Genomic DNA, 64,917 nt, shown 5'->3' with positions numbered 1-64,917 from the left:
GGTCTCCAACCTTGCTATATCTTAATGTAGCCTGCCACAAGAAAATAAAGGTGACTGAATACACGGAACCATGGTTGTGTGAAGGAATATTAAAAAGCTTTGCAACATTATTACCCTGAAATGAACTACATTTATTCCATATCTTAAACCAATCTCCCACAACAAGAAATGAACCAAAATTAGAAACAGCAGCTCTTTCAACACTACCGAAAGACATAATCTCACGAAGACACTTGGCAATAAAATCGAATCTTTAACGCATCACCATTCTCATCAAATGTTAAACAAATCTCCTCTTAATTCCAATTATTTGATAAGCGAGAAACAAAATAGATCATTAAGTAACACAAATTCACGAAAAATCAAACATAATAGATCGTTAAATTGAAATGTGACGGTAGACTTGACTAAGCCTGATCCTCTTAGCTCAGAAGACAAGGACGGGTCGTGTTATGAGAAATGTCAAGGTAGACTTAACTAAAAACTTAACTAAGCATGGATAACAGAGTAATTTTTCTTTCCATTCCAACAAATGCAAAATGAAACTCAAAACAATCTCACATAATACAAATAAAAAATTCTTCCATTATCTTCTTCAGAACACAAGCATCTCTAATCTCCACCACCGACAAAGACCCAAGACATTAAAATTAAGAACATATAGAATCAAAAGCAACACAAAAGACCAAAGAGAGAGAGAAAAAGATGGTTAAGATCAAAACCATAATGATAGAACAATCAACAACAAACTAATGTCATATCTCATCAAATTTTTCAAAAAAATAAATAAAAGAAAACAAGTAAGAATCAGACAAGCCAACATACCATGTCTATTTTTGCATTTGAATTTTTCCTACCTCTGTTAAGTTCCAAACATGTTTTCGAGTCATTGGAAATTACTTTTTATGTTACAAAATCACTTTTAAAAGTATAGACACAAACGAACGTTAATATGCCATGAAAATCACTTTTAACAAAACATTTATTAGTAAAAATCAATTTTGTTAACTAGTTTCTAAAAACACTCTCAAATATGTCTTCCATAACCTGGTTTAAGTTTTCAAGAAAAATGACTAATGGGCCAGGATACTCATGCCATGGAGTGGCAAAAAAGAGGTTGAGCTTTGTATTTTAAGTATCATGTTGATGAAGACATGTAAAAGGTCTTATGATACATATAAGTTGAGAAAACAAGTAATAAAAGAGAAATATTTGAGTGTATCAAGAAAGCACCAATACATATAGAAGCTTAAGCTAATGGATAAGAGAGTAAATTTAACATAACATCCAACACTCTTTCTCATTTGTGAGTTTGAAATATGAAAAGTAGAGCCACGCTAAGTGAGAATGTAAGTGCGTATATTCATGAAATAAGATGTTAGCTCGTAAGACATTGATTTGAAGTAAATAAGATATAGCAATATAAGAATAGATACGTTGTGGTACGTTATACCAACACATAGATTTTAACTGTTAAATCAAAAAAGAAAAAAAAAAACAAAAAACAAAAACAAACAATAAAAGGCATTATTAAGGCGTAGTTAAAGTTTTGGTAATTAACATTTTTAAGCAAAGCTAGATGGACTCACTGGCTACAAGAAATAGACAATAATTTGGATAAAGGCAAGGCAAGGAAGGGATCTCGAGTGATAGAAAAAGAGACGAATGGTGACAATAAGGGTACCATAAAAGTAATGGAAATTTTTAATTGGACAAACCATTCAACGTAATTCCCCCCCACGGTAACTTGGTCCATAAATTTCATAAAATCTAATCACTCCTTCCAACCTGTCCTTCCCATTCATCTAAATTCCCTTTGACTCCTTAACAAAACAACACATTATTTGCTTACATGATCAATCATCATTTATATTCCCTCTCTTTTTCTGTGTACAAAACACCTAGATTCTCTTCTAATTCCACCCTAAGAGAAACCTGAAATTTATCACCTACTGCACAGCCTAATATCTTCCATTGTCATTGTAGCGTTTAGGCTTAGAGGTAGATGACATCCAAATGAAATACTTTAAAAGTACGAAAGTACAGCACTTGGAAATACCAATCTAAGATGTATAAGATCTCTACTCACCCCTAGTAAGCACAGAAATACTGAGAAATTAAAAAGAAACTGTAATAAGAACACAAGAAGAAGAAAATATTACGTATTGTTGATGAACTTACTTTGAGTCAATCACGAATTCAACACATCTCATCTACCATTTAACTTTGTTGGCATTTCAAACATGATGAACATTTCAATTCAACTCTTTTGTCTCTTGAGTACTGTAAGCTTTAGACTGATGATTATGTATTCTGCCTCTTCAAGGAATTCTATGGTCTTGGTGGAAGGGTTTGGTAGGAATTCTTTCTTTTTCTCCCTTAAGACTTGGTTTAGACATACAAAAGCTCCTATCTCAGTTGTAAATAATAAACACCTCTAACAGAGTCCAACTTGAGCCTAGAACCAAAAAATAACTAAAAGGTTCTCACCTGCAATTTGATGTACTCCTTTTCTTTCTTCTTCATCTCATGTATTTGTTGAGTTCTTACTTGCTTTGCACACAAACAGAAAACAACATTAGTACTAAAATTATTACATAGAAACTAGTATCTATCTCACAGCATCCAACTACCATAACCTGATTGCCAATAACCCTTCTCTGGAGTTCAACATTTTCCTACTGTAGCTTGTCAATTTGAGCTTTAAAAGCAGCCTTACCTTTGGCTTCCTGTGGAAAAGAACTTCCTTGTTCAATGTTAAATAGAGAGAAATCATGGAATTTAGACAAGTCTCGAGATTGTACTATTCGTGTAACTGTTGCAATCTCCCTATCTTTAACTTGTACTACCGACTTTAGCCTCTCAACTTTGGTCTCCAACCTTGATATATCTTAATGTAGCCTGCCACAAGAAAATAAAGGTGACTGAATACAGGGAACCATGGTTGTGTGAAGGAATATTAAAAAGCTTTGCAACATTATTACCCTGAAATGAACTACATTTATTCCATATCTTAAACCAATCTCCCATAACAAGAAATGAACCAAAATTAGAAACAGTAGCTCTTTCAACACTACCGAAAGACATAATCTCACGAAGACACTTGGCAATAAAATCGAATCTTTAACGCATCACCATTCTCATCAAATGTTAAACAAATCTCCTCTTGATTCCAATTATTTGATAAGCGAGAAACAAAATAGATCATTAAGTAACACAAATTCACGAAAAATCAAACATAATAGATCATTAAATTGAAATGTGACGGTAGACTTGACTAAGCCTGATCCTCTTAGCTCAGAAGACAAGGACGGGTCGTGTTATGAGAAATGTCAAGGTAGACTAAATCTCATGTAAGTCACTAGTCAAATAAACCAACAGCTAAAACAAAGCAAAACAATAACAAAAACCCACAAAGATGTTGTAACGACAGTAAGACGTATTGGTTATGATAAACATATACTACTATGAGTTAGGAAGATCATGGATCCAGCCAAAATTATAGATGAATCAGTGATAATCAAAAGTTGAAATCAGTGATATCGAATATTTCTTTAACCCAATATGTTTAAGGTTGCATTTTGTTGTTTCCACACACATCTTGTGACTATGATCAAAGCATTGAAAGTGCAAGAATATAAGTTATAGAATAGATAGATTCAAATATATTAGCAATATTTTTTGCGGTACATCAGAGATTTAGAAGTAAGAAATTATATGAATGATAAATCAAAATAGTTCAGAGACATGGCACCTTTTCCTCACGTAGCTCCACTAAAACAAAGTGGTAAAGGGGAGAAAGCTAAAATGTGGCAAATGCCTTCTTCGCTAAAATGTGGCAAATGCCTTCTTCTTTCAAACATGAAGAGATTGATCACAAAGTCAAGTTGAAAGCTAAAAAAACTTAAGCCTCTATTTGGCAACAATTTTGTTTCACAAAATTATGCTTATGAAAATTACTTATGACTAAACTTCTTTGAACAATTGATAAAAATGTTCTTGAAAACTACTTTTTCTTTCCTAGTCTTTGAACAGAAGAAAACAAACAAAACTAAAAGCAAAATTATTAGAAAATGTGCCTAAATGGACAAATAGTCAGTAGGAAGAAGAGGATTACAATATATTAGGTTAAAATGTTGAACTATGATGCTAACTAGAAGAGAGCAGACCACCTAACACTGATCCAAACCACAAGGTATGAACCTTAAAATTGGTGAACGTGTATCCACTTTAAAGGTTTAAGTAATGACTTCACTCTCATTATCGATTGATGTCATTGGATTGATTTTTCTCCCAAGTCCCTTGGGTTTTCTGGAGTTCCCCACCCTTGCTTTTCATCTAATCTTAGTGAAGAGTTCTCTTTTGGCTCATCTGAAACAAATGCCACCATCGTACTTTCAAAGATAAGGAATCCGACTTCACTCACTTTTCGATCATCTTTTGTATACAACCTTCACTTGGTGTAAATTCACCCCACACTTTCATTATTACAATCTTACTTCTCTTATATCACAATGGAATAATCTTTGTAATCTCTCGCAGCATATGTGCTCTTTTGTAATTTCATCCCATCAATGAAATTATTTATATGTTTCTGATAAAAGAAATGTCTCCTCAAAAAGAATAATAATAACAATAATGTTTGATCAAAGAATCCTTTGGACAAGTCTTGGCACATTGGGAAATCAAGCCCTTGGCATTAAACGCCGAGATCATGATATGGGAATTCCAAAATGTACAAAAATACAAATATTGCTCATGCTCATGAGATTGAATAAGCAACTTATACTCTCTGACTGCAGAAATCCTTAACTCTTAAAAGAAAACAGGAGGCATTGGAAGATGAGTATTTATTACCACTTCCAAATTCCAGTGTAGTGCTCATATACTGTTAACAGCGGTGCCTAAATCCTTGGGGTATTCGGTAGACCGTCATCGGATGAGATTGTAATGTAATGTAATCAATAACCAATGGTTGGATTCAGCGTTTTAGAGCCGATTTGTAATTAAACTCATACATTTCAGCTCTCCAAAGAGAGTCTTTGAATTCAACATAACATTTCTAGTTTCAATTACTAACCTATTGGTGGAGAGCAAGTGCCATAGGTTAAGAGTTAGTATTCCAATCCTGACTACTCCTGACATTACCACGAAGTGTAGACTACATACCTGTAACTCATTATTACTTATCGCACCCGGCAGCCCAAAATCTAAACTCTGTAAGCTTTATCTCATCTAACAATGCCACCCAAAAATCATGCACCAAAATCAACCAGAAATAGAGGTTCAAAATATAATGGAACGGCAGATAAAAACAATACAATAGTAAAAACCACGCACCTTTTACAAACTCTTCCCAAAGAGACAGGCTCAGTTAATCATCTTCGTCGCTCTCGTCACTGAAATAACTTGCTTTCTTCTCTTTTTTCTTCTCTACAATGTTCTCACCGCCAGTCAGGAGTCTCTGGTCTGCATCTCCGTCCACCACCGAGGCCCAATTGTCATCCTCAAACCCTTCTCCAACATCCGATCCCCAATCCTCCTCGTGCCTAGCACCAACTCCACCCCTTCTTACCCGCTTCGGTTCTGGTCGCTCCCTTGGCCCCAATTGATTTTTAGGGCATTCATAAGACAAATGCCCATCAATTGCGCCGCACTCGTAGCACCTACTCTTATCCTTATAAACCCTCTTCCTTATAAACTCAGCGGCACGACCATTATCAGTCGCTATAGCAGCCTTAAGAACACGGCCATTCAAAATCTTCCCGTGCATCTGTTTCGCGGCCTTCACCGCGTCATCCTGAGAAATAAACTGGACGAAGGCAACGCCGCGAGACTTGCGAGTCTGTCGATCTTTCAACACCGTAACACGAGCGATCTTACCAAAGTTGGAGAAGAGAGTGTGGAGGTCGGAATTAGTGAGTGAATAGTCGAAATTGGAAACATAGAGAGTAGACTTCGAAGGAACCAAACCTCCAGAACCACCGCCAGACTTAGTGGAAGAGTGTGAGTGTGAGTGCGTTGCGATGAGAGTGCGATTGCGATGAGAAGTGCGACTGTGAAGACGACGGCAGCGACGGGTCAGAAGAGGGGGCGGAGGGATACCGGTAATAGAAGGTTTCGTCCTCGTCGCTGTCGCTAGTAGGGCTATTGGTTTTCTTTCCCTTGGGCGCCATTTTTTCACCCGAGTGCCGTAAACAAAACCTATAGAATGAAAATATAGACTTAAGGTTTAGGAAATCGACCAAATCTAGACAGACAATTACTTGAGCGGTTTGTTTTATTTAATATTAAATAATAAATAGATTTGGTTAATTTCGATTGTTTGAATTGATTTTTTTTAAAGTCAATGCTCACTCCTAAGTTTCACTAACTTTTTGCAATATCACTCTCTATAAATAAATTGTTTCTTCATCTTTAGAGAGACATCATATTCATATAAACAAATTCTTTTAGGAGAAGTTTGGTGCATAGTATTATAGTTTAAGTTGTTATAGTCGTGTTTAGGGTACATAATATTATAATATTAGTTATTATAATTTGTGTTTATGTGTAAATTATTATAGTACGAGTTATTATATTATGTGTTTGAGTATAAATTATTATAATCCGACAAAATTGAGAATCAAAGTGACCATTCTTATTTTGAAAAAGAAAAAAAATCCAAAAGAAGTCAAAAGGAATAGAGAAAATTGTTCAGTCAAATGTTAGTTTACTTTTATTACAAAAAAATTATTTATCTTTTGGGTTTAGGCTAATCTTCAATGATCATGGTCGGCCAATCTCCCACCATCATCTCTAGTGACTCCATCGACGAACTTCCGATAATCAACTTCGACGACCGTTGTCATCGATTAGTCTTGAAGATTTTTTATAAAAATATTTTTTAGTATATATAACAAACAAAAGAAATTTGTACGTATAAATATTTTTTAAAATATATATTTTAAAACACGATTGTGTTTTTATTTTAAGAAGTTTTTAGAAAAAATGTTAAACAAAAATGAGATTTTTTAGGTTATTCAAGAAAATACTTTTAGTTTAGTTATAATAATATTTTATAAAATGCACTTTTTCATACTTTTTTTTCTTTGTAATATTCTCCTAAAGATAATGTTTGACCAATCCATGACTTGATTTGGACTATTATTCGATAGTAAACAATGTTGGTATGTTGCTTTTTATTTTATGTTCATGTGTTGTTTGAGTTCGGTTTAAATTTTGTGATTATGGTCACTACGTTTGTATTGTTGCATTATATATTTAAACTTGGTTAACCATATTCTCACTGTTCACACGAGATTTCGAATAAATGTATTTCGTGGAATTGAACTTTATATATTGATGAATATTGTGCATACAACCTCTAGTATTTACTCTTTGATGCTTTCTCTCGAATACAAGTTAAAACTTATAACTTTTTGATCTTCGATCTTTAGGATATTGTAGTTGCAAGTTGATTTGAACTTCGATCTTATGGAACCCAAGGAAAGTTTAATCTTCCAACTTTCAGAAGTTGTTGATCTCCAGGTTGATATGAACTTTGACGTCTTGAGAGCTTGTAGAAGTTTGAATCTTCAATTCTTCAGTACTTCAGAGGTTCAATTCTTTATTCAACCAAAGACCCCTTTTAAAATGAATGGCAATGGTCTCTATTTATAGAGAAATTTCATGGGCTTTAGGTGAACTTGGGCTCATTTGCTTGCTAGACTTGGACTTGGGCCCATTTGATTGTTGGGCTTGGACTTGAGCCCATTTGTGAGTTGAGTTTGAACTTGGGCCCATCTGCTTATTCGACTTGGGCTTGAGCCCATTTTTTCTGTTGGATATGAATTGAGTTGGGTTGAGTAAACTTAATTATCCAAACTCAAACAAAAGTATAATCATCATCATATTTATTGTGATGATGTGGCGTAATTTAATTGGTCAAAATTTCTTGCTCAACAAATGTCTCCTTTTAGAGATTTGTGCACGTTTATATGATGGGTGAATCTTGAAAACGATAAGCTGAAATAAGTGAATTTGTTCTTGGATTTGGTTCTAGTTAATATGTCAATTTAATCATACTATGCATTTGGACATAAGTGTGATTAAAATGTTATACGAAGTTTGGTCAATTTATATGGTGGAGCACACCAAGCTTGATCGAAGACAAAAATGGAGATGGAGATCCGATCGGCTGTAACACATCGAAGACGAAAATAGAGATGGAGATCCGATCGGCTGCGACACATCGAAGACGAAAATGGAGATGGAGATCTGATCGACTGCAACACATCGAAGACAAAAATGTAAATATAGATCCAATCGACTGCGGCACATCAAAGACAGAAATGGAGATGGAGATTCGACCGACGGCAGCACATGAAAGACCGAGATGGAGATGAAGATCCACATATCGAAGATGGAGATGGAGATCCGATCGGCTGCAACACATCGAAGATGGAGATCCAATGACTGCGACACATCGAAGACGAAAATGGAGATGGAGATTCGACCAACTGGAGCACATGGAAGACGAAGATGGAGATGAAATTCGTACATCGAAGATGGAGATGGAGATTTTGATGACTGCGACACGTCGAAGATGCAGATGGTGACGACTGCGGCACATCAAAGATGATGACGACCATCGAAGATGCAGATGATGATGGCTGCGACACATCAGAGATGCAGATGATGATGACTGTAACACATGGAGATGGAGATTCTGATGGCTGCGACACATCGAAAATGTAGATGGTGACGGCTGCGACACATCGAAGATAATGACGGCCACATCGAAGATGCAGATGATGACAACTGCAACACATCAAAGATGCAGATGGTGATGACTGCAATACATGGAGATGAAGATTCTAACGGCTGCGACACGTCGAAGATTCTGATGGTGACAGCCACATCGAAGATACAGATGATGACGCCTGCAACACATTGAAGATGCAGATGATGACGGTTGCAACACATCAGAGATGCAGATGATGATGACTGCAACACATGCAGATGGAGATTCTGACGACTGCGACACGTCGAAGATGCAGATGGTAATGGTTGCGACACGTCGAAGATGCAGATGGTGACAACAGCGACATATCGAAGATGCAGATGATGTCGGCAGTGACACATCAGAGATGTAGATGATGACGGTTGCAACACATCGGGGATGCAGATGATAACGACTGCAACACCTAGGAGATGAAAATGATGATCTTCTCGTCTGCAACACGTGGAAGAAGATGATGATGAATCCTTTTGGCTACAGCACGTGGGAGAAGATGAAGATGAAGATGAATCCTTTTGACTATAACACGTGGGAGAAGATGAAAATGAATCCTCTCGGCTGTAATACGTGGGAGAAGAGGAATCCTCTCGGCTGCAACACATGGAAAAGATGAAGATGAATCCTCTCGGCTGCAACACATGGAGAAGATGAAGATAAATCCTTCCGACTGCAACACATGGAGAAGGTGAAGATGAATCCTCTCGGCTGCAACACATGGAGAAGGTGAAGATAAAGATCCTTTCAGCTGCAACACTTGAGAGAAGATGAAGATGAATATCTTTTCAGCTGCAACACTTGCGAGAAAAGGTAGAGCTCGCTACTTTGACTTTGCCCCATTTGTCCCATTTCTTTTCTGTTGTAACTGTTCATGAATTTCATTTTCTATTGAGATTACATCATCACGATGAAGCATAATTTTTTTTTTTCGTGCGACTGAACTTAAAGTAATCTTTAAGCTGCCTACGTATCCTTTTTATAACACAGAGATCAAGTCATAACGTAGTTCAATTGAGTTGTTGTTTTTTTTTTTTTTTTTTTGTTATTCACCTTTTAAGCTCTTGTGGACTAAGAGCATCATGCAATTTAGGCTTTTGCGATAAGGAGCTTTACACATTTAACAAATATTTTCGTAAAAAATTTGTTCACCTTCTTCATTTGTAGAATTGGTGAATATAATAATTTTTGGCTTCACGATCAAGGGACCTTCTGTGTTTATGTCAACAAATAACTTCCTCTTCATGCGTGATGAGACACAACTGCGTATCTTCTCGCCATTATTTTCTTCATGAAGTGATTTTACCTTCAAAGTTTTCATCTCTTTTTCATGTTGATCACTTGTCATTTTAGTCTATCAAAAACAGATGTTGAAGGTTGATATTTCTTTGATGTGGAGATACTTAGCCTTTTGAAAGCTAAAGTTTGAGTGGAAGTAGATGTTAAACATTGGTTTTCTTCTTCTTTCATGGTCATACTCAATCTTTGAAAAATTGAAGATTGAGTAATTGAAGGCTTGATACGATCAAAGACAAAAGTCCTTTGCTTAATTTCATTTGAATTGTCGATTTCTTCAGAAGATGCATAATTGTTGTCGACTTCTGTTATACTGACAACATGACATGCAAGGACTTCTAATACTTTCTTTGGATGATCATCAAGGAAGCTTCTTGGGAGAAATTCTTTCAAAGTTATCGACCGTCGATGTCGGATGAAGTCCTCATCTTTTCCTTTGATAGGCTTAGACTTCCACATCTTATTTCTTTTCTCATTTTTACGAGAGTTGCTTCCTTTTCCATGCTTCTGATGGAAGTGCGACTTCGTTTGTACGAAAATTGATTGTCTCCCCTTTTTACGAGTCATGACTATCCATCCTTCGCAATCATCTTCAATAGGCTTTTCTTTGTTTTGAGATTTCTTTGTCACGATCCTTTGTTGGAATCGAACATGTACAGGTTCAAAAGTCCCAAACTGGACCAAGTTTTTCCATTAATCATAAAGGTGTGTTGATGGCGGAACACTTGAAGTCATCTCAATTGCAACATGATTTGTCTGAGCTACTTCATCCATATCTAACTCGATCTTCTTTTCACGAGCCAACTTTATAATCAGCTCCTTCAACACGAAACACTTTCCAACAGGATGACTAATGACCCGATGGTACTTGCAGTAGTTAGGATCATCTACTTTCTCTGCTTGTTTCGGTCGTTTGCATTCTGGCAGTTGAATAAGTTGCTTCTCTAACAGCTGCTCTAACATGTCTGCAACATCAGAGTCAGGAAATGGATAAAAATTTTCTTGTCTTTCTTTAAGGGCGTCGCTTTTCCTCTCTATCATGCTTTCCTTCAAATTTTGTTTCTTTTCTTTTAGAAAAAGATTTCAAAGGGGTTGCATGAACAACCATAGACTCATTTATGACACTATCTGTAATCTTTTTAGTGTCATCAATTTAATTCTTGTCACTCCTCATTTTTTGAACCAAAAAATCTTTTGCTCCTCTACGAGTGATACTTAGTTCCATATCATGGGCACGAGTCGCCAACTCTTCAAACGTGCGTGGTTTTATCCCCTGCAAAATATAGAGAAGTTCCCAATGCATGCCTTGGGTGCACATCTCGACTACAGACATTTCTATGAGCTTGTCTTTGCAATCCAGGCTTAGAGCTCTCCATCGGTTTATGTAGTTGATGACTGGCTCCCTCTTTCGCTATTTGCTATTTGTCAACTCCATCATGCTGACGATACGCTGGGTGCTGTAAAAGCGATTGAGAAAGTCCCCCTCAAGTTACTCCCAACTATCAATGGATTCATGTTCCAGGTCGATGTACCATTTGAAGGCGTTTCCTTTCAGAGTTCGAACGAACTGCTTTATCAACAAATCTCCTCTCGTACTAGGAGTTTCACATGTTTCAATGAAGTGAGCAACGTGTTGTCTTGGGTTACCCTTTCCATCAAACTGTTGGAACTTGGGTGGTTGGTATCCATTCGGCATTATGAGATTGTCGATCCTCTTCGTATATGGTTTGGAATATAGAGAGAGAGTTTGAGCAAGTCCATCATATTGAGTTTTGATGGAGTTTGCAATCATCTCCTGCAATTGCTGAATAGATATTGATGCAATTGAGGTTGAATTTTGTGGTTGACTTTCTTGCATAATTGTCTTCCTTTTGTCAGTATTTTTGATAGTATGTGTATGACTTGATTCCAGCATCATGACGTTCGATGTGATTCTTGAGAGATGCAATCTCATTATCCTTTTCTTCAACGACCTTCATGAGCCTGTTGATCTTCTTTTTAAGCTCAGTCATTATGTCTTCACTTGTATCCACGTCAGTCACCATAATCGACATGATATTTGGATGAGGCATCTTCTCATTCGAGCGTTCACAGGAGGAAATTTGTTCGTCAATCACAGGATTTTCTTCGACTATAATTCCACCTTTTGGTGGCTTGGACAGTTGCTCCCAAATGTTCTTTGCGGCCTCAAAGGATGGCATTTCCTCAGATGATTGAGTCTCCCTTGAGCGGCTGTGAGTATTTGGCTGCTTGCCGATGTCATTTGTTCGTCAATCGACATGATTTCTTTAGATGTTCTTCAAAAGAGAAAGAGATGAAAGGTAGAGATTGTCTCACTGGACGTGTCAAACTGTTCACACGAGATTTTGAAGAAATGTATTTCGTGGAGTTGAACTTTATATATTAAAGAATATTGTGAATACAACCTCTAGTATTTACTCTTTTGATGTTTTTTCTCGAATACAAGTTAAAACTTAGAACTTTTTATTTTCGATCTTCAGGATGTTGTAGTTGCACGTTGATTTGAACTTCGATCTTCTGGAATCCAAGAAAAGTTTAATTTTCCAAGTCTTCAATCTTTCAGAAGTTGTTGATCTCGAAGTTGATACAAACTTGCACGTCTTGAGAGCTTGTAGAAGTTTGAATCTTCAATTCTTCAGAGCTTCAATTCTTCTTTCAACCAAAGACCCCTTTTAAAATGAATGACAGTGGTCTCTATTTATAGACATTTCATGGGCTTTAGGTGAATTGGGGTCATTTGCTTACTGGGCTTGAACTTGAGCCCATTTGCTTGTTGGGCTTGGATTTGAGCCCATTTGCGAGATGAGTTTGGACTTGGGCCCATTTGATTCTTGGACTTGGGCTTGAGCCCATTTGTTTTGTTGGATCTGAATTGGGTTGGGTTGAGTAACTTAATTATCCAAACTCAAACAAAAGTATAATCATCATTATTTACTGTGATGATGTGACGTAATTTAATTGGTCAAAATTTCTTGCTCAACACTCACATTTTTGTATTGTTTTCCATTCTAAAATAATTCATCCATGATTTATAGAGATTTATCTCTTACATAATTTAAAGCATAGTATTAGAATAATGTTGAAAATCATTTTATCTATTTGTTAAACTTGTTAATAATCCTATATGAAATTTTCAAAAAATTGATATTTTATATATTGAATATATGTAAAAAAGAATAGAAAAAAACTGTCACAAATAATAAATTCGACAAAATATTTACTAGATTATATTAATAATAGATATTGATAAGCCCTTATATGTTTAGTGACATTGATCGATCTATCGAATATCAAATTTTAAAATACCTTATAAATATTTTAATTAATTTGGCTATTTTTAATAGTAATAATAAAAAAAAACAATATAACACAAACAATTATACTTATATTGTACTCCAAAATTACAAGTTCCTAAACATAAATTAGAGTTAGTTGGAGTTTGGTTTAGAGATAAAATTTAAAACGGGAAAAAGAAAGAAGAAGAAAAAAGAAAGAAATGAAAAGAAGTAAGCCTGATGTCACATGTGAAGCTTTGACCCCAAAAATCACCCGCAAAATTGCGCCAATACGTGCCACGACTCCTTTAGCATGGCCCAGGAGTAGCCCAACGTGGTCCCGAGACAGCCCAAGGGTGACCAGGACATATGCCCACGACATTGGCAGGCACCTCTCGAGGACAGCTCACAGGCCCCGCACGCGTGCCACGAAAAGGGTTGCTTGCAAAGAGTACAACTAATGCTCGAGCGGGGATTCAACTGGTATGCCTCCCCTATAATACATTTTGAACATTTTCAGCTCTGGCAGGCTTGCATATGAAAATGCCGAAACGTCACACCCAAGCTTTATGACCTAGAATGAAAAGCAAACACCTATGGTGGGATTTTAATTTCCATATTAATCAATTAACATGCATACAATACAATATAACCTTTATATCATACATTTTAATGCATGAACATGTTAACCTATGGTGGGATTTTAAATCTATATGACATTCAAAATGCACATACAAATTTAAAGTAATTTAATCATACATCACATGCATAAATAAAAAAAAACACCCTAAAATGGACTGATTTTTGGCTCCTAAATTAAGCTAAGTACTAAATTATTACATAATTACTTTGGTGTAGTACAGAACCACTCCCAAAAACTTCGAACCGGCTGAAAAACCAACCGAAACCGCTTGAACCGGCCCAGGCGCACACGGGTCGGGCGAAGGCAGGACGCGGGGGACGCAGGCGGCACAGGCGCGCGGGCGCAGGAGGGCGCGCGGGCGCGGCGCGCGTGCGGGTCGCGAAGCGGGTCAAGGCGGGTTTTCGGGTCTGTGACCTTCTTTTCTTCATTTTTTTTCAATTCTCTCACCCGGTTGAACCAGTTACAGCCTAACTTCAACTCTAATGACTTTTTTTATTTTTTTAAAAATTACAAACACTTTGCAACAATAAAAATAAGCCATTAACAAGGCTAATTACAATAATTAGAACAAAAACACTTAATCTAGAGCCAAAATCATAATATATCCATTTTAGTTCAAACCAAAATTTATCTAATAAATATGAACCCACCACATGCAATTGGGTAAAAATGAAGCATGCTCTGATACCACATGATAGAACTAAGTCATGCACAGCGGAAAAAGAATCGAATTTCTACCCTAATTGCCACAATTAACATGTAACCATAAACTAATCAAATTAGGGTTTTAAGAAATATTACCTTTGAAGCTTTCAAAAGGTTTGATATCTTCTTACCAATTCTAACCGAGACCACCACTAGTACTCAACTGCTATCCTCTAGACAAAGAACCGGGTTGTGGGACCCAATTTTGGTGTAGAAAGTAATGGAGATAAAATGAGATTGGAAGCTTTCTTTTTTCTTTTGTTGAGATGATGAAAATGATAAAAGAGGCAAAAGTTTTTTCAACATTTGAAAACACCTCTATTTATAACCTAATTACATGAAAAAATGCATGCAATTCATTTGCCAAATCTCAACACCTAATGTTCCACTAACAATTAGTGGAACTTAGTGGGCTAGGTGTCTATATCTCATATAGCCACATATCCCACTAAGAGTTAGTGGGATTATCCAACAAAATGTTGGATTTTCCCACTAACTTAGTCCAAGGGTAAAATGGTCATTAGATATTTCTAGTCAAAAGTCAAACTTTGACTTTTCTTAGTCAAAAGTCAATATTTTGACTTTTTACCATTTTGTCCGTCTTGACTAATTCCAACCTCCCGAGCATGAATCCGCATTCATTTTTCCAAAATTCAAATCACATTTGAATATAAGGCCGGTCAAAGTTTGACTTTTCAAAGTCAAAAGTCAACATTTTGACTTTTTACTATTTTTGACCAATTCTATCAATTCCGAGCTTCTTAGTATGAATCCGCATTCATACTTATAGTATGTAAAACATAAAGCTCTATTTCTAATTAGAAGACCGACGACTATATCACTATATTTGTCGGTTTCCCTTTCTTCTCCCAATTCGAACAATTCGACTTATTTCATCACACTGTTCTAAGTTTAATCCATATGAGCTAGCAGAGGAACCTAATGGACCTATAGATCATGGGCTCCAACGATTCAAGATTAACTAGCTAAACTCTTTTAAACCGAGTTAATCAACATTCGTTAACTAACGGGTCATTCCACTAAAGTCCCGTAGTTGCACTCCCCTCACTATAGATATATTTGTGTCCATTTGATAAAACCATAATCAGTAAGTTAATCCTTCACAGGTTGCTCGTAACCTTGGCTGGGTCAAAATACCGTTTTACCCCCAAGATTACATCTTGCTCCTTAAGTCCCACTAATCCACTATTGAACAATTGGTTTAAGGTTCAATCCTATAAACTTAATCCCTCTCGGGCCAATGAGAGGGTGGGGCCCCTTGTTCAAGACTTGGATTCAGTGCTTAAGAGAACAACCTATCTACTAACCCTAAAGCGGGTAGGAGTGAATTCCATCTTGTACCCTATGTTCCCAGCTATCCACCCGATCTTACCTCTGAAATGGGAGGCTTATTGGGCCAACGCTGATGAGCTGCCCTCACCTATGCAGATCTAAGGATAATCTCGTGTGAACAGGAGTTCATAGTTAACTCAGGATTAAGACTAAGTTACCTAGGTCATCAATAATTGAGATAGTCAGTTTTAAACAGTAAACGGTGTTATAACGTAAAAAAGACTAATTCATGGTTCAGTCTTATGTAAACATTTTACATAGGATGCCCCCACTTTCATGTCTCTACATGAACGATTAGGATCACCTCGTTTGTACTACAAAGTGGGCCGCATCCATAGTTTCTCTAAATAAGGCGCCCAACCTTTATTTCATATACTATAGACTATTTAGGCTATATACTCGAACTTGATCCACGTTTATGTTTACACATAAAGTTCAAGTTTATTCAAAAATAGCCTTGGAACTTGATTTATTGGATTTAAGATTATAATATTTAATTTCTCAATAAACAACTTTATTGAACAGAATATGATTTACAAACTACGAGTTTTAGGACAAAAAATTCCAACAGACAGGCCTGTGTACGAGCCGACACATGTGGAGTCCCATGATTGCTTCTCTTACGTTCTGACCCAAAATCAAGTTTGAGCACGACTCTTCGTCTCCTTACTTGATTCGAACTCATATTCGGCCGAGTACCGAACTGGCTGGCAACGTCGTTGTTCATCTCTCTAACAAAAGTTGATCTATGGGAACATTGTCTCCCATCCTTTAGACTGGTTGCTATGGCCAACGTTTCTTCTTCAAACACCGTATAATTGCCCTCTGTGGCACTCTTCTTCTGACCCTCAAATGCGATAGGGTGTCTATTCTACAGTTAGGCACCACTCAACGCATGACTACGCACCTCAACGTAAGCTTTAATAGGTTGGGTCACACTCACGGACCCAAGAATTGTCCCTCTCCTCGGGGCTTGCTTCAGGACACGGCTGTCGACACTCAACCGTCCCTTCTCTTCCTTCCATAAGCAGTCTTGTGCTTGATACGGAGCTTTTGCAGGTCTAGTGAATCCTGCACCCGACAATCTCCTTGACTGTCTTCGGAGTTTAGACGACTCTGACTGCGCCATACGACAATCACTCTTCGTAGGCGATTCCAATATGGGCAAACTATCACGTTTCCCATCACCACATCTCTTCATGACACACCTTGTGTCTTTCTGAACACGACCCTCTCTCAGTTGCATGGCCGAGATCATTCTCAGTCCTTTGGGTTGCCGAAGGTCTGTCTGCACAACGGTGGGGGTAGACCCCGTGATCATCAGACATTTGGCTGCAGGCATTATGATCACTTGATGTTCGAGAAGGAATTCCATTTCGAGGACTACGTCAAAGTCATCCATGCCTACAACCACAAAATCAACGAAACCGCTCAATCCTTCCAACTGTATCGCTGTCCGTTTCACTATCCCAACGACAGGTAGAGCTCTAGAATTTACGACCTTCATTTTTCCCGTACCCTTCTTCCAATGAAGGTTTAGTCGTCTGGCTTCGACCACTGTTATAAAATTATGAGTGGCACTGGAGTCAACCATAGTGCCTTTGCATGCTTTCGGTTGATCCAAGTGTCAACATATATTAGGCCCCTTTTAGTACGACCACTTGTCTCTCTCGGTTTCTTCTGAAGGGACGACAAGAGTCTTATGGCTCCCACTCTAACATTCTGAACTCCTTCTACTTGCCCAACTTCCTTCTCTGGTTGACTCGACGTGTCATCTGAGTCTGCAGCTAAAGAGGCCCGAAAGGCATAGAAGACAGCTTTATGTAGGCATTCCCTTGCCCGATGTAGTCCGTTACAAATGTAGCAACTGATAGGAGTGTGAGATGTCCTCTGACTATTGGGCCTTTGCCCCATGTTCCCCGTATTTGACTGGAAAGGCTTGCGGTCTCTACCGGGACTTCTACTTCCACTGACAGCTTCGAAAGAATTTGGTCGGCTGTTTTGATCTCTCCCAGGTGAAGAGCTTTATTGACGTCTCGTCTCTTGAGCGTCACTAGACAGATCAAACAAACGCTCAGCTGTTGCATAGGCTGACACAAGGTCTTGAACTCTCTGTTCGTATAACTCAGTCCTTGCCCATGATTTTAACCCTTCAACAAAACTGAAGATTTTGTCCTTCTCGGTCATATCAGATATGTCTAACATCAGCCCCGCAAATTGCTTCACATATTTCCGAATGGTTCCAGTGTGCTTTAATTCCCATAGTTTCCATCGAGCCAGAATGTCGACATTCTCGGGGAAAAACTGTGAGCGAAGTTCTCTCTTCAAACTGTCCCAAGTGTCTATTACGCAACGCCCTTCTTGAATGTCAATATATCGGGACCTCCACCATAACTTTGCATCCTCAGATAGATGCATGGTCGCCAATGTCACTTTGGCTTCCTCCGCCACGGTGTTTGTGGCTTTAAAATACCGCTCAATATCGAAGATAAAGTTTTCCAATGCCTTTGCATCCCTTGGCCCACAGAAGGGCTTGGGTTCTGGGATCTTTATCTTGCCAATTGTAATCGCTCCTCCAGCCGGAGCTTGATTGGCCAACGCTCGCATCGTAAGGTTCACCTTCGTGTTCACCTCTACGATTTCATTTCTAACGACATCCAGGGTGGCTCGAAAGTCCTCTGTCATACCATTTATCATCTCCATTATATCCTTCTGAGAGTTATCTAGCTCTATAACTCGCTCCTCCATTCGGGCAACAGAGCCCGATGAACTGTTCCCACGCTCGTAGGGAACATTTTCAATTTTCCTGATTTGTGACTCTAACGTGTCAACTCTAGCCAACAAATCATGTATGGGTAATCCGTCCAGGCGACCAGACACCGCATCAACAACATCGACTCTCTTGGCAACTTTCTCAAGTCGTTCTTCCATAAATCGGATGGAATCAGAAACTTCCTTCAGGTGGAGCATTTGCTCTTCGATCACCACCAACCGTTCTTCATGGGTCTTGCCCGTTCGTTTTACCGTCAACATCTCTCTGTCTAAACTGTCAGCCAATTTGGCTCTGATACCACTTGTCACAATCGTAGCGTTTCAACCTCGAGAAGGACGATTGTGCGACACTTGTTCTAACTCAACGAACAAGCCAGTCGATAAAAATCCAAGAGTTGTAGGTAACGTCGACGTATGTCGTAACCTTCCTTTGCGTTTTAGGGAAATTTTATTTATAAAACGCGGGAAAGAAAGAAATAAATTGAAATAGACGTTACGATAAGCATTAAAGACCGTCAATTGCAAGGAAAAATGGTTGCTTCCAAAGAGTACAACTAATGCTCGAGCGGGGATTCAACTGGTATGTCTCCCCTATAATACATTTTGAACATTTTCAGCTCTGGCAGGCTTGCATATGAAAATGCGAAACGTCACACCCAAGATTTATGATCTAGAATGAAAAGCAAACACCTAAACTAGTCATGGAAACTAAAGATGAGATAAACTGGGGATAATCGGAGCATATAACCAAAGGTAAACACACTTTGGAAAAATATGTCCGTGACACCCGACACCAGCACCCACCATCGGGCCCATGCGCACGGGCCCATGCGTATGGCCAGGCGGCAAGCCAAGCAACCGCGGCGCGGGCTCCAGTCGGCCGCCCATGCTCGCCCAGGTATGGCGCGCACGACGTCCGCGCACGCTCGCCGATGCTAACATTGCGCGCAGCCTACACCAGCGACAGGCGCGCGCGGCCCCCTAGTGCGCTCGCCCCGTGTCTGCCCCAGTTCCAGATGCTCCGAGAACCTCCCAGAAGCTTCAAGAAGGACCTAGACACGCCCATGTGCGTGCTGCCTCGCCCATGCTCGACCTAGACAGCCTCAGAAGCCTCTAGAACGCCCTAGACAGTGCTGGAACGTGCTGGAATGCGCGAGAAGCTCCCGAGAAGGCCTCAGAATGTGCTGGATGATTCTGAAACGTGCTGGAACACTTTAGAAGGCTATTATGACGGTTAAGAAGTGTCATAAAAGGTCTAATCCTCTCTAGAATGTTCTAGGCTTCCTTGTAATGTACTAAATGATCTTGTATCATCTAGAAACTCCCTTGGCCGACCTTCTAAGGCCCAAGGTCGGTGGGGAAGGTCTATAAATACTTAGGGAGGGCCTCATTTGTACCAAGCCTTGCAACCTTGCAACTTTGCATGTGTTAGCCAAGCAAGGTCACCTTGCCATACCAAGTCTCCTTGCCCATGGCCCCCATGGCAAGAGACAACATATTTGTACCCAAATGTGTATTAATCTATTCTTGGAATGCAGTGTATCATTCCCAAGACGTATCCATCCAAACTCCCTTATCCTTCCAACCTCTCTCGTGTCTTGCAACCAACCCAATTAATTTCGCTGCAACACGTTGGTGTAGTGCTTGGCGCACTACCCCTTCCCGAAAAGGCTTACTTGGCTACGTGGGCATTGTAGTTAGCCAAGTGCCGCACGTATGGTTAGCTTCAGACTTTAACCACGTGACACTAGCCTCATCAGTCGTCTTCCTTTCTCTATCAAATAGCCGCCGACCCTCTTCTCCGGCGACACTCCAGCGGCCACACCCACCGAACGCCCAGCTCTGTAGTCGACGACGGTCTACGTTCACTCTGTACGGCTTCAGGAGCATTGTTTCTTCTTCGTTCGAGACTCCAGCGTGAACGAACAACAAGTTCTAGATCACGTTTTCAATGACTGGGTGTGTGTTTCCGGCTGCGGCGGCGTTTTTGGCTTAGGGATAAGTGTCACTCGTGGAAGTTCAATAGGTGTTAATCTTTGTCCAAGGAAGTGAATTTTCAAGGATGATTGTCGATCGAGGTAATTAGTTTCAAAATTGTTTGCATGCTTTAAATGGCGATTCATATGTGGTCGATTGTTAATTGACATCTCGGATTGAATGAACTGTTGATCTTACCAAGGGGTAGCCATACCTGCTGGGCTACATGAACTATGCATTTTTCCTACTTTGTATTTGAACTGAATGATTGAAAGTTTTGTTTGTATGGATGTATTTGTTGATCGAAAGTTCTTTTTACCGATTGAAGAATTTTCATTTGAAAGTATTGAAATATTAGTGTTATAAAAAGTATGAAAATACCATTCATTATAGGAGTTTCAGCTTGAAGCATTTAGGTTTTAAAACTTATTTGCTTGCAATATTTTGATTTTGAAAGTATTCTTTCTAGAAAAATTTTGACAGAAAGTTCTGTGAATTTCAAAGCTTGATATGAGAATTGCTTATTGAGTATTTTTGTACTAATCTTTGATTTCAAAGTGTTTTCAGATGGAAAATCAGGTGATAGTTTTAAAGGGTAGTTAGGGTGACTCTATTCTGAAGCAGCCACCAAGCAGAGTCTAAGTTGAATTTTCGTTTCCTTTGATTATTTGATCTTTACAAACTCTTGTCTAATTTGGTCAGTTTAGCCTTCTCGATTCCCATTGTCAGCCATTTCTATTTCCCAATCTAGACAATGTTTTCTAACCTTTCTTGCTTATGATTCTACAAATTACTATAATCCCTCATCGTTTCACCCAGATTTGTGCTTTCATTGATGCAAAGGTCAAATGGGTTAGAGATCCATACCTTGATTTTGCAGTTCAAAGAGAGAAAAACCTCAAACAAGTAATTTCCCTTAAGAATATAATAATTTCGAGTCCTTTAACATCTGTTCCACTTTCTTCTTGTCTTTTTGCTTAATCAGAACCTCAAAGTTCCCACTACCACCATCTCCAAGTTCTTCGAGTTATACCCTTATGTTTTCATCCAATTCCAGCCTAGTCTTGGTCTCCATCCTCATGTCAAAATCACCTCACAAGCTTTACTTCTCCACAAGGAAGAATCAACCATTCATAACTCTCGACTGCATAGAGATGATGTTGTGAAGAGGTTAGCAAAACTATTGATGCTCATAGGGGTTGGAAAATTTCCCCTATATGTTATTGAGAGGTTGCAATGGGATTTGGGTTTACCCTATAGGTTCATTCCAACCCTTCTTGCTGGTTATCCTGAATATTTTCAAGTTTGTAGTGTGAAAGACTGTTTAACAGGTGAACAAACTCTTGCATTAGAGCTACTTTCTTGGAGGAAAGACCTTGCAGTCTCTGAATTGAAGAAAAGGGAATCTCTGGAAGGAAATTTTGGGAGAAGGAAAATAAATCATATTCCATTTCCAATGAGTTTCCCGAGGGGTTTTGATTTGCAAAAGAAAGTGATGAATTGGGTGGAGGAGTGGCAGGATTTGCCTTACATTTCGCCCTATGAAAATGCATTCCATCTAGCACCAAATACGGACCAAGCTGAGAAATGGGTTGTGGCTGTTCTCCATGAGTTGCTTTATCTTACGATCTCGAAGAAAACCGAAAAGGAGAACATCTTCTGCTTGGGAGACTATTTGGGGTTTGGTTATAGGTTTAAGAAAGCCATAGTTCATCACCCAGGTATATTTTATGTCTCAAACAAGATTAGAACACAAACTGTAGTTCTTCGGGAGGCTTATAAGAAGGATTTTTTTGGTAGAGAAGCACCCTTTGATGGGGATGAGGCATCGGTACCTTCACCTTATGAACAAAGTTATAAGGAAACCTAGACCAGATGTCATATTAGCTTCTTCCAGAGGTAAAAGTAGCAATATTGCATTGGCCAATAAAGAAGTTTAAATGAAAGATTTTGTTGTCCTTTTTCATTCATCGGTCTTGAGGAATACTATGCTGTCTCATAACAGTGCATTTCATGAGTGAAAACAGTATTAAAGCCTTCATGATCAGACATGACTCTGGCAGTTGAATTGTTTTTTCTTAAGAGCTTGGTGACATCTTGGTAGAGCATCAGAGAAATTTTGTTAGTTAAATTGTGTTTAGGTTAGCGTTAATTGACTTGTATTCTCCCTTTTGAGGTAGAAGGTTCAATAAAGGGTAGTGAATAGTTTGACATAACAATTGTTTGTAATAAATTGCTTCCGTTGAATTGTGTAAGTTGTAAAAGTTCATATTTCTTAAGTTTTCCATGTTTTTGTTATATAGGTATATTTAAAAAATACAGGTTGTTACAAAATTCTTTCCAAATTTTTTAGTTGTGCAGTGGCGGGTCCATCATTCTTCTGCTATCCTCTGTAGCTTTCTGAGTTCTCTGACTATAGCTCGACCTTTAAGCTTTTTAAGCTTTCTTAGGCTTTTCCATATAGAGGTTGAGCTAACTGAATTTTCCTGTAACACTAACATTAATCTTTGGCTTTACCTTTGTGTTGTAACATGTTATTACTACTTAGTGACTTCCATTACAATATCTATTAATCTAACCTTCATTGTTGGCTTAAGTTGTTCTGGTGTAATATGTCAGTAGTTTGTAATTTTAGAGAAAGACCTTAAGGCATGTAGGAAAATAATAGGAAGGCAATTGTCAATTGTGAAGTCAAGCACATGAATGTTTTGACTTTTGAGTATGAGTATTATTGTATTATATAATACAACAAGAATGCCTTCATTGTTTTTTTTTTTTTTAATGACTAATAAAATTGCTCTGAGGGTTGTTAATAAATGCATTATGCATATATGTGGTTCTGAGTTTGTATAAATATTATTTCTTATAGTGTATTTAGTTTCTTTAAAATATTATTAATAATTAATAATAAATATAAAAAAAAGTTTCTTTTACGAAATTTTATACACTGTCCAAACTTTTTACTGAATCAAACTCCAAAAATATTGAATCCAAAAATAATTAAAGAAATTGTAATGTATAACCAAATAACTTGTATATTTTGTAAATACAAACATAGTTCTGATTTTTTTTTTTTTATCTTTCACTTTTTTTTTGTCGTGAAAAATTGTTTTATAAAGGATTAGGACTTTAGTGAAATAACTCTCAAATTCCCTAATGGATAGCCAATTTTAATACTCCTAACATATGCAACTTTAGTGAAATCTGGATGGATATTATTGGAATAACTCCTAACGTCAAATAAAAAGCCTACATCAGAAACTTCTTTTTAAAGGAACATGACTCTTTTAATGGATAAACAAGTCCTCTGGACGAGGTCCATATGAGAAAAGAATTCTAGAAAGTTTCTTATCAATGATCTTTGTCAATATTCTTCCTTTGCAAAATGAACCAAAAATCTTTGCAATATTCTTCGTACCTCCTACTCATCCTCTAGACTTGTTTATCCATTGAACAAAAACAAAGGCTCCATAAGATAGGGTATTTTTGGGATATTGCCTAAAATCAAGCGAAAATCTTCTATATATTTTTTTGTGCCCAACTCTTCTATCTTAGATTTTTATCTTTCTATATATTCTCATTTACAAAGATCAAGCCTAGGTCTTGAACTTTTTCCATAATAAGTGGAACCCTCTATTGAGGTGCTGAGAACGATAATGTACGAGTCAGTCCGTGAAAAACTCACAACTGCTACGTGGGCTTCTTCATCCTAATCGAATTTGCGGAAATTCCATCATCTATCCCATGAAAGGGAAATATAATTGATTATGTATATCAGTGACTTTGAAAGGAGTGCAAAAGAAAGGCAGAGGAGAAAAGGCGAGACCAAAAGCTTTACCGTCTTCTTTTGGAGCAGGAAGCCTCATTCCTTCTTATTTCCTTTTATTCATTCTCAGTTTCAGCTCTTCTTGCTAAGGATGGATCACTCTTTCATTCGTGAGGTTATTAGATAAGTGGCTTAAAAGGAGAAATAATAGTCGAAATACCGTAGGTATTAACTCAAATTCAGAAATGCAAGGTTTTGACTCCCTTGCTCCTATGCCTTCCTATGCCTTTCATCCTAAAGTTTCTGAAACTTCCTTTTATTTCCAGGTAGACTTTTGAGAGCAGGAAGACAACTAATCATGCTGGTTGGAGTCTCCAACGAGTATCCGGATCTCTCCTCCTCAAATCTTTTTTCTTAAATGCTCTTCTCACGCATATTGAATTGTGCCTCTTGGCACTACCCATAATGATCCTTCTCATTATTTAAGTGCATTTGAACTTCTAAGTCGATCTCTTGTGATAAATGGACATGATACTGATGGAACTCGTAGCCAATCGACTGAGAATTCAATCTTATTGTTTGCATAAAACAGAAAATTACACAAAATTACACGTCTTTGTTTCCCTCTCTTCCAAGAGATAACAGAAAGATTCAAATACTGCAAAAAATATCCATCCCTCCCTCCCTTAACAAACTTATTTATATGGCTAACTAACCTATCCCTAACCAACCAATTTCTCACACGTGTCTCCCTCCCTTAACAACTTATTTTATTTATATGGCTAACTAACCTATCATTAACACGTGTCTCCCCCCTTAACAAACTTATTCCCCTTCCTCCTGTAGTGATATAATATTGGAGGTCTAACATTACTCTCCTTCTCCAAATTCACCTTGTCCTCAAGGTGAAAATCTGGAAAACGCTGCTTCAACTCCTCATATAGCTCCCAAGTAGCCTCATGTTGTGGAAGGCCCTTCCATTGCACTAACACGTCCCAGTCTCCCGCCTTGTTTTTTGAATAACTATAAACCTTCTCGGGAGTATCCCTCCATTCATGATTTTCTGTTAAACAAGGAACATCATGCTTATATTCCTTGTGCTCTCCCAACACCTTTTTTTAGCTGTGATACATGAAATATCGGGTGTATGGTTGAATTCTCTGGTAATTCCAGCTTGTAGGCCACCGGACCAATTTTAGCTATCACCTTGTACGGTCCAAAGAACTTAGGAGAAAGTTTTTCATTTCGTTTTCTTCTGACAGTCACTTGTCGGTATGGCCTTATCTTCAATAAAACCAAATCTCCAACCTGGTAATGAACCTCTCTTCTCTTGGTATCGGCATATTTCTTCATCTTGTCCTGTGCAACTCTCAAGTGTTCACGTATGGCTCCTAACACCACATCTCTTTCTCTCAGCTGTTCATCTAACATAGAGTTAGTAGTGTCCCTCTCTCCATAGTATATCAAGGGAGGTGGCAAACGCCCGTACATAACCTGAAATGGTGTGACTCTGAGTGCATGCTGATATGTAGTGTTATACCAATATTCTGCCCACGGTACCCATTTAACCCATTCCTTAGGCTTCTCTCCACAAAAGCAACGCAAGAATGTCTCCACTCCACGGTTAACAACTTCTGTTTGACCATCCGTTTGTGGATGATATGCTGTGCTGTGGTTCAATTTGGTTCCTGCTACGCGAAATAATTCCCTCCAGAAGTGACTTAAAAACACCTTGTCTCTATCTGAAACAATGGATTTGGGATATCCATGTAACCGCACGACTTCCTTCACAAATATTTCAGCTACCGTCTTTGCTGAATATGGATGTTTCATAGGGATGAAATGTCCATATTTACTGAACCAATCAACCACTACAAATAAGACTTCATACCTTGCTGCTTTAGGTAATCCCTCCACAAAATCCATTGAAATATCCTCCCATACCCGATTGGGTACCTCTAACGGAGTTAACAGTCCAGCTGGTGATAGCGCCAAAGTCTTATTTCTTTGACATATCATGCACTCCTCGCAATACTTCTTCACTTCCTGCTTCATACCTTCCCAATGTAACTCCGCAGCCATCCTTTTGTATGTCCTTAAGAACCCCGAGTGACCCCCAAATACCGAATCATGATAAGTGTGTAAGATGGTGGGAATCAACTTAGATGTTTTAGATAATTCTATTCGATCCTTGTACATCAGCAGCCCCTGTTTGATTGAATATCTTCCCTCCTCCAACTCTTCGGTCTCACTCAATTTCTGCATAACATTCTTCAACTTCTCGTCTTGTGCCACTTCTGCCTTGATGACTTCGATATCGATCAGTTTAGGGGCTGTCAACTGATTCAAGTGTATTGTTGGTGGTACTCTGGACAGTGCATCCGCGGCTTTATTCTCTAACCCCGGTTTATACACCACCTCAAAGGAATATCCCAGAAGTTTGGATATCCACTTCTGATATTGGGGCTGTATCGCTCTCTGTTCCAGCAGAAACTTCAAAAGAACGTTGATCAGTCTTGACTAGAAAACTCTTCCCCAACAAATATGGACGCCACCTTTGCACCGCCATTACTACTGCCATCAACTCTCTCTCATATACAGGTTTGACTCTATCCCGCACTGCCAGTGTATGACTATAATACGCAATTGGTCGTTGGTTCTGGATTAACACAGCCCCCAACCCGAATCCAGAAGCGTCAGTTTCTATTTCAAAGGGCATATTGAAATCAGGTAGAGCTAACACGGGAAGTGTCATCATGGCTTGTTTCAACCTATTGAATGCTTCCTGAACCTCCCTCGTCCATATAAATCCTCCTATCTTCAGTAATTGTGTCAAAGGAGCTGCAATTGTCCCATAATTCTGGACAAACTTGCGATAATACCCTGTCAGACCAAGGAATCCCCTTTACTTCCCTTACGTTAACAGGAGCGGGCCACTCCCTTATTGCCCTGATCTTTTCAGGATCCACCTCAACTCCATCCCCTAAAATAATATGTCCTAAGTAGTCCACCCGAGACTGAGCAAAGTTACATTTCTTCCTGTTTGCATAGAGTGCATTCCTCCTCAATACTTCTAATATTGCCCTCAAATGACTCAGATGATCTTTCAACCCCTTGCTGTAGATCAAAATATCATCAAAGAATACTAAGACGAACCTTCTTAGGTAGGGCTTGAATATAGTATTCATCAATGATTGAAAAGTGGATGGTGCATTAGTCACAACCCGAACGGCATTACCAAAAACTCATAATGACCCTCATGAGTTCTGAATGCTGTCTTTTCAATGTCATCAGTACTCATCCTAATTTGATGATACCCTGATTTTAGATCAATCTTCGTAAAAACAGTGGCTCCATTCAACTCATCAAACAACTCCTCAATCACTGGAATTGGGAACTTGTCTGGTACGGTAACGTTATTCAAGGCCCTGTAATCCACACAAAAACGCCAGCTTCCATCTTTCTTTCTTACCAATAGTACTGGACTGGAATAAGGACTTGTGCTTGGCTGTATTACTCCCGATGCTAGCATTTCTTCCACCAGTTTCTCCATTTCTGCCTTCTGGTGATATGCATACCTATAGGGTCGTACGTTCACTGGATCGGTTCCCTTCTTTAGGTGAATCTGGTGTTCTATTACTCTTCGTGGTGGCAACGTTTCGGGCCACTCAAAGAAATCTTCGAAGCTTTTCAACACTGCTGCTACTGACTCCTCTACAGCCAAAGTTTCATCAACGAGTTATCCCTTTCTAAGTCTTCCCTTCTTTCTAAAGCTCTGCATTCGACCAAAAACCCTTGATCCTTGTCTCCCCAAGATTTCATAAGGGTCTTTAAGCTGACTCTTGCCTTTGTTAGACTGGGGTCTCCCTTTATAACAATCTTCTCTCCGTGGTGGGTAAAAGTCAGAATTAAGTTTTTCCAGTCTACTCCCGTTATACCAAGAGAGTATAACCATTGCATCCACGCTTCCTAGCTCCAGTGGCAAGAAATCATCAATAACTCTCAATTCTCCAATTATCATCTCAATGGCTTCACAAACTCCCTTCCCTTTTATGGCCGTTCCCGAGCCTAATATGACTTCATAATTTGTAGTGCTTTTCGTGCTTATCTGCAGTTCCTCCACCAAAGCTTTCAGAAATGAAGTTATGTGTAGCTCCACAATCTACTAATACAATGATCTCCTTTCCAGTAAATTTTCCCTTCACCTTCATAGTTCCTGGATTAGTTAATCCCACGACGGAGTTTATCGACAACTCCACCACAATCTGCTCTTCTTGGAGAACTTCAGCCCCATTTAACTCTTTCTGCTCCGCCTTCTCTTCTTCAACGATTTCATATTCCTTATTATCCCCCATCACCACCAACATACGTAACTCCCTCTGCTCCTTCATCTTACACCTGTGGTCATGAGAATATTTCTCATTGCAGCGAAAACAGAGTCCCTTCTCTTTTCGTGATTGAAATTCGGCATCAGATAGTCTCTTCGTTGGGCCTGTTCTCCGCACCTCGTCGCCAGCCGTTCCTCTCAACGTGACGGTTCTCATCGGCCGGTTCCAATTTCCAGTCGATTGGATTCTGTTTTATGTAATTTTCTGTTTTATGCAAACAATAAGATTGAATTCTCAGTCGATTGGCTACGAGTTCCATCAAATCTTCTTACAGAAAGACAATTGTACCAGTTTGTAATTAGGTTCTGCGTTGAAGACCTTATTTGTAAAGCTCTCTAGAAAATAGATGAAAACGAAGTGAAAGAATTTCATTTTGATGCTTCACTCAATTTTTTGAGGTTGAAAAAGAACTGAAGGGGTACGATCGACCCACGGGGTGTGGCTCATGGTGGTTAAGCTAGTGGCTATCTCATTGCTTATGAGAATTTCACATTCATACTCTTCAGAAAGGTTTTCTCGTATTTGGCATCCAACCTGAATGACATCTAGAATGGTTAATAATTTCTTCATGCCTTGCTTAGCTTCTTCCTGATTCCCAAACTAACGACACAAAGGCAAGGAAAAGAGGTTCAAAGAATATTGATAGTCGCGGCAAAGGTTGAGGTCTCAAGAATCTTCCCCTAATCTCATCTACTCTATGGTTGTCCTATATTCATGTATATCAAGAAAAGCTAAAAGACAGACACCCATTCACTTGTCTTAGTGTACATAAAGTCAAATTATTCGATTTGACATTCTTCCATTTCCTAAAGTCCTAAAAACAAGGTGCGTGCAGACGCGAGGTTCTAATTGATCAGTAGTTGAAGGAGAGAAAGTAGCTTATTTCTAAGAAATTCTTATTACTATGGTATGATGAACAAGTAAGAAGGAGGGAAGGAAAAAGTCCCAACAAAAGGAACCTACGACAAGGAAGGAAAGTCTATTACCCACAAGAGTGCAGAATCAAGGAAAAGTTGCGGGTACGAGCTCTCTTTCATTCGTCGAACTCAAGCAATCTCCGTTTTACACCTCTACTAAACTGAATTAGTTGGCTTTTCCAAACTAGTAAAAAGACTAGAAACCTTGGACCTATGGCTATCCAACCAGGTCTTTCCACAAAAGGGGAAAGAGGTAGAAAGGAATAGCGAAGATGAGTTAAAGATCAAGAGGCATCAAAATGAAATTCTCCTTATATCTTTTCTTTCGAGATGATTAACTTCCTTATTTTTATATCTTGAGTCTATCTTCTTCTTTCTTTATGTAAGACCCAAACTTTGGGTAGTGTAGTCTTTTTCAAAGAGTTTAAGAGGTTTGAAAGAAGGAAAGTTTTTGGTTCAATATCAAAGAATAGTACTTTTTAGGCGTATTGGGTTGACTTGGCAAAATGGTTTTAGAGGTTAGAAAGGGTTTTGAGTGTTTAAGGTTGGCAAGAAAGAAGGATTAAAGAGGTTAGGTGTTTTAGCTAACTTCAGAAAGGAGTTTCTCACAACTCGGAAAATTACACTCAATCTAGACTTGAAAATTCATAATTTGAGTCTAGTTTATTGAAGAAGGTTGCTGGGCGTTTTGGATATGAGAAAGTTGACGTTTGGACAAAAGAAGGCAAGAGGGTCAGTTTGCGAGTGAATCTGAGCAAGCTACACTCTTAGAACGCTACAGAACGCATCGTTTGGCGTTTTCTTCCCTCAAAATTTCAGGAAAAATTTTTTAGGGAAGAAAACACATTTAGAGAAACTTTGTAGAAGAAAGTTTTGTCAAAAGAGTTATGGATTTTAAGTTATAACTTTTCTAAGTTGGGTTATGTAGTTTGGGCGAGAAACTAGGTGAGATGACCTTGGAAGTTAACTATGCGTTTTGGACAACTATGTGGCATGATAAGGGCAAGCGGTTTAAGGTTTTAGTGAGGTGTAAAACCTTGTTAGCATGCATTTTAAGGTGTAAAGTAAGTAGGAGGTTCCCTAAGAAGGTTTAAGGTGAATTTAAGCAAGGATGAGGTGTCAACTTGTACTCATGCAATGAACTCTATAAATAGGCCAAATTTAGTATTAAGTTTCTCACAATCCACTCGAGTGTTTTGAGTGAAATTAGTCTTAAAAGTTTTCATTTTGAGTCTATTTTCTAAGTTGGGGTTTTTGATTTAATTTGAGTAACGGCGAGTAGAAAGCAAGAAAGGTCAGAATACAGGTGGTTCTGAACAATGTGGACTTCCAGAGGGCTGTAGAGTACATCCGTTGGAATCTGAAGTTGAAAATTTTAGGTATGAATAACAAGACGTTTTTCAACAACTTTGTAGAAGGATATATGTTTATTTGAGTTCTGGATTTTAAGTTCTAAAGCTCTTCCTAATTATGGTTGATTAATCATTGATGTCCTTAAAAGTAGAAACGTGACATATCATGTATGCCCTTAAGTATCTCAGGCTTGTGTAGGCCAAGTTCAAAAAAGAAAATCAATTATGTTTAATAAGGAAGAAATAAAATATAACTTGTACAAATATTCTGAAAATCAAATGAATAAATGGAGTAAACACAAACTACAATTATAAACATCCAGAAGGGTCAAATGTCTACGAATAGACTAATGAGATTCAAAAATACCAGTCATGCTTGCATAACTGACTGAAAAAAATGTAATGTTTCCAAAAGATGCCGCATATCTCAAGTCCATTATACGAAAACCTAATGTTCTTCAGTTTGTAGTATCAACAATGCATGAGTAGTGTTAAACATGTCATTTCATTTAGTTTGCGAACTACTATGGCCTTCCTCTATTCTCATTCATTCATCATCGATCAAACAAAGTTAAAGAAATTTGATCACAAAAGCTCTTTCAAACAAAAAAATAAAAATAAAAAACAAACAAATAATTCAAAAAAATTAATTATACCAAACAAGGAATAATTAACTAAACAAAATGTAAGGGATGAATCTTAAGAAAACAAATTACTAAAACCATATCTGATACAAATTTAGGGGGGTTTTTTGTCTATCAAATAAACCAATAAAACAATGAACTTCAAGAATTAAAATTCACAAAAATAATTCAATAAAAGAATGGCAAAAAACCTCAATATCACAAAATTAATAAGACGAAATAGATGCATTCTACGAACTTGTTTTATTGCATGCTCACCACCCCTTCCAAAATTTATTTGATAAAAATTTAGTAAACTTAAAACACAGACAATAACAAAATTGTTGCAAACCTGCATTTACTGGTCAATGTCTTTAAATAAGCATTCTCTGACGTCAATTCTTGATTTTTAACTTCATAAGCATCCACCTAACCATGAGACAATTATGAGAATATTTTATTTAACCACTAACAATCATGCTCATGCACAGACATTTAAAATAGAGGTTTTTAACATACTATCCTTTTATAGAAATCGTTATCAGTTTTCTTGCCATTCCAAGTTCCACGTCGTCACCCCTCTTTCTGTTCATATCATACATTACAAAAGCCAGTAAATGAAAGGAATGATCCATTATGGGTAAAATATTGATAAATAACTAAAATATACTTGTAGCAAATTCATTATCTCCGTTCCTGATATAGATTCTTTCTTTTTCTCCATTAAGACTTGACTTGGTTTAGACATACAAAAACTCCTATATAACCTGAATCCAACTTGAGCCTAGAACCGAAAAATAACTAAAAGGTATCTCACACACAATTTGATGTACTCCTTTTCTTTCTTCTTCACCTCACGTATTTGTTGAGTTCCTACTTGCTTTGCACACAAAAAGAAAACATTAGTACTAAAATTATTACATAGAAACTAGTATCTATCTCACAGCATCCAACTACCATAACCTAATTGCCAATAACCCTTCTCTGGAGTTCAACATTTTCCTATTGTAGCTTGTCAATTTGAGCTTTAAAAGCAGCCTTACCTTTGGCTTCGTGTGGAAAAGAACTTCCTTGTTCAATGTTAAATAGAGAGAAATCATAGAATTTAGGCAAGTCTCGAGATTGTACTATTCGTGTAACTGTTGCAATCTCCATATCATATCTTTAACTTGTACTACCGACTTTAGCCTCTCAACTTTGGTCTCCAACCTTGATGTATCTTAATGTAGCCTGCCACAAGAAAATAAAGGTGACTGAATACAAGGAACCATGGTTGTGTGAAGGAATATTAAAAAGCTTTGCAACATTATTACCCTGAAATGAACTACATTTATTTCATATCTTAAACCAATCTCCCATAACAAGAAATGAACCAAAATTAGAAACAGGAGCTCTTTCAACACTACCGAAAGACATAATCTCACGAAGACACTTAGCAATAAAATCGAATCTTTAACGCATCACCATTCAAATCAAATGTTAAACAAATCTCCTCTTAATTCCAATTATTTGATAAGCGAGAAACAAAATAGATCATTAAGTAACACAAATTCACGAAAAATCAAACATAATAGATCATTAAATTGAAATGTGACGGTAGACTTGACTAAGCCTGATCCTCTTAGCTCAGAAGACAAGGACGGGTCGTGTTATGAGAAATGTCAAGGTAGACTTAACTAAAACTTAACTATGCATGGATAACAGAGTAATTTTTCTTTCCATTCCAACAAATGCAAAATGAAACTCAAAACAATCTCACATAATACAAATAAAAAATTCTTCCATTATCTTCTTCAGAACACAAGCATCTCTAATCTCCACCACCGACAAAGACCCAAGACATTAAAATTAAGAACATATAGAATCAAAAGCAACACAAAAGACCAAAGAGAGAGAGAAAAAGATGGTTAAGATCAAAACCATAATGATAGAACAATCAACAACAAACTAATGTCATATCTCATCAAATTTTTCAAAAAAATAAATAAAAGAAAACAAGTAAGAATCAGACAAGCCAACATACCATGTCTATTTTTGCATTTGAATTTTTCCTACCTCTATTAAGTTCCAAACATGTTTTCGAGTCATTGGAAATTACTTTTTATGTTACAAAATCACTTTTAAAAGTATAGACACAAACGAACGTTAATATGCCATGAAAATCACTTTTAACAAAACATTTATTAGTAAAAATCAATTTTGTTAACTAGTTTCTAAAAACACTCTCAAATATGCCTTCCATAACCTGGTTTAGGTTTTCAAGAAAAATGACTAATGGGCCAGGATACTCATGCCATGGAGTGGCAAAAAGAGGTTGAGCTTTGTATTTTAAGTATCATGTTGATGAAGACATGTAAAAGGTCTTATGATACATATCAGTTGAGAAAACAAGTAATAAAGAGAAATATTTGAGTGTATCAAGAAAGCACCAATACATATAGAAGCTTAAGCTAATGGATAAGAGAGTAAATTTAAGTTGAGGAACTCAACAAGTTCTACTTGACCTAACTAACTTGACTCTATATTTTTTATGAGCTTTTTTTAATGCATATTGCATATGTTTTTTTTTATAATTGTTGATTATCTCACTTTTTTATGGTCTGCATTTACGAGCCTCTTTTCTTTCTTTGTTATGAACTGCGGTAACTAGGCGTTGCTAGAACCGATGGGGTAACATTTCTATGGTTCTACACTTAGTTTCTAAGTGTGATTGCTCACCTCTAATTTTCAAAACACTTAATTTCTAAGCACATACAATGTTCACCTAGAAAAAAATGAAAATTGTTGTAGTTAAGATCAAAACTAAATAGTTATGAAATAAGACATAAGAGATTTGATTTTAACAACCTTCCCGTTGTACTTGGGATCCACTCTGGCTTTGTGCTGGAAAATTGGTTTGGAGCTGATCGTAAGCTTTCAGTTGCTCTTCTGTAACCTTTAGATACTCATCAAAGCTATAAGCTTTGCTTCCCAACGAAGAATCTTCTACTATTACAATACATAAGAAAATTCTATTTCATAAACCCTGTATCATAATTGAGGCTGGTAGAATGATTATTCTATAACCTTACCGATAGTTTCATTCTTAACATTCATAGACACGATGCATGGCAGCTATCCAATTCTATTTCATGTTCTCGAGAATGGCTCGGTTTAACAATAATGTTAATTTTTGTTTTCTATTTTAAAATAATAACGCTGCTTACTAATCTTTTTTTTCCATTTGGCATTCTACTTTTTCTACTCAGCTTTCTTTCCCTAGTGATAACAAATAATACGGGTGATAAAAAACTTAATCACTCACTTGGTTCAGCCACCGAAAGCCCTTCTGCTTTAGAAATAGAAGATGGGTTTGAGTAGGTAGATTTACTTGCATTGTATGTGCTGTTCATTGAACTCTCAATTTCATCGAGACCAATTTCTCACTCAAACATGGTCTTGCATTCTCTAGAAACGTCCTACAAACAAAAATAAAGAACAAAAAACTACAATAAGGTCTATGAAAAAGTTATAAAGGAAAATCTCAAAAACTGATATGTAAGTCATAACAACCTTAAGTTCTCTTATCGTGGGTTAAAATGCACGTAACGTTTTTCCAAGAGTCCGAGCAACCAGCATGTAAATAAGTTAAGTCAACTAAATTTGCTATAAATTTACTCGTATTAACATTATCATTGTTATAGACTTGACAACTTCAAATTTATCAATATAAAATATGCTTTAACAAAACGTACCTTGAGGTTCCTCCAACCTTATTAAAAAAGCAAATAATCCAAAAATTTAACAAATTTATAGTGCATATTATGTATATCAATTGATCACAACAAAATAAGATCGAACAAATACCCATGAGTAATATTTAGCCACCAAATGAATAATGATGAAAACCTGAAAACAAAACCGAGAAAAAAAAAGGAAACAATTCATCAACAAAACAAATTTTAGGGGACTAAAAAATTGCTTACCTTATTACACACTTCAAAATATTAAGAAAAGTGGAGGGAAAAAACCAACCAATAATCAAAAAAATAAACTTCAACACAAATAGCCATAAATTTTCTTCTTTAAAGGTATCACAAATAAGTCCATCAGTAATAACAAAATAAAAAAGGGCAATGTGCAAGAATTCTGCAATCGTAAAGCTATGCTAAAGGCAGTATGAAATCAAACTTGAGCACTAACAAGAAAATTTGCAAAACAAAAATTACTAGACATCATTAACTAAAGTTTGCAAAACAAAAATTACTAGACATCATTAACTAAAGTACCAGCACAACAATGAATGTGTAACCTCCGCAAGAGCAAACCCGAATGGAGAAGAACATGAAGAAATATATAAATAGAAGAAACATAAAAGACAAACATGAAACACATGGAAACATGCAAAGGGGATAAATAAAAGTACAATTATGAAGTGATGAAGCACAAATACAGGTACCAACAGAACTAGAATACAAGTCTTACCCTATCTCGACTGTCGAGGAGTGTTAACCAACCGTCGGAAGGTTGGTTTTATTTTTTAGAAAAAATTAATGTTATTCTGAATTCTTTTTCAAGCCACTAACCAGCCCCTCCTTATCTATGATCGGCGATCAACTCCTCAACCTCTAATTACATTTAAAAGAGTGATGCGAACATTGTGTGAAATCCCAAAACCTTTGATGGATCCCACCATCACTCTCTTTCTATCCCCTTCAAAACCTCATTATTTTCAAGAGAGGCCTCAAAGCTTCTTCCAATTAACATAAAAGAAGAATGAAAGAGAAGGAGAGAAAGGGAAAGTGGTTCAAAAGCTATGGAAAAAAAAGTAAAAGAACATGGTCTACTCATTGGCACATCTTACACATCTTACACAGATGATAATGTTAGGGCAAGGCAATGAGAGACAGAATGCTTTTGGAGCCTTCTCCTCTACTTTCGAAGATTTTAATAAACTAAAATATGCAAATGTTACAAGAAAGATCTTTGGAGATTTGAAATAATCCAAAATAAAGAAAAAGGAAAACCCCAATATGTACAAATTTCAGAATCTAAAACTTGAAAAGTGATTGAATGATGAGATATGTTTGTACAATCAATTATAGAGACAGTGAAATATTAAAAAAAAATGAAACGTACCAAGATAAAAAGAATAGCAACTAGTATTATGACCTTTGTATGTCTTCAAAATACAAACATCAAAATGAATCAAGAGATCTACCACACAAATAATGGTATCAACACAAATAAAGCAATTGTTTTATTAACAATATTTGAGTACAATTAAACTAAGCATGCTATTGTCCTTGACAAATTTACATTCTTCTAATCGAACAAAATCTGACCTTTAAATAGTGATAGAAACTAAAGATGAAAGCAAGTTCAGCTACAACTTCAGACCGTGATATATATGACAGAACCTAAAAAAAAGAAGAAGTACCTAACTATATATACACAGAGGAGATCTGACGCTTACTAGCACATCGGAGGCTCAATCGATTTATATTTAATTGAAAAACAATACCTATATTTTAATGCATACACATTGAATAGCCCCTGTTTCAATCCAATTTACAAAACTACCTCCATAAAATTACATAATGGGGGAAGTTCGACCGGATGCACTGTGCTTTACCAGAACCACATGAAATTATTTAGAACATAGTTCATTCAAGTAACTTTCTATTCAATAATTGAAACAAATGGAAAGAGGACAATTGAATATTAAATAAAGATGGAATTAATTGGGAACTCACGGAGTAATGCGATTCGTTCGGGGCTCACCGCTGGAGTTGAAAGAGAGACAAGGATTAGAAAGGAAAGGAAGAGGAGCGTCTGATAATCCAGCGGATTCTTTGATGAGTGGAGTAGTAGTAGTAGTAGTGGAGGTTCCAAGGACATTGAAGTCAATCCGGTGAGAGTGAGGGAATCCAGAAGGTTGAGGTTGAAGAGAGTAGAAATTGCAACCAAAATCGGTGAGGATGGTGGAATCGAAATTGCGAGGGAAGAAGAAAAGAGCATCACAGGTCGAAGTAGAGGAGGAATCAACACTGGTTAAACTGGTTTTGGTTGTACGAACAAAGAAGAATTAGGGTTTGAGAAGAGAAAGGGAAAATGGAGTGTACGAACAAAGAAGAAGAAGAAGAAATGGAAAGGATGCGCTAAGAGAAGAAGATGGAGATGGATGGGTGAAATGGGTATGATAGGGTTTCGAAAATGGAGTGTACGAAGAAATGGAAAGGACGCACTGAGAGAAGAAGATGGAGATTGGATCCGCGACTGAGAGAAGAAGATGGAGATTGGATCTGCGACTAAGAGAAGAAGATGGAGATTGGATGCGCGACTAAGAGAAGAAGATGGAGATTGGATCCGCGACTAAGAGAAGAAGATGGAGATGGATCCGCAAAATGGGTATGATAGGGTTTCTGTTGAGAGATAGGCCAAAGAAGACAAGAGAGCAAGAGAGAAGGGGGGAGGAGAGGGAGACTTGGCCGTTAGAGAAGAGGAGAAAGAAATTTGAAATGAGAGACTGTACATGTAGGGTTTTTATTAGATTTTTTTTTTTAATTTTGCTTAAATGGATTTAGAGAATTAATTATCTCGTTCACCGACTCATATTAGCGGTCCATTGGTCCATTGTTTTGTCCTTTTTTTTTCAACAAACAATCATATTTTTTTACAATATAGGACTAAAAAAGATAACTAATTTATATATATATATATATATATATATACATACAACATTCTCACCTACAAAGGGTATGTTTCTAATTTTCGTAACTTTATGCCTTAATATGGCAGTGCTGTATAATGCAAATCCATAATAGAAGAAACATCATTTACAGAAGAACCAAAAAAAATGAAGATTGAATATAATGTACTTTAATAAAATTAAAACAGTTGGAGAGTCTTTGCATTCTTATATTGTACTAAGGATTTACATCGTTATTCATCAATAAAGTTTACTATTGAAATACTACATACTGGAGTTCCAACACAAACAGATGAAGAAAACAAAAGCACCAAAGAACCAAAACCAAAAACAACATATCCAAAACAGCCCCACAAAACAGGGAGAAAAAACAACACAGAGAGAACAACTTTTCCACCTCAAAACTCATAGCTCTTTAAAATATTTAAATAAGAAAGTTTCAACACTTCAAAATCATTGATTCTGTGGATATGAAAAGAAATTGACCAAACATTAATTCCAAAATCACAATTACAAATACGTTGAATGTTCGATTTGACAAGAAGATATCCTAAACACGGCAGAAAAGTGTGAGAGAAGGGGAGAGGAGGGAGAAAATAGAGAGAGAGAGGCAGTAGTTAGAGAATAAGTTGGGGGAAGAAATTTGAAATGAGAGAGAGAGAAGGGAAGAAGAGAGAGAAAGTAGAGAGAGAGGCAGCCGTTAGAGAAGAAGTGGGGGAAGAAATTTGAAATGAGAGAGAGAGAAGGGGGGAGGAGGGAAAAAGTAGAAAGGAGTTAGAGAAGAAAAGCCCATTTAAGAAACATTTGAATTATTTGTCATAAAGCCCATTTAAAACGCAAATGCTCCATGCAAATCCAGTTCAATTATAGTTTCTTCACCTCTGCTTCCACAAGTCTCCAACATAAAACAGACCGTTGGAGAGAGAAAATTGAAATACAAAATGGAAAATCTAGGCACATTATAATTTTTAAAGAGATGACTAACCTTCTTGATGTTACGTTTTTCACCGTCAAATATGTCCCATTGTATATTTTGTGTAAATTCAGAATAAAGTCATACCACTTGAAATCCTGAAGAATTACTACCTGCAAAGAAAAGCATCACATAGTTAAGAAGACAAGGAAGGAAAAAGTGATCAAACAAAATCCCACAGAAACGAATTATACCTCTAGACTCCTGTTGGAAGGATCAGCATTTGGCAAAATTTTCATACCACCGCCAAAGTATTTAGCATTTCCAATGCATAGAGCAGTTACTTGTGGATATAGCTCCCATTCACCGTCATCAACCTGTGAGTTATGGCATTCTACATAGATGAAATTAAATAAAGATGGTAAAAATGCAGTCACCGCCCCCTCCAAAATGGTCTACATTTTGAAACCACCTTGAGACGAATAGGATCGGTATTAGGGGTTATTTGGGTATTGAGGGCATAAATAGTTAGGGAGTGGGTTATATTTGGTTATAAATAGAGGGATAGGGGAATGGAGAAGAGAAGCAATATTTGGGTTTTAGGGCTTGAGATTGTGATCTCAAGAAGGAGAGGATCCAAGTACCTCGAATAACTTGATTTATTGTTTAAATCTATTATCTTTTAGTTTAGGGATTGGAAAGAGAAGGATTGTGGAGTTTGTGATAATATTTTGGTACACTGGAGCTAGAAACAAAGAATATTAAAAAACACATATTGTTATACACAGTCTGATAATAATACGAATCACTAGCTTTTCTTCTTCTTTTTTCTTTTTCTTCTCCTTTAATTTTTGTTATGGGTTTTGTATTGAGTTTTGTGTTTTAGATTGTGAAGTATGGGGTAGCTAAACTCTTAATCCTAGGGATAGATGAAGACAAAGTTTATGAATTACTCTTTGTAATGCATCTGATTATTTTGCTCTTAATCTTTTTCATGTTTTTATGTGAATAACGTTTATAATATCTTGATCACAGATTAATTGTTGATTGGCCATGAACCCTAATCTTTGCATGACTAGAGTAGTTATGAACATGGAAAGAGATAATTAAGGATCCCTGAGGAGGTTAGTTGAAAGAAGTGGACCTAAAAACTTTTGTTTATTAATAAAAAGAAAAATGAACAGAGATTCATATTCATTAGGGGTCTTGATGTTTAATTTAATTTAAATTGTATATGAATTTTTAATTACGAGAATTTTAATATGTTGCAAGAGCACTATAGCCAAGGTATAGAGTGAGAGGGATAAGGTTTATATGTCTTAGAGAATGGAAAGATGGAATTTGTGCTAAAATTATTAGTATTCCAAATACAATTATGAATTGGGTATAGTTGCATTCCCCCTTCTGGATTGCATAGCACTACACCTGAGACTCTGTTTGTGTTTCACTAAAAGCCATCACATATGCCCACAGTCCCATCTTCAGTAGTAGAATTGCCGACATCTTCTTTTCTTTCAGCTCTGAGAAAATACAAGACACAAAGGTCTCAAAAACCAAGTTACAAAGGCAAAATTGAATTGTGTTCGAACATAATAGTCTTTCTCGAAAAAACACTAAAGCTTGCATTATGCTAAGATCCACTTAGAATACAGGGATATTTAATGGCTAGTTTTTAAAGAAATAACCTACTGCCTTTATTTCCAAACCTGGTTTTTCTAAAATGAAAAAGGAAAACTATATTCGGTGGCAAATTAGTTTAGGTATTTTGCAAAAATGTCTTTAAGGTTTGTGATTTTGAAAATATAGCAAAAATAATCAAATCCAGGCTTTTATATGGGTGGGCTGGACTTTATTTGATCATTTTCTCAAATAATAAAGTTATAACTTGTTTTACCATTTTTGCAAATGTCCCATGAAAAAAGTTAATGCTCAAGGATAGCATTTATTTGTGAATACTGGTTTTTAAGCATTGCAAACGGTGTGATTTGAGTTTTATAATTAACACTATTACTCAAACGAACCTATTTTGAAAGAAATTATAAATTATATTGTTCTAGGAAGCAATTCATCAGTAGAGACTAAAAGAATATAAAAAAAATATTTCTCTTATAGTGAAAATAAACTCTTTCATAACGACTTCGTTGAATGGTCTCACTATATTTCCAGGCAGCGACCGTTCTTGTTAAACACTTCAATTCAGCATGGTCTTTCCATAAGAAGATCAAGGAGACAACGGCAAAAATTACCTTTTTGACCACTGGTTAGATAAAGCACCAATTGGAGAAGTTTTTGAATGGTCTTGACCAACAAGCGAACAGTCTGGTAGGAAAATCTGGTACCATTAAGGATTAAACCAAATGCAAACGAAACCAAAAGTTTAAACATAAAAAACATCAATCCTAATAGAAGGATAATACTTTTATCGCAGCCAGTCTTTCCAGGTGACTTCTGATCTTGAATCTTAAAAAGAAAGGAAAACAAAAGGATTTGAAGGAAAAAATAAAATAAAAATGGAATTGTAGCTCAAACCAGATTTTACCTTAGTTGTCTGCCTCCAACAAGTCCTCAATTGCGGAAGCGACATCAGGAACGTGTGAAGTTACTACAGAAGAATTTGATGTAGTTTGTTTTGTGTGGAATTCAAAATGCAGTCAGATTGAGTGGATCTGTTTCCAACAAAAGTGAATGCTTTTCTATGGCTTCGTCAAAGAACTTGCGCTTTTCTTCGTAGAACTTATTCGTTCAGCTGCTCCTATAAAGCTACTGTTAGTTCCAGCTGATTGGTCTCTCGGAATGGCAGAATGGATAGGAAACTGGGATATGCTTTCATTGGCTATCATTGGGGGCAGCTTGAGTAGGAAATTGGCTGACAGTGCATAAGCCTGTCGCTCTGTCTTGAGCTTTAACTTCTTTTGGGCGATACAAATCAAGAGAGACAATCTTTCTCTGAAAGTTTTGTATTCAAACAAAATCATTCCATATCTAAGAGAAGAAATATCAACACAATGGGTCTAGAATTCTATCAGGATATGCATGTACGTGAACATATATAATTGAAAAGCAACAAAATCGCAAAGGTACCTATCTGACACACTCATATATCCATTCAGCTGTAATGCATTGTTTGCCCCATTTACAAGCAGCCTCAAACTTTGTCCCATCGGTGAACTTGCATATTAGATGGGTTACCTTCTTTGTCAGCTTCTCCACAAACTTGGCCCCAAGTACAAAACACAGATTTCTTAACAATACTCTGTCTTTATCATCATATTGTGAAACACAAAATCGTATGTTTTCAAATCCAGGCAAAGGGACACAGCAAGGAAGAGGAGAATAGAGAATGTGCCCATTGGTATCCCACAAACATCCATCCTTCATAACGAGTTTATTTGAAATAGTCAGTAAACAAATAAAAACAAGATAAATATTCAATTCTCATTTCAAATATCAGTTTAAGATATTGAACATAATTAGGTTACGAAATAAATAATAAATATAAAATTAAAATTAAAAATCATCAGTAGTATCAAATTTCATAAAAAATGTTCTCACTTTTCCTCTTCTCATTAAGAAAGGTTCATCAAGACAAGTTCCATCTGTCTTGATATTTTTACCACCGTCCATCCTTGTTATTTTGTTCCAAGCTGCATTAGAATCTTTGTTGAAATCGCTAGAATCACTGTAACCAAATTTCAAATGTGGATAATGATAGGTTCTTTTAGAAAATCAAGCACGAGCAAAATTATTGTGTTAGAATTCTTCATTTGAATCACTTGAATCAGAACTCCAATTCTTCATTTGGGAGGAAATTTGAGTTTCTTGCCTATACCAACTAGCCAACTAGTATATTTTTTCTTCACCTGTCTTCCTTGATGTGTACAAATGCATCCATGCAAAATTAGGATGAATTTCTTTCTTCTTCCTTTCTTTTTTAATTTTAAGGGTTCCCCCAGTTAGATGTGTTGTTGTTTAGCAATGCGAACAACTCACAAGGCTCCCTCTTCTGATCAGACATCACGAAAAAATTTCCAATTTTCCACCGATGGCAATCAAAGTTGGTCCAAACGTTTGCTTCTAATACCGATAACAATTTGTTGTAGACCAAATGAGAGAATTTTATTAATATTTAAATTTGTGAATACAAGAAGACAAGTACTCTATTAAAATCAAACTAATCCTAATTAATAAAAGAAACTAATCCTAATCCTAATATATTAAGAATTTGACCATAATACCCTAATTCCTACTCCATAAAAAATCTTATGAGTTATAGTTCGTTCTTTAGTCCTCTTGTAATCAAGTTGACGAAAATGGTGGCAATTTTTTAAAAAAATTACTATAATTGATAGAGTTATAGTTCACAAAAAGAAAAATGGCCACACACCTGAGACTCTGTTTGTGTTTCACTAAAGCCATCACATATGCCCACAGTCCCATCTTCAGTAGTAGAATTGCTGACATCTTCTTTTCTTTCAGCTCTGAGAAAATACAAGACACAAAGGTCTCAAAAACCAAGTTACAAAGGCAAAATTGAATTGTGTTCGAACATAATAGTCTTTCTCGAAAAAACACTAAAGCTTGCATTATGCTAAGATCCACTTAGAATACAGGGATATTTAATGGCTAGTTTTTAAAGAAATAACCTACTGCCTTTATTTCCAAACCTGGTTTTTCTAAAATGAAAAAGGAAAAACTATATTGGGTGGCAAATTAGTTTAGGTATTTTGCAAAAATGTCTTTAAGGTTTGTGATTTTGAAAATATAGCAAAAATAATCAAATCCAGGCTTTTATATGGGTGGGCTGGACTTTATTTGATCATTTTCACAAATAATAAAGTTATAACTTGTTTTACCATTTTTGCAAATGTCCCATGAAAAAAGTTAATGCTCAAGGATAGCATTTATTTGTGAATACTGGTTTTCAAGGCATTGCAAACGGTGTGATTTGAGTTTTATAATTAACACTATTACTCAAACGAAACCTATTTTGAAAGAAATTATAAATTATATTGTTCTAGGAAGCAATTCATCAGTAGAGACTAAAAGAATATAAAAAAAATATTTCTCTTATAGTGAAAATAAAACTCTTTCATAACGACTTCGTTGAATGGTCTCACTATATTTCCAGGCAGCGACCGTTCTTGTTAAACACTTCAATTCAGCATGGTCTTTCCATAAGAAGATCAAGGAGACAATGGCAAAAATTACCTTTTTGACCACTGGTTAGATAAAGCACCAATTGGAGAAGTTTCTGAATGGTCTTGACCAACAAGCGAACAGTCTGGCGGGAAAATCTGGTACCATTAAGGATTAAACCAAATGCAAAGGAAACCAAAAGTTTAAACATAAAAAACATCAATCCTAATAGAAGGATACACCAATGGGTCTAGAATTCTATCAGGATATGCATGTACGTGAACATATTTAATTGAAAAGCAACAAAATCGCAAAGGTACCTGGTTGACACACTCATATATCCATTCAGCTGTAATGCATTGTTTTCCCCCATTTACAAGCAGCCTCATACTTTGTCCCATCGGTGAACTTGCATATTAGATGGGTTACCTTCTTTGTCAGCTTCTCCACAAACTTGGCCCCAAGTACAAAACACAGATTTCTTAACAATACTCTTCTTTGTCATCATATTGTGAAACACAAAACCGTATGTTTTCAAATCCAGGCAAAGGGACACAGCAAGGAAGAGGAGAATAGAAAATGTGCCCATTGGTATCCCACAAACATCCATCCTTCATAACGAGTTTATTTGAAATAGTCAGTGAACAAATAAAAACAAGATAAATATTCAATTCTCATTTCAAATATCAGTTTAAGATATTGAACATAATTAGGCTACGAAATTAATAATAATATAAAATTAAAATTAAAAATCATCAGTAGTATCAAATTTCATCAATAATGGCAGTTTCTACGCCAACTATCCATTCAAAATTGGCTTCAAAGCCGTAATTTAACGCATTTAACAGAAGTGTGCATCAATACTTTCTCAATTCCAGAGAAAAATATATAAGAAGCATCTATTTGTTTGGCACAGGGATGGAGTGCAAACCTTTGGAGTTCAAGGGACAGTCATAGAAAGACTTCTTCAAATGTTGAACTCCAATTAATTTTGTCAATAAAGAAACCTCTCACACAATGATAGCACTCATATTTCCAAAATGTAGACAGAGTGAAGAAAAAAGAGAACAACCAAATATGTTTTCCAAGATAGACCACCCTTTTCTTTTCAGACCAACCTTAATGGATAATCTTAGAAAACTGATGTGCGTTTGGTTTTGGAAAAAACAGTATCCATCCTTCATATTATAAGAGCGTGGCTCAACACAAAACTAAAGTCCCTCAAAATTCAAAGCTCCAACCCAAACACAATCCAAACTTGCAGTGACTAAATGAAACAAAATATGCTATTCAACCTTGTGTGGACTTTTATGTCCAAAAAGGGAAACACAAACAAAACCCAATAGTAGAGCTCTAAATTGAAATCACAAATAAGACAATTAATTATCGCTTACCTCTAAACATGATCGAACCCGATGACTTGACACATAAGTACTATGAACGTCTGTACTCCTTGGTATCCCACCATGACATTCAACAGTGAAGTGCACTTTCTGCTTCATGTGATCTTCAACAACCTCGCCTCCCCCTTGATTTATCAATTCAACAATTTCAGCTCTCTAGTAGGAGAATTTCAAATATGATATCAAAATATACATAAAAAATATTTGGGATTATGGAAGTCAAAAGTTGATGCATGTTTGTTAGTGTTCAAAAATAAAATGTAAAAAAATTTTGAAGGCATATTCCTCAAATGAAAAATGAAAATCGTAATTATTTCACATGCTAAATGACATTTGGCACTATCTTAAATTTTTTAGGAAAATTACTCCCCAAGTTTTTGGTTTTGAAGAACACGTGTGTTTGGTTCTTGAGTTTTAAAAATGTACATTTTTAGTCTCCAGGTTTAGAAAAATAGACCCATTTGGTCATGCACCTTTTTAGTCTCTAAGTTTATAAAAATTGGTTTAGAAAGTCCCCAATATAACTTTATACATTTTTAAGGTAGAATAACTTCTTCTAAAAATTGGTTTTGAGAGTCTCCAGTATAACATTAAGCACTCAAGGATTAAAAGAGTACATTTTGAAAACTCTAAGGACCAATAAACCTATTTCTATAAAATTGGGGACTAAAAAGGTAATTTTTCCATTTTTTTTATATCATTCTCTTAACAGGATCGGAGTGTTAAAGAAACGGTAGATCTAGAATCCTATCTGCACCATTGACTTGCTTTTAAAATCATGGAGTTGGAGCAGTAATGAACTACTCTTTACTCAAGTCAACTGATATTGAATACAGGGCTTCTACTTTGTTATTTTTTTAAAAAAATGGATGCTATTTACCACAATAATACATCTAAAACCTAAAGTGCATAGTGTACATTAATCATGCTGTTTGAAATAAGAGGAAAGAATCTTTACAACATACCCGATCTTCTGGAAAGGAACTAGAAAAACAAAATATTTTCCCTTAAAATACACATGATGACTTCCCATTTGAAACCATGAAATCACGCCCCATCTTTTCTCAACTCTTGTTTGTACCATTTGCTACACATTGTTGGCTTTTCTGGGATAATTTCATTTTCCTGTCTCCATTCACTTTTGTTTCACTTTTTTCTTCAATTCTTTCCACTGCTATTGACGTCTTTCCAATGCTAACATGAATATTTCCTTCTGACACATTTGATGGCACGATTGGATGAACATTTGGAACTTTATTTTGATCCATAACAATGGTGCTCATTGTAGTCCTAATGTAGTCATGATTCAAGAATCTAAGAAGGATACCTTGAACTCAATGCTAAGTTTGACTGCTCCCTTCGGAGTGACAAGTCTCGTTTTTCCCCTAGTGTGGAACGGGGAGGATTCCTCCTCTTTTCAAAGCCCTCATCAAACTCAATGCTATGTCTAGAACGCTAAGAGTAGGTGGTCTGCTTTTGGTTAGGCCAAAAGTGAAGTTTCCCTTCATTTTTTTATGGGATTTTTCTGATGTATAATGCATATGTTCTTTGTTTTTTTTAGCTCTTAATTGTCTCGCTGTCTTAAGTTTTACATTTGCAAGTCTCTCTTTTCTTTCTTTGGTACGCACACAATAACCGATGGGGTAACCTTTCTATGGTTCTACACTTAGTTTCTAAGTTTGACTGCTCCCTTCGAAGTGACAACAAGATTTGTTAATGCCCACCCTTTCTAAAGGGATTTAGTTCATTGTGGCTAGACAAGAGGCTCCAAACTCATGTTTGACAAGACAAATTTGTTAAAACCATCTCAATTTCTAAAGAGTACCTCCTATCCTTTTTTAACTCTATCTAGGCTAGGTTTGGACTAAGCGCATCATAGGTAAGTCATGGCAAAGAAACAAAGGAAGACAAAGCTAGAAAAGTATCCATGCACTTATTTATTATATGCATGCAATCAAGCATTCACAACACACATACCATTTTCTCAATCATGCATTCACATCTCCATAAGATATCGCTAAAAATGGGCTTAAACCAAAAAACACTGGCAGCTTATTCTCAAATTTCAGCACATATACTCATCAACATTCAGAATTTTACATCACAAACCCAAGCTCAGTGATCAAGGGTTGCTAGTCATGCTTTTTATGCAAGATCTAAGTAATCTAAGAAGGTATAGTGCTCATTATTGTAAGGAAATTTTTTTTAGAAATTTTGAAATTTGGGCAAAATTTGAACCTCCAAGTTTAGACTAAACATGCAAGCAATTGCCCACCCCCACTTAAAAAATTGCAAACTTTTGAAAATCAAAATAAAGGGAGAAAAATAAGGGAGAACTTTGGACTCCCCTGGAAGGATCGACATCCTTGGCTTTGGTTTGAAGCTTGCATGGATAAACCTCTTCATTCCTTTTTCATTGATTATTCATCCTTGTTCCTGAAAATCAAAGAAAGTTCTCTCAATTTCATTTATTACTAAAATTAGGATAATTATATTAACTGTATTTTTAACACTTTTGGTAGTTTATGTTTTGGGTGTATTTTCAATGGTATTTTTATATAAAGTACAAAGTTTATGGGTATTCTGTATAATTTAGCCTTGAAATTTCTCAGACATGCATCAAATCAAAATTTCAAAACCATCGGTATACTTATGGAACCTCTTTAACAAAAAAAAAAAAAAAAATCAAACCCATGAAGTCTAACTAACCGAACACAATTAGATTTCTAGTAGCAGTAATTTACCACAGAAACATAAATTAATAGTTAGAAAATAATTGCATGGCATTTCTATAAATTTATCACATGATCTTTCTTCTTCCTTTTTTTCTTTCCTTTTTTTGATAGAACTCTAACTAAGTTAGTTAGGCTTCTACATGTAGCAGTTAATTAAAATAGAGACAGAAACTATAGATTAACAAACAATTGGAAGGCCTCTCGATCAATTTAATACACAATAAGTTCATACTTGTGTCGTTTTGGAAGTATGAAAAACGAAAAATCGCTATTTTCCCTAAACGAGAAACCTCTTCATTCCTTTTTCGTTGATTATTCATCCTTGTTCTTCAAACCTCAAGCCTTAAAATTGAGGCAGTAGAGGAAATTCTCTCAATTTACTTCAAAGGAAGGATCATGTTCTCTCCTACAAAGGGTGTGTTTCTAATTTTCATAACTTTATGACTTAATATGGCAATGTTGTATAATGCAAATCCATAATAGAAGAAACACCATTTGCAGCACAACCAAGAAAAATGAAGATTGAATATAATGTAATGCAATAAAATTAAAATACTAAAGAATCTTGTGGTCCCTTCCTTTTCTTCTTTGTTTTTGATAAAGTAACTGCATTTATCACACAAACAATTAGATAGAAGACTTAAAACCCTAATCTGCATCGGACTAAGTTGATATTTTTCCTCTTTCTTTGTAAGTTAAAAACCACATGAGTTTGACACTGATTACTACCACCACAAGTCATTTAACTTCTTCAACTGCCTCATACTTTTCACACGAAACTGCGTCATACAAATTAACCCATAATAAAGCTACCCAAATTCCAAACCCCATCCGATTGGTTTCTGAAATCAGTAACTCTCATGGAAGGAAAAACTTGGACAGACTGATGCATAAATTGAGAAATGAAAGTTTGAAAAAGATTCTTACATCTTTGTCTATTAGAAAAAAAATCGATTTCTTGCAGTAGAATCGTTGTTCCCTACCATTCTCAAAACAGCCTGAATAGCCATGTTAAGAACACCGAGCCCAACACTGAAGTTGAAAGAGGAGAAAAAACAGCATGTTGAAACAAATGAAGGTTAAACCAAAAGGATTGAACTATAGTTTCCAAAGTTTTCATTTCTCTTATATTCACGTAATAGTAATAGTAATAGTAATAGTAATTCCTCTTTCAAACAACCACTTTTGTTTCAACAAAGAGGACAAGGCTTATGATCCCTAAATAGTTAGCAGTATTGCTATTTGGAGAAAATGTTAAAGTTAAACAGCTGACAATACCTTCCAGCCCCTACCACTACTATCTTTTGGTTAACAAAATCACTCAATGGCTGCCCTTGAGCTCTCACATTTCCCAATAGTCCAGCGAGAGCAACACCAGCAGTTCCCTTTATGAAATGAAATAAACGAAAATGAATGTCCTTTTAAGTAATTATCAACTGCATGAATACAACATGAACTACTCACTTGTATGTCATCGTTGAACATGCAGAACCTCTTACGATAACGTTGTAATGTTTCAAAAGCCCATTTCATTTGAAAATCCTCAAACTGGCATCATTCAAAATCAAATTGCGAGATTACGATACTGATTACTCTGGCAGTGAACACAGTTAAAAATTTGATATCTTAACCAATAAACCTGAACAATAGCTTTAGGCCAACATGTATGCACGACTTCCATAAATTCATCAACAATAGATAGATACTCTTCTCCCTCCAATCTAGGTATTCCTATTCCCTGAACTCCAAGGTCACCGAGGCCAAGAATACGACTTCCATCTGTCAAGACAATCACGTCAACCTGTAGTTGGAAGAAGAAAATACAATGAACTTCAAATATGGTGTTGCTGGAAATTAAAAGGGATTTTCATTTTTATTTTGCTCAAAATCAATGCTCTTGAGCTTTTAATGTCCCGAGGAATGTGAAAGTTTCCCAATATATCGTGTATGGAATTTTAAACTTTTCAAAGAAAACAAGGGTGATCAACATACAAAAGCCTCCTGTGGATAGAAAATTAATCAAACGAAAATTCGATTGTTCTGTAGCAGTTTGACTTTGTTGTCAAGAAAATTAAGAGTGATAAGAAGGCGAAGGAGTGACTTTGAGTGGTGGCAATTAGACAGCCAAGCAACTACACTCAAAGTTGCAGGTCAAATAGGCAGCAGGAAGAAACAAAGAAGAAGAAGAGAAGAAGAAAAGTTTTCGATCTATCAAACGTGATCAACATACAATAGAAAGTCATTTAAATTATCCAAATATCTTTTGAAGTAATTTTAACAATTTCAAAATAACTCTTAATCATGCTCTAAATATGGAATGAATTATCTATTCAACTACAAATACAAAAGTTTTCCTAAATCACTCTAACTAATTATACAAATTCCACAACACATAGATCACACGCTTCCCAAGAACCCACAAAATTATTCAATGCGGCATTTCATCAAACAGCTGGTGGATGGGGACAACAAAAACAAGTGTTTAACAAAATTATCTTAGAAACAAACACATTAATATTACCTGAAGATGGAACTCCAATTGAACAGCCTTGAAAAAGTGATGGAAAAACAAACAGAACATAAAGATTGTGGGACTCCTCAACTCCAATAAATCCTGCAATGGAAAAATGGGTTAGAAGAAGGTGGAAAAGCATAGTAGAGGATGATGATAATGAAAATGGGTAGTAATGTTTTTCGGTAGCTATCTTTTTCTTCTCTTTTTTTTTCATGTAGTTGATGGTTGTTCTTGATTGTCTTTATCTTTTTTTTTTTTTTCCTTTTTTGCTTTTGGGAAAAAACAGTTTGTTGAATAAGAGGTGATGATGCTGGTGAGGGAATTTATTAAAGTAATGAATACTTTTTGGAGGACTTAAACAAGTAAAAGGACGAAATGTATAATTAGTTAGAGGAGGACTTAAACAAGTAAAAGAACCAAATGAAGCAAGCTCAAGCAACAAATTTTCTGTTAAGTAAGCATAAATATTAACTAGAGACTTAAATAAAATATTTCACCACCACCACCACAACAACAACAAAAAACCCAAATATATCGCCATTGACAACAGAAACAGATCAATATAAGCACAATACATTACATGGAAAATATGGAGATAAACGACATGAAGGTTTCCCTTTCACTTACAAAGAGAATCATTAAGTAACTTCTCGTTGTTAGTACCAATATCTAGCATTACTGGAAGAATCTGTCAATTAAACAAGAGTAAACTTAATGAAATTCAAAAAGTGGGGTTAAGAAAAGTTGCTAAAAAAATGTCAACATTAAATGATATTAGTATTCTTAGATAATCTACAAATTTCATGAAGAAAAGACTGCAGACTTGAGAGTTACCCCCACAATCAGGAATACTTGCTGGAACGGGAAAAAGATATCGGCAAATTCTAAACACGGCACACTAAAACTCTCACTCTCCTGGTTCATGCCTAAAATCACATGTACATGTCAATGCTGATAGTGCCTCTTTCACTGAAACAAACCAAATTTCAGTACCAACTAAGATTCAGAAAATAAGGTATTTAAGATGCAGAAAATAAGGTATTTAAGATGCAGGAAATAAGATAGTTAAAATGCAGGAAATAAGGTAGTTAAGATGCAGAAAATAAGGAAACACCCCACATCACTACAGTGCATAACAAATCTATCACATAAGCACAAAGATAAATACCGAGTGTATTAGTTGAAACTTAGCAAAAACAAAAAGGACATAAGCTTATTCTCAAAATTCAGAATCTCACGTCACAAACCCGAGCTTAGTGCTCAAGGGTTGACAGTCATGCCTTTTATGCAAGATCTAAGAAGTTATGATGCTCGTTATTGTAATGAAAAACTTTTGAAAAATTTTGAAATTTGGGCAAAATTTGAAATCCCCCAAGTTTAGACTAAACAAGCGAGCTATTATCCACCCTTCGCTTAAAAAATTTCTTGGAAGTAGCCCAACATGAGAAGATAAAACAATCTGAATGCAGGCAATCCTATAAACAATTAAAACAATAGCCACAACTGATTGAAATCAAGTTGGATAAACAACCATTGGATGAAGGGAGGGCGTTGAGCTTGTCTAAGAAAAACATACTCTTTGAGGGTTTATGCCAGCAGCAGCAACATACATATCCAGCTTTCCTGTAGGTATTCCTATACCCTGTAGGTTCTCACCTGCAATTTGATGTACTCCTTTTCTTTCTTCTTCATCTCATGTATTTGTTGAGTTCTTACTTGCTTTGCACACAAACAGAAAACAACATTAGTACTAAAATTATTACATAGAAACTAGTATCTATCTCACAGCATCCAACTACCATAACCTGATTGCCAATAACCCTTCTCTGGAGTTCAACATTTTCCTACTGTAGCTTGTCAATTTGAGCTTTAAAAGCAGCCTTACCTTTGGCTTCCTGTGGAAAAGAACTTCCTTGTTCAATGTTAAATAGAGAGAAATCATGGAATTTAGACAAGTCTCGAGATTGTACTATTCGTGTAACTGTTGCAATCTCCCTATCTTTAACTTGTACTACCGACTTTAGCCTCTCAACTTTGGTCTCCAACCTTGATATATCTTAATGTAGCCTGCCACAAGAAAATAAAGGTGACTGAATACAGGGAACCATGGTTGTGTGAAGGAATATTAAAAAGCTTTGCAACATCATTACCCTGAAATGAACTACATTTATTCCATATCTTAAACCAATCTCCCATAACAAGAAATGAACCAAAATTAGAAACAGTAGCTCTTTCAACACTACCGAAAGACATAATCTCACGAAGACACTTGGCAATAAAATCGAATCTTTAACGCATCACCATTCTCATCAAATGTTAAACAAATCTCCTCTTGATTCCAATTATTTGATAAGCGAGAAACAAAATAGATCATATTAAGTAACACAAATTCACGAAAAATCAAACATAATAGATCATTAAATTGAAATGTGACGGTAGACTTGACTAAGCCTGATCCTCTTAGCTCAGAAGACAAGGACGGGTCGTGTTATGAGAAATGTCAAGGTAGACTAAATCTCATGTAAGTCACTAGTCAAATAAACCAACAGCTAAAACAAAGCAAAACAATAACAAAAACCCACAAAGATGTTGTAACGACAGTAAGACGTATTGGTTATGATAAACATATACTACTATGAGTTAGGAAGATCATGGATCCAGCCAAAATTATAGATGAATCAGTGATAATCAAAAGTTGAAATCAGTGATATCGAATATTTCTTTAACCCAATATGTTTAAGGTTGCATTTTGTTGTTTCCACACACATCTTGTGACTATGATCAAAGCATTGAAAGTGCAAGAATATAAGTTATAGAATAGATAGATTCAAATATATTAGCAATATTTTTTGCGGTACATCAGAGATTTAGAAGTAAGAAATTATATGAATGATAAATCAAAATAGTTCAGAGACATGGCACCTTTTCCTCACGTAGCTCCACTAAAACAAAGTGGTAAAGGGGAGAAAGCTAAAATGTGGCAAATGCCTTCTTCGCTAAAATGTGGCAAATGCCTTCTTCTTTCAAACATGAAGAGATTGATCACAAAGTCAAGTTGAAAGCTAAAAAAACTTAAGCCTCTATTTGGCAACAATTTTGTTTCACAAAATTATGCTTATGAAAATTACTTATGACTAAACTTCTTTGAACAATTGATAAAAATGTTCTTGAAAACTACTTTTTCTTTCCTAGTCTTTGAACAGAAGAAAACAAACAAAACTAAAAGCAAAATTATTAGAAAATGTGCCTAAATGGACAAATAGTCAGTAGGAAGAAGAGGATTACAATATATTAGGTTAAAATGTTGAACTATGATGCTAACTAGAAGAGAGCAGACCACCTAACACTGATCCAAACCACAAGGTATGAACCTTAAAATTGGTGAACGTGTATCCACTTTAAAGGTTTAAGTAATGACTTCACTCTCATTATCGATTGATGTCATTGGATTGATTTTTCTCCCAAGTCCCTTGGGTTTTCTGGAGTTCCCCACCCTTGCTTTTCATCTAATCTTAGTGAAGAGTTCTCTTTTGGCTCATCTGAAACAAATGCCACCATCGTACTTTCAAAGATAAGGAATCCGACTTCACTCACTTTTCGATCATCTTTTGTATACAACCTTCACTTGGTGTAAATTCACCCCACACTTTCATTATTACAATCTTACTTCTCTTATATCACAATGGAATAATCTTTGTAATCTCTCGCAGCATATGTGCTCTTTTGTAATTTCATCCCATCAATGAAATTATTTATATGTTTCTGATAAAAGAAATGTCTCCTCAAAAAGAATAATAATAACAATAATGTTTGATCAAAGAATCCTTTGGACAAGTCTTGGCACATTGGGAAATCAAGCCCTTGGCATTAAACGCCGAGATCATGATATGGGAATTCCAAAATGTACAAAAATACAAATATTGCTCATGCTCATGAGATTGAATAAGCAACTTATACTCTCTGACTGCAGAAATCCTTAACTCTTAAAAGAAAACAGGAGGCATTGGAAGATGAGTATTTATTACCACTTCCAAATTCCAGTGTAGTGCTCATATACTGTTAACAGCGGTGCCTAAATCCTTGGGTATTCGGTAGACCGTCATCGGATGAGATTGTAATGTAATGTAATCAATAACCAATGGTTGGATTCAGCGTTTTAGAGCCGATTTGTAATTAAACTCATACATTTCAGCTCTCCAAAGAGAGTCTTTGAATTCAACATAACATTTCTAGTTTCAATTACTAACCTATTGGTGGAGAGCAAGTGCCATAGGTTAAGAGTTAGTATTCCAATCCTGACTACTCCTGACATTACCACGAAGTGTAGACTACATACCTGTAACTCATTATTACTTATCGCACCCGGCAGCCCAAAATCTAAACTCTGTAAGCTTTATCTCATCTAACAATGCCACCCAAAAATCATGCACCAAAATCAACCAGAAATAGAGGTTCAAAATATAATGGAACGGCAGATAAAAACAATACAATAGTAAAAACCACGCACCTTTTACAAACTCTTCCCAAAGAGACAGGCTCAGTTAATCATCTTCGTCGCTCTCGTCACTGAAATAACTTGCTTTCTTCTCTTTTTTCTTCTCTACAATGTTCTCACCGCCAGTCAGGAGTCTCTGGTCTGCATCTCCGTCCACCACCGAGGCCCAATTGTCATCCTCAAACCCTTCTCCAACATCCGATCCCCAATCCTCCTCGTGCCTAGCACCAACTCCACCCCTTCTTACCCGCTTCGGTTCTGGTCGCTCCCTTGGCCCCAATTGATTTTTAGGGCATTCATAAGACAAATGCCCATCAATTGCGCCGCACTCGTAGCACCTACTCTTATCCTTATAAACCCTCTTCCTTATAAACTCAGCGGCACGACCATTATCAGTCGCTATAGCAGCCTTAAGAACACGGCCATTCAAAATCTTCCCGTGCATCTGTTTCGCGGCCTTCACCGCGTCGTCCTGAGAAATAAACTGGACGAAGGCAACGCCGCGAGACTTGCGAGTCTGTCGATCTTTCAACACCGTAACACGAGCGATCTTACCAAAGTTGGAGAAGAGAGTGTGGAGGTCGGAATTAGTGAGTGAATAGTCGAAATTGGAAACATAGAGAGTAGACTTCGAAGGAACCAAACCTCCAGAACCACCGCCAGACTTAGTGGAAGAGTGTGAGTGTGAGTGCGATTGCGATGAGAAGTGCGACTGTGAAGACGACGGCAGCGACGGGTCAGAAGAGGGGGCGGAGGGATACCGGTAATAGAAGGTTTCGTCCTCGTCGCTGTCGCTAGTAGGGCTATTGGTTTTCTTTCCCTTGGGCGCCATTTTTTCACCCGAGTGCTGTAAACAAAACCTATAGAATGAAAATATACACTTAAGGTTTAGGAAATCGACCAAATCTAGGAACGATTACTATGAGCGGTTTGTTTTATTTAATATTAAATAATAAATAGATTTGGTTAATTTCGATTGTTTGAATTGATTTTTTTAAAGTCAATGTTCAGTCCTAAGTTTCACTAACTTTTTGCAATATCACTCTCTATAAATAAATTGTTTCTTCATCTTTAGAGAGACATCATATTCATATAAACAAATTCTTTTAGGAGAAGTTTGGTGCATAGTATTATAGTTTAAGTTGTTATAGTCGTGTTTAGGGTACATAATATTATAATATTAGTTATTATAATTTGTGTTTATGTTTAAATTATTATAGTACGAGTTATTATAATATGTGTTTGAGTATAAATTATTATAATCCGACAAAATTGAGAATCAAAGTGACCATTCTTATTTTGAAAAAGAAAAAAAATCCAAAAGAAGTCAAAAGGAATAGAGAAAATTGTTCAGTCAAATGTTAGTTTACTTTTATTACAAAAAAATTATTTTTATCTTTTGGGTTTAGGCTAATCTTCAATGATCATGGTCGGCCAATCTCCCACCATCATCTCTAGAGACTCCATCGACGAACTTCCGATAATCAACTTCGACGACGGTTGTCATCGATTAGTCTTGAAGATTTTTTATAAAAATATTTTTTAGTATATATAACAAACAAAAGAAATTTGTACGTATAAATATTTTTTAAAATATATATTTTAAAACACGATTGTGTTTTTATTTTAAGAAGTTTTTAGAAAAAATGTTAAACAAAAATGAGTTTTTTTAGGTTATTCAAGAAAATACTTTTAGTTTAGTTATAATAATATTTTATAAAATGCACTTTTTCATACTTTTTTTTCTTTGTAATATTCTCCTAAAGATAATGTTTGACCAATCCATGATTTGATTTGGACTATTATTCGATAGTAAACAATGTTGGTACGTTGCTTTTTATTTTATGTTCATGTGTTGTTTGAGTTCGGTTTAAATTTTGTGATTATGGTCACTACGTTTGTATTGTTGCATTATATATTTAAACTTGGTTAACCATATTCTCACTGTTCACACGAGATTTCGAATAAATGTATTTCGTGGAATTGAACTTTATATATTGATGAATATTGTGCATACAACCTCTAGTATTTACTCCTTTGATGCTTTCTCTCGAATACAAGTTAAAACTTATAACTTTTTGATCTTCGATCTTTAGGATATTGTAGTTGCAAGTTGATTTGAACTTCGATCTTATGGAATCCAAGGAAAGTTTAATCTTCCAACTTTCAGAAGTTGTTGATCTCCAGGTTGATATGAATTTTGACGTCTTGAGAGCTTGTAGAAGTTTGAATCTTCAATTCTTCAGTACTTCAGAGGTTCAATTCTTTATTCAACCAAAGACCCCTTTTAAAATGAATGGCAATGGTCTCTATTTATAGAGAAATTTCATGGGCTTTAGGTGAACTTGGGCTCATTTGCTTGCTAGACTTGGACTTGGGCCCATTTGATTGTTGGGCTTGGACTTGAGCCCATTTGTGAGTTGAGTTTGAACTTGGGCCCATCTGCTTATTCGACTTGGGCTTGAGCCCATTTTTTTGTTGGATATGAATTGAGTTGGGTTGAGTAAACTTAATTATCCAAACTCAAACAAAAGTATAATCATCATCATATTTATTGTGATGATGTGGCGTAATTTAATTGGTCAAAATTTCTTGCTCAACAAATGTCTCCTTTTAGAGATTTGTGCACGTTTATATGATGGGTGAATCTCGAAAACGATAAGCTGAAATAAGTGAATTTGTTCTTGGATTTGGTTCTAGTTAATATGTCAATTTAATCATACTATGCATTTGGACATAAGTGTGATTAAAATGTTATACGAAGTTTGGTCAATTTATATGGTGGAGCACACCAAGCTTGATCGAAGACAAAAATGGAGATGGAGATCCGATCGGCTGTAACACATCGAAGACGAAAATAGAGATGGAGATCCGATCGGCTGCGACACATCGAAGACGAAAATGGAGATGGAGATCTGATCGACTGCAACACATCGAAGACAAAAATGTAAATATAGATCCAATCGACTGCGGCACATCAAAGACAGAAATGGAGATGGAGATTCGACCGACTGCAGCACATGAAAGACCGAGATGGAGATGAAGATCCACATATCGAAGATGGAGATGGAGATCCGATCGGCTGCAACACATCGAAGATGGAGATCCAATCGACTGCGACACATCGAAGACGAAAATGGAGATGGAGATTCGACCAACTGGAGCACATGGAAGACGAAGATGGAGATGAAGATTCGTACATCGAAGATGGAGATGGAGATTTTGATGACTGCGACACGTCGAAGATGCAGATGGTGACGACTGCGGCACATCAAAGATGATGACGACCACATCGAAGATGCAGATGATGATGGCTGTAACACATGGAGATGGAGATTCTGATGGCTGCGACACATCGAAAATGTAGATGGTGACGGCTGCGACACATCGAAGATAATGACGGCCACATCGAAGATGCAGATGATGACAACTGCAACACATCAAAGATGCAGATGGTGATGACTGCAATACATGGAGATGAAGATTCTAACGGCTGCGACACGTCGTCGAAGATTCTGATGGTGACAGCCACATCGAAGATACAGATGATGACGCCTGCAACACATTGAAGATGCAGATGATGACGGTTGCAACACATCAGAGATGCAGATGATGATGACTGCAACACATGCAGATGGAGATTCTGACGACTGCGACACGTCGAAGATGCAGATGGTAACGGTTGCGACACGTCGAAGATGCAGATGGTGACAACAGCGACATATCGAAGATGCAGATGATGTCGGCAGTGACACATCAGAGATGTAGATGATGACGGTTGCAACACATCGGGGATGCAGATGATAACGACTGCAACACCTAGGAGATGAAAATGATGATCTTCTCGTCTGCAACACGTGGAAGAAGATGATGATGAATCCTTTTGGCTACAGCACGTGGAGAGAAGATGAAGATGAAGATGAATCCTTTTGACTATAACACGTGGGAGAAGATGAAAATGAATCCTCTCGGCTGTAATACGTGGGAGAAGAGGAATCCTCTCGGCTGCAACACATGGAAAAGATGAAGATGAATCCTCTCGGCTGCAACACATGGAGAAGATGAAGATAAATCCTTCGACTGCAACACATGGAGAAGGTGAAGATGAATCCTCTCGGCTGCAACACATGGAGAAGGTGAAGATAAAGATCCTTTCAGCTGCAACACTTGAGAGAAGATGAAGATGAAATATCTTTTCAGCTGCAACACTTGCGAGAAAAGGTAGAGCTCGCTACTTTGACTTTGCCCCATTTGTCCCATTTCTTTTCTGTTGTAACTGCTCATGAATTTCATTTTCTATTGAGATTACATCATCACGATGAAGCATAATTTTTTTTTTCGTGCGACTGAACTTAAAGTAAACTTTAAGCTGCCTACGTATCCTTTTTATAACACAGAGATCAAGTCATAACGTAGTTCAATTGAGTTGCTGTTTTTTTTTTTTTTTTTTTTTGTCATTCACCTTTTAAGCTCTTGTGGACTAAGAGCATCATGCAATTTAGGCTCTTGCGATAAGGAGCTTTACACACTTTAACAAATATTTTCGTAAAAAATTTGTTCACCTTCTTCATTTGTAGAATTGGTGAATATAATAATTTTTGGCTTCACGATCAAGGGACCTTCTGTGTTTAATGTCAACAAATAACTTCCTCTTCATGCGTGATGAGACACAACTGCGTATCTTCTCGCCATTATTTTCTTCATGAAGTGATTTTACCTTCAAAGTTTTCATCTCTTTTTCATGTTGATCACTTGTCATTTTAGTCTATCAAAAACAGATGTTGAAGGTTGATATTTCTTTGATGTGGAGATACTTAGCCTTTTGAAAGCTAAAGTTTGAGTGGAAGTAGATGTTAAACATTGGTTTTCTTCTTCTTTCATGGTCATACTCAATCTTTGAAAAATTGAAGATTGAGTAATTGAAGGCTTGATACGATCAAAGACAAAAGTCCTTTGCTTAATTTCATTTGAATTGTCGATTTCTTCAGAAGATGCATAATTGTTGTCGACTTCTGTTATACTGACAACATGACATGCAAGGACTTCTAATACTTTCTTTGGATGATCATCAAGGAAGCTTCTTGGGAGAAATTCTTTCAAAATTATCGACCGTCGATGTCGGATGAAGTCCTCGTCTTTTCCTTTGATAGGCTTAGACTTCCACATCTTATTTCTTTTCTCATTTTTACGAGAGTTGCTTCCTTTTCCATGCTTCTGATGGAAGTGCGACTTCGTTTGTACGAAAATTGATTGTCTCCCCTTTTTACGAGTCATGACTATCCATCCTTCGCAATCATCTTCAATAGGCTTTTCTTTGTTTTGAGATTTCTTTGTCACGATCCTTTGTTGGAATCGAACATGTACAGGTTCAAAAGTCCCAAACTGGACCAAGTTTTTCCATTAATCATAAAGGTGTGTTGATGGCGGAACACTTGAAGTCATCTCAATTGCAACATGATTTGTCTGAGCTACTTCATCCATATCTAACTCGATCTTCTTTTCACGAGCCAACTTTATAATCAGCTCCTTCAACACGAAACACTTTCCAACAGGATGACTAATGACCCGATGGTACTTGCAGTAGTTAGGATCATCTACTTTCTCTGCTTGTTTCGGTCGTTTGCATTCTGGCAGTTGAATAAGTTGCTTCTCTAACAGCTGCTCTAACATGTCTGCAACATCAGAGTCAGGAAATGGATAAAATTTTTCTTGTCTTTCTTTAAGGGCGTCGCTTTTCCTCTCTATCATGCTTTCCTTCAAATTTTGTTTCTTTTCTTTTAGAGAAAGATTTCAAAGGGGTTGCATGAACAACCATAGACTCATTTATGACACTATCTGTAATCTTTTTAGTGTCATCAATTTAATTCTTGTCACTCCTCATTTTTTGAACCAAAAAATCTTTTGCTCCTCTACGAGTGATACTTAGTTCCATATCATGGGCACGAGTCGCCAACTCTTCAAACGTGCGTGGTTTTATCCCCTGCAAAATATAGAGAAGTTCCCAATGCATGCCTTGGGTGCACATCTCGACTACAGACATTTCTATGAGCTTGTCTTTGCAATCCAGGCTTAGAGCTCTCCATCGGTTTATGTAGTTGATGACTGGCTCCCTCTTTCGCTATTTGCTATTTGTCAACTCCATCATGCTGACGATACGCTGGGTGCTGTAAAAGCGATTGAGAAAGTCCCCCTCAAGTTACTCCCAACTATCAATGGATTCATGTTCCAGGTCGATGTACCATTTGAAGGCGTTTCCTTTCAGAGTTCGAACGAACTGCTTTATCAACAAATCTCCTCTCGTACTAGGAGTTTCACATGTTTCAATGAAGTGAGCAACGTGTTGTCTTGGGTTACCCTTTCCATCAAACTGTTGGAACTTGGGTGGTTGGTATCCATTCGGCATTATGAGATTGTCGATCCTCTTCGTATATGGTTTGGAATATAGAGAGAGAGTTTGAGCAAGTCCATCATATTGAGTTTTGATGGAGTTTGCAATCATCTCCTGCAACTGCTGAATAGATATTGATGCAATTGAGGTTGAATTTTGTGGTTGACTTTCTTGCATAATTGTCTTCCTTTTGTCAGTATTTTTGATAGTATGTGTATGACTTGATTTAGCAGCATCATGACGTTCGATGTGATTCTTGAGAGATGCAATCTCATTATCCTTTTCTTCAACGACCTTCATGAGCCTGTTGATCTTCTTTTTAAGCTCAGTCATTCTGTCTTCACTTGTATCCACGTCAGTCACCATAATCGACATGATATTTGGATGAGGCATCTTCTCATTCGAGCGTTCATAGGAGGAAATTTGTTCGTCAATCACAGGATTTTCTTCGACTATAATTCCACCTTTTGGTGGCTTGGACAGTTGCTCCCAAATGTTCTTTGCGGCCTCAAAGGATGGCATTTCCTCAGATGATTGAGTCTCCCTTGAGCGGCTGTGAGTATTTGGCTGCTTGCCGATGTCATTTGTTCGTCAATCGACATGATTTCTTTAGATGTTCTTCAAAAGAGAAAGAGATGAAAGGTAGAGATTGTCTCACTGGACGTGTCAAACTGTTCACACGAGATTTTGAAGAAATGTATTTCGTGGAGTTGAACTTTATATATTAAAGAATATTGTGAATACAACCTCTAGTATTTACTCTTTTGATGTTTTTTCTCGAATACAAGTTAAAACTTAGAACTTTTTGATTTTCGATCTTCAGGATGTTGTAGTTGCACGTTGATTTGAACTTCGATCTTCTGGAATCCAAGAAAAGTTTAATTTTCCAAGTCTTCAATCTTTCAGAAGTTGTTGATCTCGAAGTTGATACGAACTTGCACGTCTTGAGAGCTTGTAGAAGTTTGAATCTTCAATTCTTCAGAGCTTCAATTCTTCTTTCAACCAAAGACCCCTTTTAAAATGAATGACAGTGGTCTCTATTTATAGACATTTCATGGGCTTTAGGTGAACTTGGGGTCATTTGCTTACTGGGCTTGAACTTGAGGCATTTGCTTGTTGGGCTTGGATTTGAGCCCATTTGCGAGATGAGTTTGGACTTGGGCCCATTTGATTCTTGGACTTGGGCTTGAGCCCATTTGTTTTGTTGGATCTGAATTGGGTTGGGTTGAGTAACTTAATTATCCAAACTCAAACAAAAGTATAATCATCATTATTTACTGTGATGATGTGACGTAATTTAATTGGTCAAAATTTCTTGCTCAACACTCACATTTTTGTATTGTTTTCCATTCTAAAATAATTCATCTATGATTTATAGAGATTTATCTCTTACATAATTTAAAGCATAGTATTAGAATAATGTTGAAAATCATTTTATCTATTTGTTAAACTTGTTAATAATCCTATATGAAATTTTCAAAAAATTGATATTTTATATATTGAATATATGTAAAAAAGAATAGAAAAAAACTGTCACAAATAATAAATTCGACAAAATATTTACTAGATTATATTAATAATAGATATTGATAAGCCCTTATATGTTTAGTGACATTGATCGATCTATCGAATATCAAATTTTAAAATACCTTATAAATATTTTAATTAATTTGGCTATTTTTAATAGTAATAATAATAAAAAAAACAATATAACACAAACAATTATACTTATATTGTACTCCAAAATTACAAGTTCCTAAACATAAATTAGAGTTAGTTGGAGTTTGGTTTAGAGATAAAATTTAAAACGGGAAAAAGAAAGAAGAAGAAAAAAGAAAGAAATGAAAAGAAGTAAGCCTGATGTCACATGTGAAGCTTTGACCCCAAAAATCACCCGCAAAATTGCGCCAATACGTGCCACGACTCCTTTAGCATGGCCCAGGAGTAGCCCAACGTGGTCCCGAGACAGCCCAAGGGTGACCAGGACATATGCCCACGACATTGGCAGGCACCTCTCGAGGACAGCTCACAGGCCCCGCACGCGTGCCACGAAAAGGGTTGCTTGCAAAGAGTACAACTAATGCTCGAGCGGGGATTCAACTGGTATGCCTCCCCTATAATACATTTTGAACATTTTCAGCTCTGGCAGGCTTGCATATGAAAATGCCGAAACGTCACACCCAAGCTTTATGACCTAGAATGAAAAGCAAACACCTATGGTGGGATTTTAATTTCCATATTAATCAATTAACATGCATACAATACAATATAACCTTTATATCATACATTTTAATGCATGAACATGTTAACCTATGGTGGGATTCTAAATCTATATGACATTCAAATGCACATACAAATTTAAAGTAATTTAATCATACATCACATGCATAAATAAAAAAAAACACCCTAAAATGGACTGATTTTTGGCTCCTAAATTAAGCTAAGTACTAAATTATTACATAATTACTTTGGTGTAGTACAGAACCACTCCCAAAAACTTTGAACCGGCTGAAAAACCAACCGAAACCGCTTGAACCGGCCCAGGCGCACACGGGTCGGGCGAAGGCAGGCGCGGAGACGCAGGCGGGTGCGCGGGCGCATGCGGGCGCGCAGACGCATGCGGGCACAAGCGGCGCGCACGGGCGCATGCGGCGCGCGCGGGCGCAGGAGGGCGCGCGGGCAGAGGCGCGCGGGCGCATGCGAGCGCGTGCGGACTAGGAGGGCGCGGGGCATGCGGCGCGCGCGGGCGCGTGCGAGTCGCGAAGCGGGTCAAGGCG

The 64,917-nt window shown here is 36.6% G+C and overlaps 2 protein-coding genes, 1 long non-coding RNA gene and 1 pseudogene across 32 annotated transcripts; 1 reads left to right on the top strand and 3 right to left on the bottom strand.

Moving 5' to 3' along the window:
- Positions 1-18,069: 18,069 nt before the first annotated feature.
- On the bottom strand, positions 18,070-55,810 carry LOC116406038 (NAD-dependent malic enzyme 59 kDa isoform, mitochondrial-like). 30 transcript variants are annotated; one of them, XM_031889752.1, is made up of 20 exons: positions 55,594-55,665; positions 53,228-53,324; positions 53,063-53,152; positions 52,834-52,976; positions 52,092-52,226; positions 51,885-51,945; positions 51,264-51,356; positions 50,382-50,521; positions 50,207-50,290; positions 45,999-48,443; positions 44,925-44,953; positions 44,677-44,762; positions 40,894-40,988; positions 39,723-39,845; positions 39,541-39,641; positions 35,711-35,752; positions 35,417-35,426; positions 35,169-35,322; positions 34,712-34,852; positions 33,021-33,094 (listed from the first exon to the last, which is right to left on the bottom strand). In XM_031889752.1, the coding sequence occupies exons 10-18, from the start codon at positions 46,104-46,106 to the stop codon at positions 35,287-35,289; spliced, it is 630 nt and encodes a 209-aa protein (XP_031745612.1). In that variant the 5' UTR covers positions 46,107-48,443; positions 50,207-50,290; positions 50,382-50,521; positions 51,264-51,356; positions 51,885-51,945; positions 52,092-52,226; positions 52,834-52,976; positions 53,063-53,152; positions 53,228-53,324; positions 55,594-55,665; the 3' UTR covers positions 33,021-33,094; positions 34,712-34,852; positions 35,169-35,286. The 30 variants fall into 30 exon arrangements, with proteins under 30 accessions (XP_031745591.1, XP_031745593.1, XP_031745592.1 ...); XM_031889753.1 differs by lacking the exon at positions 33,021-33,094 and having other exon boundaries at positions 34,796-34,849; XM_031889749.1 differs by lacking the exons at positions 34,712-34,852; positions 35,417-35,426 and having other exon boundaries at positions 33,076-33,094.
- Positions 19,784-23,102, top strand: LOC116406037 (annotated as a pseudogene).
- On the bottom strand, positions 41,476-42,021 carry LOC116406043. The gene is made up of 3 exons (XR_004219109.1): positions 42,008-42,021; positions 41,886-41,928; positions 41,476-41,800 (listed from the first exon to the last, which is right to left on the bottom strand). It is a non-coding gene; the product is annotated as an uncharacterized LOC116406043 (long non-coding RNA).
- LOC116406039 (U11/U12 small nuclear ribonucleoprotein 31 kDa protein-like) lies at positions 55,762-56,632 on the bottom strand. Its single transcript, XM_031889762.1, has one exon. It carries the CDS (start codon positions 56,582-56,584, stop codon positions 55,799-55,801), a length of 786 nt encoding a protein of 261 aa, XP_031745622.1. The 5' UTR covers positions 56,585-56,632; the 3' UTR covers positions 55,762-55,798.
- Between the last annotated feature and the right edge of the window lie 8,285 nt (positions 56,633-64,917).

Source organism: Cucumis sativus, unplaced genomic scaffold, assembly GCF_000004075.3.
Source record: "Cucumis sativus cultivar 9930 unplaced genomic scaffold, Cucumber_9930_V3 scaffold58, whole genome shotgun sequence".
Taxonomy (NCBI): domain Eukaryota; kingdom Viridiplantae; phylum Streptophyta; class Magnoliopsida; order Cucurbitales; family Cucurbitaceae; genus Cucumis; species Cucumis sativus.
This window is presented reverse-complemented; position numbering and strand designations above follow the sequence as displayed.

What these genes read in the sequence shown, in the direction of transcription:
- LOC116406038 (XM_031889731.1), bottom strand. Translation starts at nt 19,102, where the DNA reads ATGTTGACGGTAAAACGAACGGGCAAGACCCATGAAGAACGGTTGGTG.
- LOC116406039 (XM_031889762.1), bottom strand. Translation starts at nt 56,584, where the DNA reads ATGGCGCCCAAGGGAAAGAAAACCAATAGCCCTACTAGCGACAGCGAC.